The sequence below is a fragment of the Humulus lupulus genome, chromosome 7, assembly GCF_963169125.1.
Source record: "Humulus lupulus chromosome 7, drHumLupu1.1, whole genome shotgun sequence".
Classification (NCBI taxonomy): Eukaryota; Viridiplantae; Streptophyta; class Magnoliopsida; order Rosales; family Cannabaceae; genus Humulus; species Humulus lupulus.
This window is the reverse complement of record NC_084799.1, coordinates 34,796,214-34,868,302: the sequence shown is the minus strand read 5'-3', so window position 1 is coordinate 34,868,302 and position 72,089 is coordinate 34,796,214. Positions and strand designations below refer to the sequence as shown.

Genomic DNA, 72,089 nt, shown 5'->3' with positions numbered 1-72,089 from the left:
TCCACTAAATACTAATTATTCCCACTTATGACTATCTAGCTAAACTGCTCCCTAGGACTGTCTTGGATCGTGCATCACGGATATATCACCACTCACTCGTGGTACGACTCAAAATATACACAAATATTGCATTTATGCCCTCATAGGGCTAAAATTACAAATATGCCCCTAATAACCAAATGGGGCCCGCATGCATATCTAATTCACCTAAACATGCATTTCTAATCACATACTTATCAAATTCACATATTAACATAATAAATCAATTATTGCCCTCTAGGCATGCTAATCAAGGCCCTAAGCCTTACTTAGCAAATTTGGGACTCTACAACTACCCCCTCATTATAGAAATTTTGTCCTCGAAATTACCTGAATAACTCAGGATACCGCTCCCGCATATCTGATTCAAGTTCCCACGTCACCTCCTCTATCTTGCTGTTCGTCCACAGCACTTTCACTAAGGCGATGGTCTTGCTCTGCAAGACTTTATCTTTCCGGTCAAGAATTTGAACTGGCTTCTCCTCATAAGATAAATCCTGATCCAATTCCAAGTTCTCATAACTCTGTATATGAGTAGAATCTGATACATACTTCCGGAGGATGGACACATGAAATACATCATGAACCCCTGATAAAGTTGGAGGCATCGCCAATCTGTAAGCTACCTCTCCAACCCGTTCCAGAATCTCAAAGGGGCCAACAAACCTAGGGCTCAGCTTGCCCCAAACACCAAAATATTTCACTCTTCTCAAGGGAGAAACTTTGAGCAACACATGATCACCGACTTGAAATTCTACGCTCCTGCGTTTCAAGTCCGAGTAACTCTAATAGCGACTCTGGGAGGTGAGCATTCGAGCTCTAATCTTTTCAATCGCCTCATTGGTCCTCTGAACCATCTCAGTACCTAAGTACCTTCTCTCACCCGTCTCATCCCAATGGATAGGTGATCTACACTTCCACCCATACAATATCTCATACGAAGCCACTCCGATAGTCGCCTGATAATTGTTGTTGTATGCAAACTAAATCAATGGGAGATATTTACTCCAAGATCTCCCAAAATCTAGCACACAAGCTCGTAGCATATCTTCTAATATCTGAATTGTCCTATCAGACTGTCGATCCGTATGAGGATGATAAGCGGTACTAAATCGCAATTGCGTGCCCATAGCTGTAATGCCCTGAATTCTCCGATGTGGTTTAATGGCGGGATTAGTAGGCCGGGAGGGCCATACTTGCTTAATTAAGCCATTAATTGATAATATGCATGTTTATGTGAATTATATTATAATATGATGTTATATGCATGCATGTGGGTCCACATTTGAATATTCGGGTGTTTTGATAATTTGGCCCGTTAAGGGTATATTTGTGTATTTGGGTGCATATTGTGATTTGTGAATGAGATCCCATTATTATGGAGATATATTCGAGCTATTCAGCATGAGATGGTCCTATATAATGAATTAGCGGTTTTGTCTTAACAGGGTCAATTATTGGGTAATAAGAATGTTTATTTGATGATAAATTGGGAGTATTTGAGATCAGGATGGAATTATGGAAGTTTTGACTATAATGTCCCTGGGGGTGTTTTTGGGACCCTGAGCACTAGGTTTTATTTGAGGTTACTTAAGCTTGAAGTAGCTTGTCAGATAGAACGTACGTTAGAAAAACCTTTCGTTCTCTTCCAGTAGTTCATTTTTACCGTTCGAAGCATTTTCAAGGAAATCTCGAGTTCTAGGAGTCGGAATCAAGCAAGGATCGAGGCATAGCGATCATAGGAAAGATTAGAAGCTTCTTGACCGAAGGATTTGACGATACAAAACCCAATCAAAGGTAATCTAAGTTTAATGTTTTGAGATTTTAGAGTTTCTAAGCTTTGAATTGGATTTTGTGAATCGTTGAGTTTTTTGTTCTATTGAGCCTTAGGTTTTGGTGGTTTTGGACCATTGGGAAGCTTGGGAACTTTGATTTGGTAATGTTTAGGCATGATTTTGGAGGCTTTGGGATGTTAAAAATCGAGTTTTGGGAAGGCTCTGGGTTAGGGGCCGCGGCCCTGTTCTTGGGCACCACGGCCCTAGCTAGAAGAAGCAGGTGGTGAATTTAGCCTTTGCTGGGCGCCGCGACCCTTGCTTCAGTGGTGGCTGGGGGCTGCAGCCCAAGGTGCCAGAGCCGTAGCCCTTGAGTAGGGTTGAGCCCGCTTGAGTGTTTTGGCCCCGGGAACTTGGTTTTAGGCCTCGGGATTGTTCCTACTACTTGGATTAGTTTGGATTGATGTCCTGGAGGCTAGATATTGGTTTGGAAACCTATGTTAATCATTTTTATTGATGGTATCCTATATTTGGTTATGACTAGGTGACCGCTAAATGATTAAAGGTTGATCATTCTCAAGGGTCGTTCTTTTAATCATTCTAGCTCGAATCTGAGGTAAGAAAAATGTACCCTGTATATGTGACATGCATGATTGTATTGAGGAATGTTGGTTGATAAATGTGGACATGGATTGCATATTAAATGCTAGCGAATATTGTTTACTTGTATATGGTACTGACTAGTCAGGGACACTGACCTAAGAGTCAGAAACGGCATAAGCGTCCTGAACGCAGGGCTGAATGAAGATTAGATCTAATCGATATCAGCGTTGAGTGGCTCTAAGGCATTAATGTTGGACCAACCCTAAGGTCGATGAAACTTATAAGCACTTGGCTAGTCTAAGACTAGTTACTGAGAGCCAGGGCCAAAGGCCTAGGTGACCGTTTGTCACATGGCTAGGGAACGATGTTCCAGGGTTATGACTCTATGGTCATGAGGTAGGTTATGTTGGTGACTAGTCACCATGCACCTATCATGTTTAAGCTAGTGAAAGGTTCACTTATCTATTAAGCCCTGGTGACCTTATCGTCACATGGCTAAAGGGAGTTGTACCCACTTTAGTGACTCTTGCGACTGTCACCTATCTGTTTTGGACTGAAAGTCCTGAATGATTATTATGATCATTGTTGATATTATATCATGCTATATTGTGTTTTCTTGCTGGGCCTTGGCTCATGGGTGCTATGTGGTGCAGGTAAAGGGAAAGAAAAGCTCACCCAGCCTTGAGTGGAGAGCTTAGGTGGTGATGTGTACATATTTGGCCGCTTGACCACCACGGCCAAGGAGTTCTCAGAGGAACTAGGGGGTTTACCCTATTTTTTCCGCTTAGGTCGGCGGGGTTGTAAATTTGAAACAGTAGTGACCTTTCTGTACTATAAACAACTTGTAAATGTTTTGATTAGCTCATGAGCAGTTTATATACTTAATGAAATATATCCTTTCCTTTTTATTGATTTTTCACCTTAGCCTGTTAATCACACTTAGAGCACGTTTTTAACCAAAGGACTCGGGTAGCGGGTCAAATTTATGGTTCACCGTTCACTGTAACTGTCCTGGGGTAACCAGGGCGTTACAATAGCCTTCTGCAAACTCTCCCAAAACTTGGAGGTGAAGGTGGGGTCCCTGTCGAATACTATCGATCTCGGAGCCCCATGAAGTCGAACAATTTCCTTCACATACAATTCAGCATACTGCTCCACAGTATAAGTCGTCCTAACAGGCAAGAAGTGGGCAGACTTGGTATACCTATCCACGATCACCCACACTGAATCATATTGTCCCACAATCTTCGGCAAACCAACCACGAAGTCCATGGTGATATCCTCCCACTTCCACTTTGGAATCCCTAGAGGCTGTAATACCCCTGCTGGCCTTTGATGCTCAGCATTTACCTGTTGACAAGTTAAGCACTTAGCCCCATAGTCCACAACATCCCTCTTCATTCCTGACCACCAATATAAGGTTCTTAAATCCTGGTACATCTTCGTCGACCCTGGATGCAAAGAATAGGGAGTGGTATGAGACTCATCCAGAATCTCTCGCCGAATATCAGAATCCATCGGAACACAATCCGACCTTTGTACCTCAGTAATCCCATCTCTGAAATAGACAAGTCCTTGGCCACTCTGGCTAAGACACCCTCTCTGCATTCTACTAACTGGGGATCCTCCCCCTGTGCCTCCTTTATCCTCTCAAGGAGCGTAGACTGAAGTGTGATGTTGGCTAGCTAACCAACCACCAACTCTATACCTGCTCTGGTCATCTCCTCAGCTAACTCATCAGATATCTGCCTCAAACGGAACAATTGTCTTGGGCCCTTCCGACTCAATGCATCAGCCACTACATTAACCTTCCCAGGATGGTATAAGATATCACAATCGTAATCCTTTACCAATTCCATCCAACATCTCTGGCGCATATTCAGATCCTTCTGAGTAAAGAAATACTTCAAACTCTTATTGTCAGTGTATATTTCACACTTCTCACCATATAGAAAATGTCTCCAAACCTTAAGTGCAAATACCACCGCTGCCAACTCTAGATCATGCGTTGGATATCTTTGCTCGTACTCCTTTAGTTGTCTCGATGCATAGGCTATCACCTTTCCGGCTTGCATCAACACACACCCTAAACCCTGGCTGGAGGCATCACAATAAACCACAAACTTCTCATAGTCTGTTGGCAGACTCAACACTAGAACGGTGATCAGACGTCGCTTCAATTCCTTGAAATTGTTCTCACACCTATCTGTCTACACATACTTAGTCTTCTTTCTCGTCAATTCAGTCAATGGTGTGGCTATCCTGGAGAACCCCTCAACAAACCGCCGATAATACCCTACCAATCCCAGAAAGCTCCTAACTTTTGGTACACTACTCAGTCTAGGCCAATCCCTCACTGCCTCAATCTTACTTGGGTCAACCAGAATCCCCTTCCTGCTGACAATATGGCCCAGAAATGTGACTTGCAGTAGCCAAAACTCGCACTTGCTGAACTTAGCATATAACCTATGCTCTCGCAACTGTTGCAACACCAGGCGTAAATTCTTCTCATGCTCTGTCTCTGACTGTGAGTACACCAATAAATCATCAATGAACACAATTAAAAACTTATCCAAGTAGTCCTTGAAGACCTTATTCATCATGTCCATAAAATTTGTTGGGGCATTGGTTAATCCAAAGGACATAACCCGGAATTAATAGTGTCCATATCTCGTGCGGAAGGCGGTCTTTGGTATGTCCTCCTCTTTAATCCTTAACTGATGGTAACCTAACCGAAGATCGATCTTAGAGAACACTGTCTTCCCCTGTAACTGGTCAAACAAGTCATCGATCTTGAGTAGTGGGTACTTGTTCTTAATGGTCAACTTGTTCAGCTCCCTATAGTCAATACACATCCTGAGCGATCTATCCTTCTTCTTAACAAAAAACACTGGAGCACCCCATGGCGAGAAACTCAGTCTGATGAACCCCAAATCCAGTAACTCCTGTGACTGAATCTTCAATTCCTTCAACTCTTCCGGAGCCATTCTATAAGGTGTCCTAGATACTGGCTCCGCCCCTGGCGCCAACTCTATGACAAACTCGATCTCCCGCTGTGGCGGCAACCCTAGCAAGTCTGCTGGAAATAAATCTATAAACTCACATACCAATCTGGTCTCACTCGGTCTAGCCGACAGAACCTTAGAAGTATCCACAATGTTTGCTAGGAATCCTATGCAACCTTCCTGCATTAGGTCTCTAGCCTTCAGTGCCGAAATCATAGGTACCCGCGGTCCACTAACTCTCCCAATAAATACAAAGGTTACCTCCCCTTTTGGTTCAAAAGTCACCATCCGGCACTTGCAGTCAATCGTCGCCCCATACTTCGATAACCAATCCATCCCTAGAATCATATCGAAGTCATCCATCGCTAACTCGATCAGATCCACAGACAACTCTCTACCATCTATCTCTACTAGCAATGCCCTAATCTATTTCCTAGAGACTACCAGTTCTTCAGTCAGCAACAAAGTCTGAAATCCCCTAGCATACAAATCACTAGGTCTACACAGATGATCTATCACTATAGCAGACACAAATGAATGATTAGCTCCCGAATCAATGAATGCGATAAAAGAAGAACCAGCACTAGAAATCTGACCTGTCACGATAGAAGGACTAGCCTCAGCCTCAGTTTGAGTCAAGTTGAATACTCTAGCAGGAGCGAGACTGTCGCTCTGCTTCGGCTCCTCTTTCCTGGCTTGTGGTCAATCATTCTTCAAATGGTTAACACATCCACAAATAAAGCAGGCCCTGATCTTGCACTCTCCATGATGTTGTCGTCTGCACCGAGGGCACACTGGGAAACTCCTCCAGTTGTCACCCCCGCCCTGACGGCCACCAAAAGCACCTCGTGCCCTCTTATCCGAGCTAGGAGGAACAAAAGAATATGGGGCCTTTCTCTTCTGCTCATTGGGGCCACTACCCCAACTAGATCTAGTAAAAGGAGCCACCATCCTCTTGGCATCAAGCCTAGCAGCGCCTTCTCTCCAAATCTGATCCTTGCCCCCCTCAGTTGTAAGGGCCTTGTCCACTACCTGAGCATATGTAGTAGTCCCCGAATCCAATGTTATCTTAACATCACGGGCGATCATGACAGTCAACCCCCGTACAAACCGATCCCCTTGTGCCGCATCTGTCGGCACCAAATCCGGTGCGAACTTCGCCAATCGGTCAAATTTCAAGGCGTACTCAGTAATTGTCATCTGGTTCTAAGTCATGTTGGTAAACTCATCAACCTTCACAGCTCGAACTGTGACACTGTAATACTTCTCGTTAAAGATGTTCCTAAACTCTTCCCAGGTCATAACTACAACATTTCTTCTCTCTGTCACTACATCCCACCAGATGCGGGCGTACTCTCTGAACATGAAGCTAGCACAAGCTACCCTCTCGTTCCCTTCCACCCTCATCAAATCCAGGATGGAGGAATTCATATTCATCCACTACTTTGCCCGCAGTGGGTCTGGTCCACCCTCGAAGGTGGGAGGATGTTGCTTTCTGAACCTCTCATACAAAGGTTCACACCTATTCTCCATAACAGGCTGAACTGGCACTGGCGCCATAACCTGCTGAACCTGCAACCCAGTGCCCTAAGGAGGGGCCTGTTGCCTCAGCTGTCGAAGCTCTTCTTCTGTTCAGTGTAGTCTGGCTTCCATTTCGGGAAACATCTGTTACCAATTCTGTGGGGCAGGTGGAGGGTCCTCACCCTGGTTGTCATCATCGGCCCTACTTCCATGGAGTCTGGCTGATTGACGAGGCATCTCAACAATATGCCTGCAATCAATGACGCCGCTCATCAGGCATGATAACAACATCCAAAACCACCTCCCAATTCACATCAACCACCCATAAACAGCAGTCCACATGACACAAATAACATACAACGCTCAAGGGCCCATGCCCTGGCAGCATTCATATGTTAACACATTCATCATGCTCTATATAAAATAATCAGGCAAGCAGGGAAATCAAGCACATAATCAAGCATATAATTCAATCTTTACCAAACAACCCTGAGTCAAGCTTGTCACTGACAGCGAGCGTACATGTTCGGTCAATCTCCAGGAACCATAAACCTTTGCTCGCTTTGATACCAAGTTGTAATGCCCTACTTCCTTAGAGCTGTTACTAAGTGAGTTTTAAATGTTCAATTAATTTGCTAATCGAGGTTTTAGGTTAAAAGTGTAGCTAAACTATAATAAAGTCATATAATTTGAAAATGTACTCATTAATTTAAATTCTAAAGCGTTATACATTTGGGATCCTAAAATTACTGTTTAGAAATATTTACAACTCAAAATGCCATTCCAGGCGCTTTCCTAGGCCCTGGGTTCGCGCTCTATACCATGAGGATGACTCATGCATCTGAGAAGGGTCTCACCCTAGCAACTTGCAATCCGCGTGCTTAACGCCACTCCCGGCCCCTTGCCGTACTCGGCCTTGCACTCCACGTGCTTAACGTCGTTCTCGGCCCTTTGCCATACCCAGCCTTCGCCGTTCATTCACAGATAAACACACATAACATAATATCAATAACTACTTCAACATATACCAGACATAAAAAAAAGGGCTACGCCTTGCAATTCAATCACATAAGGTCGTGCCCTGCAATACAAACTATATGTCCATGCCCTGCTCTACGGGTACAACAATTTTCTTACCTGTGTCTCGAGCTTCTTGAGCACCGAAATCCCGAGCACAGTCCTCTAACCCAAGCCTTGCTGAAAACCTAGTCACAACACATAAGTAACACTCTCATTACTAACCAATTCATAATTGTACCCCGGAACCAATCCCGTACTCTCAAGTCCTCCCATTTCCCCACACAAGGTGGCGAAAGCGTCCCCCAAGCCCCCTGAGCCAAATCTCCAAAAACACAAAATCCCACATCCTAAAAATTGCTTAGCGCCACAGCACAACCCTATAGGGGTCGCGGCACCCAGCAGGGCTCCCCTGTCCTGATTCAACCAATGCTGCAGCACGGAAGAACAGAGCTGCGGCGCTCATACGTGAACCCAGAAAACTGGGTTTTTTCCCAACATTTTTCCTGAGCCAGAACTCATCCAGATCTCTACCAAAGTACACCCAAGCCCCAATTCGACCTAAACCTTCAAATAAATAGTATAGCAACTCAGATATACCAACAACAAACTCAAACACTCAACCAAACTCAAAAATCACCTAGAGGTTTAAAACTCCACAAAACTTAAACCACATCAGAATATTTACTTAAGAATTCAATGGAATTCTTACCTCAAGTAGGAATTCGACCTGAGATGCTTTCAAATCCAGTTCCAAGCTCAAATCCACAAATTCCTAAGCTTAACCTTGCCAAAACTTCATTCCAATAAACCACAAGGCAAAACATAATTCAGTTCTCAAAACACAACACTTCTTGGCTGAGTTCAACAAAATAACGAATTAAAATCCTTACCTCAAATGTGTAGAACAACCTCTAGCTCCCTTGGCTTGATTCCCCACCTTGATCCTACAAATTCAGAAGTCCTTCCCTTGGTTTCTAGTTTTCTCTAGAGCTTCCAAAAGACCCAAGTATAATGCCAAAGTGAGAGTAATGTGTGAGACTTTTCCTCAGCCAAAGTCTATTACTAAAGCCAAATGACACATTTGCCCTCCCCTCTAACTTAGACTCTAACTAACCTCAAGGGCAGCCTAGACTTTTCCTTATTCTCTTGCAAGAATGCCATATTCCCACCTATAACAACTATCCTCAAGAATTACTTATAGTTACCCAGGTTACAAAAGTGACACTAACTACTAATTATTTCCACTTGTGCCTATCTAGCTAAATTGCTCCCTAGGACTGTCTCGGATTGTGCATCACGGATATATCACCACTCACTCGTGGTACGACTCACAATATACACAAATATTGCATTTATGCCATCATAAGGTTAAAATTACAAATATGCCCTAAATAACCAAATGGGGCCCGCATGCATATTTAATTCACCTAACACATGCATTTCTAATCACATACTTATCAAATTCACATATTAACATAATAAATCAATTATTGCCTTTTAGGCACACTAATCAAGGCCCTATGCTTTACTTAGCAAATTTGGGATGCTACACTTGAGTTGGGAGGTGTGCATGTGCAAGAGGTAGTCCCGACTCTTCTTCTACTTGTTGGGTTTCGAAAATGTGTAACTCCTCATTTGAAACATTTGCACTATAATTCGAGTCATCCTCGGAACCATCATCATTATCTTCAAAGCAATTACTAACTGGATCATCAGTCACATAGGGATCGTACTCATATTTCGCAAGCACACTTGTGGGACCTCCATATGGTATATCAAGCTAAATAGTAGCCATCGGATCAGTAACTAGAACAAAAGTGCCCACCTCGCTAAGATTCTTGTAACTGCTACCTGTAGGAGATGGATCGACATTGGTTGTGTCTTTTTTGTTCACACTAGGAGAAGGATCTGATATGACATTCTTCTTAACTAGAGTCACACATAAGGATATCCATTCTTTCAAGCTTATTCCTATGAATACACAAACTTGATGATCATTCCTCAATTAAACCAGTGCAAATGGTTGGTTGCCGCATACGTATGGCACCTCAAGTTTCAATTCATGCACCTCTTTATCCACCTGAAATGTCTCGTGCAGTATGTCAATGTCAAGTAGTTGCAAGTAAGTGACATCATTCTATATTTGCATCACTTCACACTCAGTGTAATGCCCCAAAGTCCCTAATGAGGTTTAATGGTTGGATTAGAAGGCTGGGAGGGCCATAAATTATTTATTATGCCATTAAATGACTATATGCATGATTATGTGAGTTATATTATTATATGATGATAAATGCATGCATGTGAGTCCACTTTTCATTATAAGGGCCTTTTGGTAATTTGGCCCGTTGATGGCATATTTGTATATTTTCATGCATGTTGGTGAATTATGGATGAGGCCACATTATAATGTGGATTTGTTCGAGCTATTTGGCATGAGACGATCTTTGAATACAAGTTAGCGGTTTGGTCATAACGGGGTTATTTTCCGGGCTCGGGGTGAGTCCCAGGTAATTTGATGATTAGTACATTACCGGGATGTTATAGGGTAATAGGATATGATTTATTACTATTTGATAATATTGGGAATAACAGGAATTGGGGGACGTTAATTATAATGAACGAGATAGACGGGAAAGGATGATTTTGCCCTTGCTAGCCTTGAAAGGAGATTATTTAACCTAGGGGCATTTTGGTCATTTGACCAAGGGATATATTTAACTAAGGAAGGCTGTAGAAAACTTAAGAAAAACAAAGCCTCTTCTCCTTCTTCCTCCCGATCATTTTTCTTCTTCTTTTTCCTTTGAAATTTTAAAGCTCCAACTGAGGATTCATGCTAGGGAAGCAAGGGTTGAGGGTTGAGGATTGTGTTCAGCCATTCAAGGGGGTCTAATCCTGCGTTTGAGGTAAGAAATTCAGCCATGAAATCTCTGGTTTATGCCCGATTTTTCAGTTAGTTTTCAGTTGAGATTTTGGATTTGATAGTTGGGAATTCAATGAAGTTTTTGGGAAAGTTTGATTGGGTTTTGATGCCTAAGACTTGTAGGATTGGTTTTTGGGTTCATTCCTATCCAGAGTGTGACTCATTAGTCACCTATCTAGAGAGCGACTCATTACCTACCCAGGGAGTGACTCATTAGTCCCTTATCTGATTAGGGCTACAAGCCCTAGTATGATTATCATAATCATCAATTAATAATGTATATATGCAGTAATAAGTTTTCTTGTTGATCCTTGGCTCACGGGTGCTATGTGGTGCAGGTAAAGGGAAAGAAAAGCTCACCCAACTTTGCGTGGAGAGCTTCGGTGGTGATGTGTACATATGCGGCATCTTGACCACCACAGCCAAGGTGTTTCTCAGAGGAACTAGGGGTTAACCCTATATTTTTCCGCTTAGATTGCCGTGTTGTAACTTGTACACTGTAATGACCATTTTGGATTGTAAATAACTTGTAAATGTTTTTATGGGCATCGAGCAGGCATCGAGCACAACTCAAACCCATTCAAGCATATGGATACAACAACATTCAATAAGAAACAATAACTTAAAACCCTTACCTTTGTGATAATCTCAACCTTGAGCTAATCCCCAAGCACAACAAGTCTCTAATCCTTCAATTCCTTAGCCTAGAGCCCTCAAAACTTCATCAACTTCCAAGCACCAAAGAGAGGGAGAGAGAGAGCCGAGAGAGAGAGCGAGAGCCGAGTGAGAGAGAGAGAGAGAGAGAGAGAGTTGAGAGTTTCTATTTTCTGTCTTTCCTTAATTCTAGAGTCCTCAACTGCCTAATGTTTAAGTCCAAGTATATCCCCAAGCCTCCAAAATGTCAAAACTATCCCTAAGTCTACCCTTGGCCACTTAATGCCTCCGAGGGTAATCTCTTCAATTGCCACATCCCGCTAAATCCTTGAGTATTCCTATAATTCCATATTTAATCCCCAACATACTTAAAAAAACATTAAATCACTACCCATTACCCGGTAAACACCGAACACCAAGTATGTTCACAAAATACCTCTAGGTTCACCCCGAGTCGGGCATTCAACCCTGTCGTGACTATTTAGCTATTATGCTCCCTAGGATCGTCTCGGATCGCATATTATAAATATATCACCACAATCTTGTGGTATCAAGCACAACATGCATATAATTCACATTTATGCCCTCAACGGGCCAAAATTACAGATATGCCCCTATTAACCAAATTGGGCCCACATGTTTAATTCACCTAAACATGCATTTCTAATCACATAATCATTTAATTCACATATTAACATAACTAAATCAATAATTGCCCTCCCAAAACGCTAATCAAGGCACTAAGCCTTATTAGCAAATTTTGGATGCTAAAACTATCCCCTCCTTACAGAAATTTTGTTCTCGAAATTTACCAGAATAGCTCAGGATATCGATCCTGCATATCAATCTCAAGCTCTCAAGTCGCCTCTTCCACTTTGGAATTCCTCCACAACACTTTCACTAAGGCGATGGTCTTGTTCTGCAAGACTTTATCTTTTCGGTCTAGAATCTGAATCGGCTTCTCCTTATAAGATAAACCTTGATCCAGCACTAGGTTCTCATAACTCAGTACGTGCGTAGGATCTGATACATACTTCCGAAGCATGGACACATGAAATACATTGTGAACCCCTGATAGAGCTGGAGGCATCGCCAATTTATAGTCTACCTCTCCAACCCATTCTAGAACCTCGAAGGGGCCAACAAACCTTGGGCTCAACTTGCCCATCACTCCAAATCATTTCACCCCTCTCAAGGGAGAAACTCTAAAAAACACATGATCACCAACTTGAAACTCTTCACCCCTGTGTCTCAAGTCTGAGTAACTCTTCTGTCGACTCTGGGAGGTGAGCATTCAAGCTCTAATATTCTCAATCGCCTCATTGGTCCTCTAAACAACCTCAGGACCTAAATACTTTCTCTCACCTGTCTCATCCCAATGGATGGGAGATCTGCACTTCCTCCCATACAACATCTCATACGGAGCCACTCTGATAGTCGCTTGATAACTGTTATTGTATGAAAACAACATCAAAGGGAGATACTTACTCAAAGATCCCCCAAAATCCAACAAGATGGCTCGCAACATATCCTCCAGTATCTGAATCGTCCTCTCAGACTGTCCATCCGTCTAAGGATGATAAGCGGTACTGAACCACAACTGTGTGCCCATAGCCTTCTGCAGGCTCTCCCAAAACTTCGAGGTGAGGGTGGGGTCCCTGTCGGATACTATCGACCTCGATGCCCCATGTAGACGTACTATTTCCTTCACATACAATTCATCATAATGCTCCACTGTATAAGTTCTCTTAAAAGGAAAAAAGTGGGTTGATTTGGTGTACCTATCCACAATCACCCACACATAATAATTTTGTCCCATAGTCTTCGGTAATCCAACCATGAAGTCCATGGTGATATCCTCCCACTTCCACTCTGGAATCCCTAAAGGCTGCTTTAACCCTCTTGGCCTCTGATGTTCTGTCTTTACATACTAACAAGTCAAACACTTGGCCACATAATCCTCCACATCCCTCTTCATTCCCGGCCACCAATACAAGGTTCTCAAATCTTGGTACATCTTTGTTGTACCCAGATGTAAGGAATAGGGAGTGGTGTCAAACTCATCTAAAATCTTTCATCGAATATCAGAATCCATCGAAACACAAATCCAACCCGTTTACCTCAAGAAACCAATCTCTAAAATAAAAAATCCTTAGCCACTCGGGCTAAGACATCCTCTGTGTGTGTCCTCAACTGGGGATATTCCCTCTATGCTTCCTTGATTCTCTCAAGGAGCGTAGACTAAAGTGTAATATTGGCTAGCTGACCAACTACCAATTCAAATCCTGCTCTGGTCATCTCTTAAGCTAATCTCTCTGATATTTGCCTCAAACTAAATAATTGTCCTGGGCCCGTCCGACTCAATGCGTCAGCCACCACATTGGCCTTCCCAGGATGGTATAGAATGACCAATTCCAGCCAACGCCTATAGCACATATTCAGATCCTTCTAAGTAAAGAAATACTTTAGACTCTTATGGTATGTGTATATTTCACACTTCTCCCCATACAAATAATGCCTCCAAACTTTCAGTGAGAATACCACCATTGCCAATTCAAGATCGTGTGTGGGATACCTTTTCTCATATTCCTTCATCTATCTTGATGCTTAAGCTATCACCTTTCCAGCTTGCATCAATACACACCCCAAAACCTTCCTGGAAGCATCACAGCAGACTACAAACTTCTCATTGTCTGATGGCAGGCTCAATACCAGAGCGGTGATCAATTGTCGCTTCAACTCCTTGAAGTTTTTCTCACATCTATCTGTCCAGACATACTTGGTCTTCTTACCTATCAACTCAGTCAATGGTGTGGCTATTCTTGAGAATCCCTCAATGAACCACCGAAAGTACCCTGCCAATCCCAAGAAACTCTTAACCTCTGGTACACTGCTCGGCCTAGGCCAATCTCTCACTACTTGAATCTTACTTGGGTCCACCGATATCCCCTCCTTGCTAACAATATGGCCGAGAAATGTTACATGGGGTAACCAAAACTCACACTTACTAAACCTAGCATATAACCTATGCTTTTTCAACCGCTGTAGTACCAGGTAAAGATGTTGATTGTGCTCTATCTCTAACGGAGAGTGCACCAGTATGTCATCGATTAGTACGATCACAAACTTTTCCAAATAATCCCTGAAGACCTTATTCATCAAATCCATAAAGGCTGCTAGGACATTGGTTAATCCAAAGGACATGACTAGGAATTCATAATGTCCATACCTCGTGCAGAATGCATTCTTTGGTATGTCCTCCTCTTTAATCCTTAATTGGTGGTAGCCTGACCGAAGGTCAATCTTGCAGAACACTGTCTTCCCCTATAGCTAGTCAATTATGTCCTCGATCCTAGGTAGTGGGTACTTGTTCTTAATGGTCAACTTGTTCAGCTATTTGTTGTCAATACATATCCTTAAGAATCCATCCTTCTTGATGAACAACACTAGAGCTCCCCATGGCCTAAAACTCAGTTTGATGAATCCTAAGTCCAGTAACTCCTGCAACTGAATCTCCAGTTCCCTCAACTCTGCTGGAGCCATTCTATAAGGTGTTCTAGATACTAGCTCCGCCCCTGGCACTAGCTCTATGACGAATTTGATCTCACGGTGTGGTGATAACTCTGTCTAGTTTGTTGGGAATACATCAGGAAACTTGCATACTAACCTGGTCTCATCCAGTCCAACCGAAATAATTCTAGAGGTATCCATGATGTTCGTTAGGAATCTTATGCAACCTTCTTGGATTAGGTATCTAGCCTCCAGTGCCATGATCTAGGTACTCGCGTTCCACTCACTATCCCCACAAATACAAAGGGTACCTCCCTTTCCGGTTCAAAGGTCACCATTCTCCAATTGTAGTCTATTGTTTCCCTGTACTTTGCTAACCAATCCATCCCCATAATCATATCAAAGTCATCCATTGCTAGCTCAATCAGATCCACAGATAACTCCCTACTGTCTATCTCTACTGACAATGTTTTAACCCATCTCTTAGAGACTACCAGTTCCCCAGTTGGCAATAAAGTCTTGAATCCCCTAGCATACAAATCACTAGGTATACAGAACTTATATATCACTCTAGCAGATACAAACGAATGAGTAGCCCCTGAATCAATTAATCCAGTAAAAGAAGAACCAACACTAGAAATCTGACCTGGCACGACCGAGGGGCTAGCCTCAACCTCAGTCTGGGTCAAGGTAAATACTTTGGATGGAGTTAGGCTGTTGCTCTGCTTCGGTTCTTCTTTCCTTGCTTGTGGGAAATCCTTCCTCAAATGACTAATACTCCCACAAGTAAAGCAGGTTCTGATTCTGCACTCTCTCTGATGTCGTCGTTTGCACCGAGGACACACTGGAAAACTCCTCTAGTTGTCTCCCCCGCCCCGACAGCCACTAAAACCACCCCTTGCCCTCCTATCTGAGCGACAAGGAACAAAAGATTATGGGGCCTTTCTCTTCTGCTCACTGGGGCCACTACCCTGGCTAGATCTTGTAAAAGGAGGTACCGTCCTCCAAGCATTGTGCCTAGCAGCGCCCTCTCTCCATATCTGACCCTCGGGTCCCTTTAGCAGTAAGGGCCTTCTCCACTACCTATGCATAGGTGGTAGTCCCCGGGTCTAGTGTTATCCTGACATCACGGGCAATCATAATGTTCAATCCCTGCACAAACTGATCCCTTTGTGCCATATTAGTGTTATATTATTTTATAATATAATGTAATATTATATTATGTTATAATATAATGTTTTAGATTAAATAAATGTAACAAAGAGTGTCACATATTGTAACATATAATAAAGAGTTACAATATTTAGATATATGTGGATATCCAAATATGTAACATATTTGGTGTTACAAATTCAGTCACAAAATTGTAACTCCCAAATATTACCTAATAATGTGTAGATTTTATGTTACACATTTGAGATTGGATTTCATAAGGCCATAATGAAATATGGCTGTTGGAGACATGTTTTTAACTCCCAATAGGTGTTTGGAGGCTACAAAATCCTGTGGGAAAGGATTTGGGACGTTTTGGAATGTTTTGGAAAATGACCTTTTTTGGGCAGAAAACAAGTTGTGGCCACGACCACTGTCATTCCCTGGCTGCGACCTGAGGGACAGAGGCTAGTGGCCGCGGCCACTGATAATCCGAGCTGCGGCCAGTAAGGCTGATAGCCAACTTGGTTTTTCAGTTTTTTCCAAATTGAACGGTTCTAACATCCCAAATAACTCCCAAATCTCCATTTTAATTCCATAAACATCCAATTAAACATTGGAAACAACCATGGGGTTGGTGGAATTTGAAATTTAAAGGGTATCTCAAACTCTATAAATAGGAGCCTAATGCTCACTTGTAAGACACACTATTTTCCATCCACAAAGCACTTGGCTGGAAAATACACCACAGAGGCTTGATAATTCCAGAGAGCTATTTCCCAGAGAGATCCCTTAGTGCTTAGAGAATAGGGGAAAATAAGCTTTTTGACAAAGGTTTTGAACCTTGTTCAAGTTGGTGATCCCCGCTACTCTACACTTTGGTTGTGTGAGAGTTTGTTCTTTTTATTGGTTTTATTTTCATTCCTTTGATCTTATTTACTTGTATTAATATTGTTTTGAGTTTGTAATTTTCTTCTTCCATCTTTCTATTTACTTGTATTTTGAGCAATTGAGTTGTAATATTTCTTTAATCAATATTATCTTGTCTATTGTATTTTTTCATAGAGTTGTATTTTGGTTTTTCCATATTTCCATTGAGTATAAAAATATATTCTCTAACAATCAGTAGGCACCAAGTTTGGCGCGAACTTCGCTAACCAGTCAAAGTTCAGGGTATACTCTTTAACTGTCATTCAGTTATGAGTCAGGTTGAAAAACTCATCCACCTTTGCAGCGAACACCGCAACACTGTAGTACTTCTCGTTGAAGACATTTCTGGATTCTTCCCAATTCATAACTGTCACATCCTTCCTCTAGGATACAACATCCCACCAGATGTGGGCGTCTTCTCTAAACATGTAGTTGGCGCAGGCCACTCTCTCATTCCATTCCACCCTCGTGAAATCTAGGATGGAAGAAATCATATTCATCCACTGCTCTGCCCGCAGTGGGTCTGGGCCACCCTCAAAGGTGAAAGGATGCTACTTCCTAAACCTCTTGTACAAGGGTTCCCACCTTATTTCCATTGCAGTCTGGGATGGCACTTTGGCCACATCCTGTGGAACCTATAACCCAATGCCCCGAGGAGGGGCCTGTTGCCTCAATTTTTAAAGCTAATTTTCTGTTCGATGAATTCTAGCTTCCATTTCTGCAAACATTTATTGCCAATAATATGGGGCAGGTGGAGGGTCCTTACCCTGGTTGTCATCCTCAGCCCTATTTTCGCGGAGTTGGATCGATCGCTGAGGCATAACTGCAATATGCCTGCAATCAATGACACCGCACATCAGGCATGATAACAACATCCAAAAATCCACCTTTCAGTCCCGTCAATCCAATACAAACATCAATCAACACATTGCACATAACATATAACAGTCAAGGGGGCCATGCCCTAGCATCATGCATATATAAACACATTCATCATGCTCTATCTATACATTCACACAAGCACGACAACTTAAACAAGCAGTTAAGCATATAGTTCATTAAATACCAACCAACCCTGAGTCAAGCTTGTCCCTGGTAGTGGCGTAAATGTTCGGTCTATCTCTAGGAACCATAAACCTTGGCACGCTCTGATACCAAGTTGTAACGCCCTACTACCTTAAAGTCATTACCATGTGATTTATAAATGTGCCATTAGCTCGCTGATCGAGGTTTTAGGTTAAAAAGTGTTATTAAATAGGAATAAAGACTCATTTGACTACACTGGATATAAACATTTGGCGATTCATTAAAATTATAAAGTTATAAATTTGGGATCCCAAAATACTGTTTGAAAATGTTGTACAACTCAAAATATGAATACAGACGACCTAAGCGACAAAGCAAATCATTACAACATATTTTTCCCAAAATAACTCTGGTCGTGGCAGCCAGGTAGGCTGGACATGTACACGCCACTCCACGCTCTCCAACTCATGGTCGGTCGACCTCTCCCTTGCCCTTACCTACACCATAGAGCATTTGTGAGCCGAAGCCCAGCAAGAAAACTCAATGCTTACAAAGCACAATTCAATCCAATAATAAACAACATAAATAGTCAACAGACTAAACACATAGTGCCCTACGCCGACCTAGGTTCTTTACCAGGCCCTGGGCTTGCGATCTTCACCTAGCGGGTGAATACAGAACCCTTGGAGGGTCTCACCCTAGCGGCCTGCACTCAGTGTGCTTAACGCCGATCCTAGTCCATACTGTACCCAGCTTATTGTTGTTCTCGGCCTTCGCTATTCCCAGGCTTCGCTGTTCTCGGCCTTCGCCATTCCCGGCCTTCGCTGTTCATTCATAAGCATGCATAACACAACATATCATTCACAGATATTCAAACATATATTAAACACAATTAATAGGGTCATGCCCTGAAACACAAATAATAGGGCCATGCCCTGCTCTACGGGCACAAACAGTGTTCTTACCCGTGTCCCGAGATGATTGATTACCACGATCTTGAGCACAATCCTCTAACCCAAGATTTGATGTAAACCTACTCATAACGCATCCATAATAACAATCCATCAAGCCCTAAACCAAATAATAACTTTGGAATATTATTCTAGCCTCCGGGGCCTTGAATTCTACTAAATCGGGTAGTAGAACTCTTCCAGAGCCTTAACATTTGGGTTCTTGAGCTGAAAAACCTTCATTTGCCATTTTTCCACATTATGAGTCGCGACTCGCCCCTAGGGTTACAACCCGCTGTTAGTCAGAGAGCAAACCTCTCTATACTGAAGGACATCGGTCGCGGCGCGCCATGCCCTACATCGCAGCGCCTGGGCAATCACAAAGGCTCTTGAGGCCTCTTCGCACACATAGGTCGTAGCACCTGTAGAACAGTGTCGCGGCACGAGCCCCAGAAATCAAGAAACCAAGCTTTTCTACTGCGTTTTCCCCAAGCCTAAATCACTAATTCACACACCAAACACCATTTAAACCTATAATCAAGTCTAGAATCCTCATCCACACAGCCTAAACATCACAACAATCCAGAAACAAGTTCATATTTTCACTAATCACTCAAAACCAAGCTTATAGTTCAACCTCCATGCAAGCTTATGGATACAACAGAATTCAATTAGAAAAAATAACTTAAAACCCTTACCTTTGTGATAATCTCAGCATTGAGCTAATCCCCAGGCACAACAAGTCTCTAATCCTTCAATTCCTTAGCCTAGAGCCCTGAAAACTTCATCAACTTCCAAGCACCAAAGAGAGGGAGAGAGAGAGAGCTGAGTGAGAGAGAGAGAGAGAGTCGAGAGTTTCTATTTTCTATATTTCCTTAATTCTAGAGCCATCAATGCCTAATGTCTAATTCCAAGTTTATCCCCCAGCCTAGAAAATGTCTAAAATATCCCTAAGTCTACCCTTGGCCACTTAATGCCTCCGAGGGCAATCTCGTCAATTGCGACATCCTACTAAATCCTCGAGTGTTCCTATAATTCCCGATTTAATCCCCAACGTACTTAAACAAACATTAAATCACTTCTTGTTACCCGGTAAATACCGAACACCAACTATGTTCCCAAAATACCCCTAGGCTCACCCCGAGTCGGGTATTCAACCATGTTGTGACTATTTAGCTATTCTGCTCGCTAGGACTGTCTCAAATCGCACATTATAAATATATCACAATAATCTCGTGGTATCAAGCACAACATGCATATAATTCACATTTATGCCCTGAATGGGCCAAAATTACAAATATGCCCCTGCTAACCAAATTGAGCCCACATGCATATTTAATTCACCTCAACATGCATTTATAATCACATATCATTTAATTCACATATTAACATAATTAAATTAATTATTGCCCTCTTGGCACACTAATCAAGGCACTAAGCCTTATTAGCAAATTTGGGATGCTAGAGTAACTGTGTTCTTATGCAATATTAATCTAATACAATATCTTCTGACGTAATAATAATAATAATGAAAAAGGAACTCGACAAAAAAAAAAGGAAAAGGAAAAGATCTTTCCTAATTCCTTTGGTGCCATCGGTCACAAGAGCACTCCTACCATCAAGAGACCATCTACGATTATTTAATGGAGCACTCCTGCCATCAGTAATTAAATTGTCATTATGTTCAAAATCTGATGGAATAATCATTCAATTCCAATGTGTGTGGGCCCAATGTGTAGGAATTTGTGTGTTTTATATTTTTTTTCTTTTACCCAAATTGCCCTTTGATGCATCCGCCCTTTTTCTTTTATTTTTCTTTCTTTAGTACAAATCAAATTTATTGACACATATAAGTAGACAATAATGTCTGTATTAAAAATTATAGATTTTATATTTTTAGATAAAAATAATATTATGGAGCGACTACAACACATCCACTTTTTTTACAACACCGGTGCATCCTTTTTCTATTTTTAGTACATGGATAGATATAATCCCAATTTTTTTATATGACGATGTACATTGTAGCTATCTAGAACATCCTACAAATTTTCATGAAATTATGAATAAATTATGGTACTGAAAACAGAGTTTAAATTGTATGTTAGACGTGTGCCTATTTTTTTTTTGTGTTCGTGTAAAATTTGATAGCTTTAACCATGTTTTCAGCTTCGTAAACTGTTCAGAATTTCTTAAAAATTTGAAAGATGTTCTAAATAAGTACAATGTATATTATCATATAAAAAAATTGGGATTATATATATCTAGGTGGCAAAAATAGAAAAATGATGCACCGATGTTGTAAAAAAAAAGTGGAAGTGTTGTAGTCACTCCCTATATATATATATATATATATATATATCTTACTAAGATTTAAAATAAAATTAGAATTTATGAACTTTTTACTAAAATAAAATTAAAAACTTTCATTCAATTAAGTACAATTTTTAAGTATTAATAATATTTTATTGTATTTCTTTCTATAAAATATTTTTGTATATAAGAGTAATTTAATAAAAAAAAATATGATTTAGAATAAAAATAATAATTTGGTATATAATAAAAACTAATATTAAAAAATAATGATAATTTGTTTTAAAAAAATTATTTATAAAAGTAGAGTAAAAGTATTTAGATCAAAATAATGTAAATTTCATTTTCTTCTATTCCATTCCATACTATATTAAACATAATAATTTTTATTCGGTTACTAATTCCAAAATCTCAACCAAACAAAAGAATCAAAATTTCATTCTTATGACCACTATCATTATCATTACCATTCCATTTTTGTTTTGCAACCAAACACCACCCAAGTGAAATCCACTAGCTTACACAATGAATCATGATAATCAAAATTGAAGGGATAAGCAGCCTTCATATTAGAGAGTAGAATCAATTGTACAAAGCTAAGCCCAACTAGAAATTACTAGGACCAAGACATGCGTTGTAGTCACACGTGTTGGCAATGTCCTTATAAATGTATTAACTATCCATCAATAAGCATCACTCTTTAGAATTTTATTTCAAAAAAAAATTAAAATATAGCTTTTAGCATTACCTGATAGCACGCGTGAGTGAGCTAGCTTAGTGATGCCATAAAAAGGCAAAGATATTTAGAGTCGGTAAATTACTATCCCTTTAAATGACCTTACAACCCAATTAAAAACAAATCACATGCTAGCCTAACCCATACCCCTAAACCTTACCATAATCTCTTCTAACCATCATCCGCTTGCTAACTTTCATCTCACTCTCCCTTCTTAGACGAGGAGGGCTATGGATGGGGCTCGACAAAATTTCCTTCTCACTTTTTTATTATTATTTTATCTATAATTTTAGGGGCGACGGAGAGGGCTCAAGGGCTCTCAATGTTGTGTTGTTTCGATGTCAAGGTCATGGGGGCGATGGGGAATGGTTAGAGAATCTCTCACTCTTTCTTCTTTTGTTTTGCAAAAACAAGCGTGGGTCGTAAATGTCTAGTCTGAAGAAATGGGGCAAGCAGGTCGCCTCTGACTCTCCCATCCCTCATTTCAGTCCTGTGGTGGAGAGAGAAATCGTGGTCGACCCCAATGCATTCTTCAAGGCTGAGCACACAGTATCTCGAATCACGACTCAGGGGAAAGTTAACAAGATCCTACTGAGTCATGGGATTGAGATGGGAGATGATGGCCTCCTTGCCAGACCTACGTTGCAAGGAGAGTGGAGTTGCACCCCTCTCCAAGATGACTACGAAGCTTGGAGTGATGAGCACTTGATGGTAGGTGCCTTCCTCCCCTTGGACCAGTATTTTGTAGACTTCCTAAACTACGTCAAACTGGCTCCGTTCCTGCTCCCGCAAAACTCATACAAACTTTTGGCAGGGTTAAAGTATTTGTTTCTGAAGCACGAGTGGGAGGTCCCCACTTCAGCAAACATTATGTACTTCCTTTTCCTCAAGGCCAGTCTCGACCAGAAGAGGTGAGGTGAGGGTTTTTGCTACCTCCCTCGTTTTCCCAACTCAGCATCCATCATCGACCTCCTCAGCCACCCAAATGACTATGAACACTTGTTCTATGTATCAAATGGGTTCAAGAACTATGAACAATGATACTTCAACCGTCCTCTTAAGTCTTCTATCTTTATGAATTCAGCACGTGAACTTTTTACCACTTTCACGCATTTTTTTATGACTGAGTTATTTCCTTGTGCAGCTATATTTGTGAGGATAGGGCGATCTGAGACCCTTGGGGGTCAATATGAGACCTTGTCTAGTCTTCCTCCGATGAAGAAAGACTATCGTCAGGTTGTGAATGATGCCACAATGATGGCCTACAACGTGATCAGCAAGGTCTAGATGCTGGCTCTAAGGACACGAGTTCCTCTTTGTGTCATCCTCGAGCTCCCCCTCCTCAAGAAGCCTTGCAAACCAATGAAGACATCGAAGAGGAGGAAGACGTGGCACCGGTGGTGCGAAAAAGGTGAGTTCCTGAGGATAATCAGGGGTCTGACCTAGAACGAGCTGCATCCGGGGCAGCAGCCGGTACTCCGGCCAAGGTAACCCAAACCCATACAGAGAGTTAGATCGAACTGATGCCAGTTATAGACTAATTCGATTGAACCCTAACCAGCTCATGTGTCGTCATCATACTGATTCAGACCTAAACACAACCCTCCTCTAGTGTGTGGACCATTTGGTGGTATGCTATGACCACAGCTACCCCAAAGGTACCATCGTGGTTGAAAACACTCTTAATTTTAGGTCCACCATTTTTGAAGAGTATGGTACAAACCACAGCCTGAAGGGTAGGGTTCTTGCTCTTTCTCTTGTGTTTATAGTACTTTGAATAATTACTTCTTTAATCTGAATCCTTCTTTCGCTCTTTTTTAGGTGAAGAGATGGAGTTGTCGGAAGCCCTGGGTTTGAGGGGTGCTTTTAAGGTGAAGAGGGCAAGAGTGACAAAGAAAATATCTCTGAATACTGCGGGTACCACCGAGTCTCCAGCTAAATACAAAGGTGCCATCTCCATCCAAGAGTAGCCATAGAAGAACTCCCCTCAGCTCTATTGAAAACAATAACGGTTCACGAAGTTCGTCCTCCCCTTCCTCAATACGTACCTCCCTCAAATCCTCAAGTGATCCAAGGCGCGACTCCCACCGTCCAGATCCTTGTCAAGCCACTCAACTTGGACAAGATCCTCGAGACTTTTCAGGGTACTTTGTACGAGGTGGTAAGCCATATGGTTGGTCGTGCCTATAGAGCCTACGCCAGAGACTTAAGGGCTATAGAGGAGAATACTTTTGAGGACATCCTCGAATCTTCCATGGGGATGAATCACACCGTGAGTCCTTCTCACTCTCCTAACTTTTTCTCTCTTTAGTTTTTTTTTCATAAACTATTACTTGCCTCATTCCTTTGCATTCTGTCCTAGCTCAATTTTGAGGAATTGCTCGGGTTAAAGACAGGAATGATGAGCTCTGAGTTTCCCTGAGCGCTGTTCAAGAGAGCAAACAAACCGCCAAAGCTGCCCTGGTTTCCCCCCAGAAGAGCGAGTGGTATGCAAAAGCCACCCTGTCTATCTCCCAGAATCAGGTCATGGAGGCAAGCCATTGCGTGGACCAACTTCAGGTTGAAAATGTAGAACTCGGGAAGAAGCTGAACAAGGTCGAGGCCAAGGCCAAGGAGGAACCTGCGGAGTCATCGACTCAAATGGAGGAGATGCTTTACTGTTGCTGGGCTTTCAACCAAGATGGGAACTTCTCCTTTCTACAGCCCGAGTTGTGGGAACCATATCTTGCCATGTTCAAGATTTGATTCTCTCAAGAACCATCGGAGACCGCCGAAGCCTCCGGGGCTGTTGAAGGGGATAGCAAGGAGGTGACTTCTCTGGAGAGAGCTGACGGGCCTCAGTGATTTTTTATTTTAATTTTTTTCCTTTTTTTTTTATATATATTTTGAAGCTTTTGTAATCAAGTCCCTTGGGACCAAAACAATTTCCTTCGGGCTTAGGTTTAGGTTTTTCCTCCTCGAGATGACAATATATTTTTGAATATTCATCTAGCTTATGATCTATTTGCATTCTCTTAAGTCTATTATTTTCTCATGTTTATGAATCCTTGGATTCTTGTACATTCGAAATTTCAGGAATTGACTTTAGATCGAGATAGATTCTATCATTATCTTAGTTGTATCCCAAGATTGTGCTTGCCTATTTGCGTCATACCTGTTAAGAATCAGGCCTTGGACCTGGTCATATCCAGGGTTTTTAATAGGCTTAGCAGCTTTATATCTGTTAGGAATCAGGCCTCGGACCTGGTTGTATCCAAGGGTTTTTTAATAGGCTTAATAGCATTGTACCTGTTAGGAATTAGACCTCGGACCTAGTTGTATCCAGGGGTTTTTGTGATTTCTCAAACTTAGTTCACGTTTAGTTTTCTTTTTATTGAAAATTCATGCTTTAAAAAGTCGTTGAATAATTAATTTTTCCAAACTCTAAGTTTTTAATCCTTATTTGACTAAGTTGAACTATTTTAAAAACTCTAATCGGTTAGTGCCCCCCAAGATCCTAGAACGTATAAATGTTCTTGGTTGCTTTATCAAAGCGAGCTCGTGATAACAAAATGATAAAATTGGTAGTTTAATAATCCAACTATTATTAAACTGAAATGGCTTTTATAAATAAGCCTTACATAAACGGTAACTCTAAAAACATTAAAGTCAACAAAACTATTGATAATACTTTTTTAAGTGTAGGGCCTTCCAGGTCCGTGGGACTATTTCCCCATTTATCCAGGCTAGCATGAAAGTTCCTTCGCGTAGGACCTCTACGATTTGATACGGACCTTCCTAGTTCGACCCTAACACACTGTCATTGGGATCTTTATTTGCCAAAAAGACCCTTCAGAGAACCAGATCACCTAATCTAAATCTGCGTCCCTTAACCTTTGAATTGAAATACCGAGTGATCTTTTGATGATAATGGGCGAGCTGTAATTGCGATGCCTCTCGTTTTTCTTCGATCAGATCGAGGGATGCACTAAGTAGCTCATGGCTATGATCCTGATCAAATGTCTTTTGTCTGTGAGTTGTTACCATCGCCTCATTTGGGAGCATAGCCTCGCTTCCAAAGGTTAGGGAAAAACGGGTATGCCTTGTGGAGGTTCTATGTGAGGTCCGGTAGGCCTAGAGTACTTGTGGGAGTTGTTCGGGCCACAATCCCTTGGCTTCATCTAGTCTTTTCTTTAAGCTTGAATTTAGGGTCTTATTTACAACCTTGAGCTGCCCATTGGCTTGTGGGTAAGCTACTGACGAGAAACTCTTGGTTATGCCATATTTTTCACAAAAGTCTGTGAAGAGATCACTATCGAACTAAGTTTTGTTGTCTGACACAATATTTTTAGGGAATCTGAATCGGCATATGATATTCTTCACAACAAAATCCAGGACTCTATTCGAGGTGACGGTTGCCAAAGGTTCAGCCTCTACCCACTTCATGAAATAATCGATTGTGACTACTGCATAACGAACTCATCCTTTTCCTGTTGGCGATGAACCAATTAAATCAATTCCCCATGCTGCAAATGGCCAGGGGAATGAGATCATGGTTAGTTCGACTAGAGCAGCTCAAACAACTATGGCGAAGCGCTGGCATTTGTCACACTTTTTCACGTACGAGATCGATTCCTTTGTTAAAGTGGGCCAAAAATTGCCTTGTCTTAGTACCTTTAGAGCTAGGTTTTGCCACCCCCCCCCCCCCCCAGCATGGTCTCCATAGAAGTCGTCGTGTATTTCTTGCAAAATATTATGTGCTTCCTCAGGTAGAACACATCGTACGAGAGGCAACGAATGCCCTCACCGATATAGGATCCCCTCAATAATAACATATTTCGGAGCCTAATACAACAGCTTTCTCGCATCCTTCCTATCACCAGGTAGCCTTTTGGTTGTAAGGTATTCCACTATGGGAGTCATCCATGTCGGTTTTATGTTAATCATTCTGACTTCTGCTGTCTCTGTCGTTATACTCGGGCTTTCCAAGAACTCCACTGAAACTACATTCAATGTATCTGCCTCTTTTGTGGTAGTGAGTCGAGCCACAGCATCAGCATTGGAATTCTGCTCGTGGGGTACTTGTTCAACAGAGCTAAACTCAAACTCAGACAACTAGTCCTTTACCTTAGCCAAATAGGGTGCCATCTTAATGCCTCAGGCTTGGTATTCCCCCAATATCTGATTGACTACGAGCTGAGAATCACTATAACATTGGATGGATTTTTCCTTGAGCTCTTTCATCACCCTTAGCCCTACCAATAGGGCCTTATATTCTGCTTCATTGTTGGATGCTTCAAACCTAAACTTGAGGGTTGTATCCAATCGATGTCCTTCAGGTGAGATTAAGATTATCCCAGCTCCCGATCTATTTTTGTTAGACGATCCATCAATGAAAATTTTCCATAATTCCTGCACCGGCTCCCTTATCAGCTCGTCCTGAAAACCTGTACACTTAACCACAAAATCTGCAAGGGCTTGGCTCTTGATTGTCATTCGTGGCATGTATAATATCTCGAACTGGCTAAGTTCAATGGTCCATTTTAATAGATGTCCCGACATTTCAGGCTTTTGCAAAACCTGCCTTAAAGGTTGGTCGGTTAAGACGTGAATAGAATGGGATTGGAAGTATTGCCTAAACTTCCTTGATGCCAAAATGAGATAGAAGGCGAGCTTTTCTATCAATGAGTATCGTGATTCAGCTCTGAGAAGCCTCTTACTTACATAATATATGGGTTTCTATGCCCGATTTTCCTCTCGAACTAACATAGCATTAACTACATTTTCTCTCACGACCAGGTAAAGAAACAGACATTCTCCGGATGTTGGTTTTGATAGTATGAGGTGTTTAGTTAGGTGCGTTTTCAGGTCGCAGAATGCCTGTTCACATTCTTCGATCCATTCAAATTTCTTGTTTCCCCTGAGCAAGTTGTAGAATGGTAGACACTTATCAATAGATTTTGAAATGAAGTTGTTTAAAGCCGCCACCTTTCCAGTTAGGCTTTGCACTTCCTTACGTGACCTGGGCGAAGTCATTTCTAACAACAACCTGATTTTTTTCGGATTCTCCCCTATCCCCCTTATGTTGACTATAAACCCCGGAACTTTCCTGATGCAACTCCAAAAGTGCACTTCTGGGGATTCAGCTTCATGTCGTACTTTCTCAATATGCTAAAACATTCTTCCAGTTTGGATACATGGTTACTAACGATCTTTGATTTGATGAGCATATCATTGACATACAACTCCATGTTTCTCCCAATCTGGTTAGCAAACATTTTGTTGACCAACTATTGGTATGTAGCTCCAACGTTTTTCAGCCCGAATGGCATAACTTTGTAGCAATATCGATACGCTCAGTCATGAAACTAGTATGCTCTTGGTCTACAGGGTTCATCGTGATCTGGTTATATCCAGAATACGCATCCATGAAAGACATGAGCTCGTGACCGACTGTGGTGTCTACCAATTGATCAATTCTTGGTAGTGGGAAACGATCCTTGGGACAAGCCTTGTTGAGATCAGAGAAATCGATACAACTTCTCCACTTCCCGTTTGGCTTTGGGACCAGCACAGGATTAGCAACCCAGATCGGATAATTTGCTTCCCTGGTAAATCTGCATTTAAGTAGGCAAGCTACTTCTTCCTCTAACGCTTCAGATCACACTGTCCCCAAAAGCCTCCATTTTTGGGACTTTGCAGGCACATCCTTGACCGAGTATAAAGTATGCATTATTATACTTGGACTAATTCCCACCATATCCTCGTGCGACTAGGTGAAAATATCCAAATTCTTCCTTAGGATTTCAACCAGCTCCTCCTTCCTTTCGACTTCAAGATTTTTTCCAATTTTGACAACTCTTGAAGGTTCTTCTAGGTCGATGTTTATTTCCTCGAGCTCTTCTATAACTTTAAGCTCATATCTATCTTTGCCTACCAGCAGATCAATGTTTTCCTGTTGGGCGACCTCATCGTTTTCTTCTTGAGGTCCTTCCGTCCTACGGGTAACTTCCATTTCCCAGGACTCCTCATCTCCTTCACCTGTAGCCATCGCCTGCTACCCAGGTTGTGATTTTCCCTTGATTTCAATGTTGTAGCATTCTATGGTAGTGACCTGGTCTCCTCTTACTATGCATATTCTTGAGGTCGAGGGGAGCTTCATTGCCAGGTGTTGGATCGAGGTGATGGCTTCAAAATCCATCAGCGCGAGTCATCCCAAAATCGCATTATATGCCGCCGAAAAATTGTTTACCATGAACTCAAGTATTTTAGAGACAGTTTATGACTCTTCTCCCAATGTAACCACCAGTCCGATCATCCGTATGGTCATTGTTCCTTCACCTAAAAATTCATACAGAGTCATTGAGGTTGCCTTCAAATCGGTTATAGACAATCCCATCTTTTCTAAGGTCGACCTGAAAAGAACATTTGCAGAACTTCCATTATCCACCAGTATCCTCCGTACCCTTTGATTAGCGAGTTGCACAGTTACCACCAGCGTGTCATTATGTGGGAACTGAACGTGGATAGCGTCCTCTTCGGTGAAAATGATTGGTTGTTTTTCCAACCGATGTTGTTTCGATAACTGCTGCTCCAGGACAAACTCCACACCGTTATGAGTTTTCAACTCATTAATATAACTCTTTTGGGCCTCAGTGCTCGTGCCCTCCAAATGAGGTCCTCCGGCAATAGTAGTTATATGTCCTCCTACAATCGGGGGAGGGTCGATCTGATTCGTTTGAGCTCTAGGTTGACCTGTCGGAGCTTCCGGAGTGTAACGCCCTGGTTACCCCAAAACAGTTACTGTGAACTTTGAACCGTGCTTAACTCGCTAATCGAGTTCTTTGGTTAAAAACGTGCTTCTAGGTGTTATCAATAGGATAAGGTGTAAAACCAATCAAAACGAAAGGATATATTTTATTTAAAACATAAAACTGTTCATGGGCCCACAAAACATTTACAAGTTATTTACAGTACAAAATGGTCATTACATTGTAAATTTACAACCCGCCGACCTAAGAGACAAAAATAGGGTTAACCCCTAGTCCCTCTGAGAAACTCATTGGTCGTGGTGGTCAAGCGGCCGCATAAGTACACATTACCACCTAAGCTCTCCACTCAAGGCTGGGTGAGCTTTCCTTTCCCTTTACCTGCACCACATAGCACCCATGAGCCAAAGCCCAGCAAGAAAACTCAATACTGCAAGATTATAATATCAAACAATGATCATAATGATCATCCAAGACTTTTAGTCCTAATAGAAGAGTGTCAGTTGTAGAAGTTACTAAGGTGGGTTCCGTTCCCTTAAAAAATAAGTGACCAAATCATTAGCTTATACAGGATAAGTGACTGATAAGTAAGTCACCAATGTAAACCAAGGGAGTGACCATAGAGTCACAACTGTGGGTTCCATACCCTTAGCCATGTGACGATAGGGTCACCTGACCTTCTGGCCCTGGCAAGCACTTTTAGCTTTCATCGAACTTAGGGTTGGTCCGGCATTAATGCTCATAGTGACTCATTCAATGCAGATGTCGATTAGATCTAATCTTTCATCGACTCTGCGTTCATGACGCTTATGCCGCTCTTAACTCTTAGGTCAGCAACACACGACCAGTGCTTAGTACCGTTGATGAACTTGACTAGTAAGTCACAGCTTCACAGACGGATCTGACACAATTGCCGATTCTGACTAGTAAGTCAATGCCATTCACAAATAAGCAAGATCTACTAAGAATTTAATATGCAATCGATGTCCACATTTAAACACTCAATATGCCTCAATAATAACCATGCATGTCATATATAGGGTGCAGTTTTCTTACATCCAGTTTGAGTGAGAAACAGAGCAAGAACGACCCTTGAGAATGATCAAACTTTTGATTCCTTAGCGGTTACCTAATCATAACCAATTATAACCTCCATTAATGAAAATCAACAATGAAAGGGTCTTGACCTAAACCTCACTCCTGGGACCCCGAATTGTACCCAAACTATGAGTAGATTCGATCCTGAGCCTTAAGGATTGATACCCTAAGCCAAAAACCCTTAAAAATGCCCAAAACAAGAATATGATGGAACAGGGTAGTGCCCCAGCACTCAAGACAGAAAGGATACCCCTGAGTAGCGCTGTTGCGCCCCCTAGTGGGCGCTGTAGCGCTACACCCAGGCAGAAAATGCCCTGAACCTTCTTCCTTCGGCTCCACCATTTCTAACCTGAACCAAAAGCTTCCCTACTTCATTTTAAGCCCCAAATGAACCCAAAAACCATCCCCCACATGCCCTAGGCATCACAACCCCAAGAACCTTAGCCAAAAAATCCCATCAATTCTCCTCCACCAATCAAGAAAACTAAGCTGAAAAACTAAAACAAAAACAGGGCAAAGCTAGAGTTTCAATGGCTAGAAACTTACCCCAAGCTTAGATTAGGATCCTCTTCAATGGTGGAACACAATCCTAAGCCCTCAAGATCCACTTCCCTAGCTTGAATCCTCAAGAACAACTCAAAAATCACAAAGAAAAAGAGAAATAAAATAGGTACGGGAGGGATATATCTATGCTCTGTTTTGCCAACCTTCTACATCCTTCAATGGCTTAAATATATCCTAGGGGTGAAAATAATAAATTGCCCCTAGGTCAAATAAAGGTTTCTAAAGACTCCCAAGAGTAAAACCGTCATTTTCCACCTATTTTGTTAATCATAATTAACACCCTCCAATTCCTGTTATTCTTGATATTTTCAAATACCAATAATTCATATCATGTTACCCTTTTATTCCTGGCAATGCTCTAATCACCAAAATACCCCGAGACTCATCCCAAGCCCCGAACTTAATCCCGTTATGACTAAACCGCTAACCTGCACTCAACGATCGTCTCATGCGGAATGGCTCAAACAAATCCATATTATAATGTGGCCTCAACAGTAGATCACGGACATGCATACAAATACACAATTACACCCTCAACAGTTCAAATTACCAAAATACCCCTGCGGTGAAATGTGGACCCACATGCATGCATTTAACATCATATTATAATATAATTAACATAAACATGTATATAATAGTTTAATGGCATAATAAAACAATTATGGCCCTCCTGACCTACTAATCCAACCATTAAACCGCATTAGGGAGGTTATTGTTTTACATTGGCCTATGAATCAACCTTTACACGAGCTGCCTATGAAGCTCAGAATGCTCTTTTAAACTCGGAAGAAAAATTCTTCCATGAGCTTATCAAATGCTTCTTGTATGGTTTAAACAACTGTTTGGCAAGTCAGACCAGAGTCGTGTGGAACATAATACATCTTAGATCGAGCCCGACATTGTGGGCCATCATCATTGTGTTGAACATCCCGAGGTGATCGGATGGATATGTGTTTCCATCAAATGTCGGCATATTCGACATCCTAAAGCCAATAGGATATGTAGCTCCTGCAGTGTTTGGAGTGAAAGGTTTGAGCTCCCCATCCGAGTCGCAATCGTCCATCCCATTTCCAGATAAGAGCCTTTTCATCTGTTCTCCACCAAAGCCAGTCTCTTAACGGTTAGGTCTTTGGTCCCTAGGTTAGCTGGGGGTTGTTCACCAACTTTCATCCCATTATACGTGTTTGATGGGTTGTTGTCCCTCCAAGTTTGAGCTTGGTTAGGCAGGACATTCCCATTGTCTCATACGATAGACAGAGCTCCCTCATGTCGAGTATAACTAACATCCTCATTATGAGCTGGATACCTTCTTTGTGAGTTCAAATGATCACGCAGGTCGGGCAGTGGATCATACCGAGGACTTTGTGTTGATCTCAAGTGATTTCTCAAGTCATTCTCAGACCTTCCTCCACGCTGGCTTCCCGTCCAGTAATTTCCATTTGCAAAACTTATGGCCCGCAGCTGAGATCGAGGACCTGGATTCTCAGCACATGTCCGTGGGGTGTAAGTATCTACTAACGGGGGAGACTTTCTCCTACTGTTCCTACGAGCTGAAGCATCTCTTTGTGGGAGAGGTGGTGTAGGATGTCTTATTGGTGATGGCGAAAGCCTTATTAGCGAGGCTCTCCTTGTCCGGTCAAGATGAACTAAATTAGCCTGCCTCAGCTCTACCCCAATGTCTCGAGTTCTCTGTGCCTGGGGTTCTGATCGTGGCACAGGAAGATTCGTTGGAACATTTTGCCTCTGTGAACTTGTAATAGCCCCCACTCCCTCGGTGGGTTGTTGTGGGCATTCCTAGGAACCTATGAAGAAGGTACGGAGCTGGGGGTCGCCACTACACCAAATACCCATTTCCATAACACGTGAATATAATACTAATAAAAAAGTATTATGCTAGAGTATAGGGCCACTTTATGAAAAAAGGGCGGTAATAATATACCATCACGCGCCCTTAGCATTTTTTTTCATTTGTGACCTGAAAATTTGTGAGACCCGAGAGAGACCCAATTCCTTCAACATTTCAGAGCTCTCCTTCAACAAACCCATTTCCTCTCCTTCAACAAACCCATTTCCTCAACATTTCTGGGACGTATCTTTCAACATTTCTGAGACCCATCCTTTCCTTCAACATTTCTGAGACCCATTTATTTTCCCCATTTCTTCAGCTTGGTACTACATCCGAACTCCTCACTCTCTCTCTCTCGTCTTTCTCGTCTTTCTTCAACATTTGGGCGTGTGCCAGGGAGGTCGACGAGGTCCTCTCTACAGCCAACGTTTAAGAGATCCTGTCCTCCCAAACACGTCCTCACCACCAGACCTAGACCATCACCCGATTCAACCCCCATCTTCATCTCCCTCCCTCCCTCTCTCTCTCTCTCTAAATATATATATATGTTTCACTTTACCTGCTCATCTCTCAAAATTTCCCAAACCCCTTTTGGTTTTTTGATTCTTAAGTTTTCTACTTTGTTTTTTGCCGTTGGATTGTGATTATCAGCTAACCCGAAAAGTGGTCCAAAACGTTCACCTATCCGGTGGAAGCTTGTTAGGAGTTTCGCGTGGAGGACCAATCATAAGTGAAATCGTGGACAACATGAAGGTTTGTTGTTTCAGTTTCTTTAGAGTTAATAATTTTGCGGACATATGATTCCTGTCCTGAAAACATTTATTAATTTGATATCAGGAAAGAGGAATCAACATGCTTTTTGTGCTGGGTGGGAACGGAACTCATGCTGGGGCAAATGTAATTCACAAAGAGGAAGTTATACGTGTATCTATTTACATTCCTGTGTTTCTTATCTCATAATTTGGCATGCATTGATAACTAAGGTCACTTTTGAACAGATTACTTAAAGCAGAAATCTTTTGGGATATAAATTGCTTTGGTACAAGTTGTTCTAAATTTGTAGATGTAAAGTGATGTCTCAAGAATTAAAAGTTGATGCATTCCTAATGACTTGAATTCATTCTGCTTTTAGTTTAGGATTCATCACCATGTCTATATGTTCATGTTTTCGTATAAATTAGAAAGCACTTTACTGCCATATAGATGACCGTGCCACTAGAATCATCTTATTGGATATGTTTAACTACTTTTACTTGATTGATGCATTTGTAAGTTGTTTCCCTTTATCTTGCCTCGACCTTGCCTGCCATTTCTATTTAGGTCTCATGTCCTACTTTTCCTATTTTCATTTCAGTGCTGTAGAAGAGGGGTAAAGGTGGATGTTGTTGGGGTCCCCAAAACTATAGACAATGATATTTTGCTGATGGACAAAACTTTTGGGTTTGACACTGCTGTTGAGGAAGCACAACGAGCCATTAATTTAGCTTACATCAAGTTACAAATTTTCATTACATTTTGTGATTTGTTCGATTTCATTTTGATTGCTTAAGTTTCATGCATTATAATATCATTGTTAAAGAATTCAGTGGGAAAAACAGTCTTTGTTAACTTCTCAATCCTTATTACAGGCACATAGTGCATACCATGGTATAGGAATTGTAAAGTTGATGGGTCGTAGCAGTGGATTTATTGCTATGCATGCATCCCTGGCTAGTGGACAAATCGATATATGCTTGATACCAGAGGTATTTGTGCGACTTACTAATTGGTTAGTTATTTTTGAGATTCTGTACTGATAGTGGTTTTATACATTTAAGGTACCTTTCCATTTACATGGTCCTCAAGGTGTTTTGCGGCATCTGAAATACCTCATTGAGACAAAAGGATTAGCAGTGGTCTGTGTTGCTGAGGGAGCAGGGCAGGTTAGTCATAGTATAACATCAGTTTTTCACTAGTTGAAACATGATCAACTGATTGGAACTAGTATATTTTTTTTCCTTCTGGATCTAAATATTATGAAACCCCTCCAAAAACAAAATGCCAACCATATGTTGAGATTCAACTAGCTAAAAAGAAACAACAAATTGATGTTTATATTTCTAAGGATCTAAGTTAGGTATGTTACATCAATGGTTTTGAAGATACAGTTGGATCATTAAATTTTGATAGCATGTTGAGTGTTTTGTTATGATTGGCCTGGGAATAGTGACTGTTTTTAGTTTAACACATTTTTGCTTGTTAACTTGTTTTTCCAGCTTACTAATAGCTGTTCAAATATTGCCTTTCATATTTTGGAAAAGGCCTAAAGCAACAATTATTTCAGATATATGATGTGGTTAGGCCAAAGAAGCATGAGATTGAGAATTTGTGAAACCACATTCTACATATCCTATATATAAATTTAAGCCCAGTCCAATGCTGCTAAATTACTCCTTCTTTCCCCTTGTTGAATCTATTTATATACATAGTGTAATCTTTTAAGAGTTTTTGACATATAGAGCACTCAATTCTAAAGTTCACTCTTACAACAGTCTAGAGGAATTCCATTAGCTACTAACATCATGGAATGTACTGTGGTCTTTCTAAAACTATGTTGCTTTACTTCCTGATTGGGTCGTGAATCTTGTTGCTTGACTTCTTGTAAGTAGCTTAACTAGCACCATGTTTGTTTGTTGTCAAATTAGTGGTGATTTCTTATAGTCTAGAAAGTTTAAATATCATTGAAAAATGACATATCTTAAGATGTTGGAAGATAAATAATATTTTTCAATGATTATATGACAGAGCTTGGCACAATTGCAACATTTAGAGTTGGCACTAAGGCAACTGGTTTATTTTAGCATGTTTTCTATGACAGGGTCTTTTACATGTGCACTAAGGCAATTGATGCCTTTGGCACTCTCTCTCATGATTGATTTTTAGTTAATACTTCATAATTAATAGTGTATTCACTAAATTCATGTCAAACTCTTTATCAAAAAAAGTTCAATAAATCTTAATTTTGTTAGAACAAGATATGTATTGTAGAAATATAACTAAAATCCAATCCATTAAAAAGTTGAATTTGCTTTCTCTTTTCATGGACTTACTAAATAAAAATTGACAGGTTATGGTGATGGTAGTGTTTATGTTTGGAGCATTAGAAGTGGGAAAGAAGTAATTTTAAATCATCTGTAAAGAATTTACTAATCTTGCATCTATATATACATGTATTTATATATGTACTTATTATATTTTTTTGTTTAACTGCTAATTTGACTTATATATATTTTACCATTTAGACTAAATTTGTAAAAAAAACTAGAGTTTTATAATATCTTGATAATAATTATTTGAGTTTTGTTGTTTCAAGTGGTCAACACATGTGCATAGTGAGATCATAACCGAATAATCTAACTACGTGCTTTACCATGTTTTGTGGATTCTGACTATGTAGATGCTAATTGCTTTATTATTATAATTATTTTTTTCTTTAGGATGAATGTGGGTAAAAGCTCTGAATTTTGTTTTTGATTTAACAAGGATGCCATTTTAGACCCGATGATACATTAGACTAAATTATTTGAGTTTTTGAATGTGGCATTGTTTTTTACTTTGTAGAGTCTTAAGAATTGTGCTATCTCTGATGATACATTAGACTAAATTTGGGGGCTCAGTTGTTGAATTCTTGAAGTATAAAAATCTTCTTGGTAAATTTTCATATTAGTATTGTGATTCATATATGGCCTCTTTCTATTATGAGTCTAGTTATTTCTCACTACAACTAATCATTCGAGGAGAGGTTGGATATACAGAATCAGTTTTGAGTTCTATAATTTGATGGCACTCTTATTTATTTGTTTATTTATTTATATTATGTGGCACTCTTTTAGGTCTTGTCTTAAAAAAAATCTTTATTTCCTTCTTTCATTATTGTCTCTAATGTTTTTTGCAGCCACATGTTGACTTTGGATTAAAAGTACTTGGTGCAGATGTTATGGCCATTCCTGGCCTATATGGGTTTGTCCAGGTAAAGTACTCATTTAAGTTTCGTTGATTGAGGCTTAGTTGAATAAACACATAAATACATGCATCCATCTTATAGACAAACATAATTTTCTGAGAGTACATAATAATCCTAATATAGTAACTAAATGAATATTGCTTACAGTTTTTACTTATCTTTTTTTTTTATTATTCAGAGATGTTTCATTCTATTCCTTGATATATTTCCATGCTTAAGACGACCATGTCAATCCTTTAGGCTTTCTTCAAGTGTTTGGATTTGTGCTTATCTCATTATTAGTTTTTATTTCTTTCAAATTTGTGATCAGTTTCTTTCCTGTGGTTTGATGCTCTATGGTCTAACTTCTTTGAATTGAAGTACCCTTAAGATTCTTTTGTTGCTATATGTTTCTCATACCTTTGTATTCTGCTGCAGAGATTTTCCAGAGGCTATTCAGGCAAGATTTGTTAGTCGCTAGTCTTTTTCGAAATTTTTTACTTGTTGAGCGAATTATACGTTCTGCCAATTGTTCCCCGATCTCTCATCCATTGTTACCACCTACCATCAGCATCACATGTGGTAGTACTAAAGGAAACACTAAAGAAGTTAATACTTACTGTTTTATTAGTCCAAAAGTCACTCTGTAACTATTGCACACTGCAGGGATGCATGGGACATGGCTGCTAAGATATGCCTTTCTCAGCTTCCGTCATTGGTTGAAGATCCTACTGCAGAGTTCCAGGTGCATCTGTAGTGTTTTATTATTGGGTTTCTTCTTCTTGATTGAGGAGCCTTATTGTTTTGGTGTGGTAATTATGTTGTTATGCATTGCTATTTTTGAATTTTACCTTTTGTTGGTGATGATGGCTTTGTATTTATACAGCGTGGAGGTCAGACTGTCTCGAAGATTACCCTAGCAATTGTCTCTATTGTTTGGTTAGCTACTGGAGTTTTCTTTTTCATTGCTTTGCCAAACCATTCCTGGCTTTGGTTGATTAACATTTTTAAGTAAGATTCATTCTTTAGTTACCTTTCCTTTTCTTTTGTTCTGAATTTTGAGTTTCAAACAATTCAGTTCGATTAAAAAACATTGGAAAGCTAGATGATAAAAGCATTTGTTTGCTTCGATTTATTGGCTTAATCGCTTTATCATAATTAGCTTTAGGTTTCTAAATTCCATTTGCTATGAAATATATTCTTGATTCACTTTCTGACTTGGAACTGATTCTTTCCATTTTTAGCTCAATCCAAGTATTTATGACAGTCATCAAATATATTCCTCAGGTTAGAAATGCCTCATTTCTTTTTTCCCCATTAGAAAAAATATCAATTGTTTTAAATATAATCTTATGTAACATCAGTGATGAAATAATTTAGCTATCCAAAAGGTTTTCTTTTTCCTTTCTTATTACTGTATGAGTAGAGAATTAGAGACAGTAATACTATGTTGTCAACAGTTTTTCTATATCCTTTGCCCCAATAAGTTATTTTGATAGTTTCTTTCAGGAGCCTGCTCATGAGACAGTAATACTATGTTGTACTTTATGCATGCTTTATGTTTTTGAAGTAATGTGGTGCCTGCATAATAGTTTCTTATTCTGTCATGCTTTATGTATATATGATAAGTTCATCTTTTCAAATGATTATTATTTAAAATACTGAAGTTAAAATGTTGAATTTGTCTCAGATTCTGTCATGAATGAAATTTCCTTGTTACGTACAGGAGGACATAATTAGAAGGTGTCAGAGAATGCAGAAACCAGTTATTGTAGCAACAAACATACTGTAGAGCATGATTAATCATCTAACGCCAACAAGGGAAGAAGTCTCTGACATTGCAATTGCAGTACAGGAAGGTGTTGATGCGATCATGCTTTCTAGAGAAACTACCCACGGAAAGTAAGTTAACTAATTCATTTGGCCTTGGGTAGCCTCTTAATATATTTCCAATGTGCAATGGCTATTGAAAAGGTATTATCAAAACTCAATAAATATGTTTGTTTTCTAAATTTTTTGCTTTCTTTGTAGTAATGTGTATCCCATAAAAATAATTATAGTAGTATTCTCTAGTTAAAAAAATGTTAATGGTTCTTAGACACTTTAGAGTTATCAGTTATGTATGACTTTTTCCTCTTGTCTGATGCAAATTTTCTGTCTTGTCATTTCCTTTCTTTTATTTTACATATCTACCGTCTAATTTTGTGATTATAACAAAGATATCCATTGAAAGCTATCAAAGTAATGCATATTGTGGCATTGAGGACTGAGTTAAGTCTACCAATTAGCACTGCTCCTCCAAATCTATTGAGTACATATAAGGTATCTGCAGATCAGTCTACCTACAATTTCATGTTTTAAGTTATTAATAATATTAAAAAATAGGGCACACCAATGTATCGTATGCCTTAGGCCCCTAGAGACCTTGAAGGAAACGGTATGGAGCTCTTTTGTTGTAGCTTCTATTTTATTTTGGATATTTGCTGTTAATTGATTTGGTTTTACCTTGAAATTTCTATGTTTTGTTTTTATTAGGGATAGTTAGTAATATTTCTTATTGTATCATTAATACTTTGTTTGTTGTGACCAAAATCTTTTCTACTAGGGATCAAAATCTTGTATTCTTTTGTGATTCTAAACTGTTTTTTACTTTATAGTAATTTATGAGATCTGTTATTTTATTGTTCTACACTCTACAATCAAGTGATCAAATTCTTTATTTCACTATCTTTTGCATATATTGATCACAAAAGTTGACTCACGAAAATGTGATTTTGGTGCCTTTAATTTGTACAATATTATGATAATTACTATCTCAGTTTTATTGTTACTGTGTCCCATAAGCTAATCTCAATAATTTTATTACTATTGTGGTTGGATTAGTATTGCAAGTAAATTTTGTTTAACTTCTCTATCATTTTCCCCCTGTTTCTCTCTCACACATATATACATGAACACATATTTCTTATTATTAAGTCATTAAGGTATACTCAACGTTTTGATGCATACCATTTGTTTTAGGAAAAGTCTGAGTTAAAATCAGTATTCTTTTGCTTTCATTCTGATTTGGTTAAGTCCGAACCAAGAAAACTTGGGCGTTTCTGGTGTGTTTGATTAAATTCCTGTCAGCTGACTTTTTCTTTGATATTGTTAGCCATTTTTCTGTGTGTTTGTAATCTGTTTCTAGTGTGTGAAAGACGTGTGTTAATGAGCAGTAATAAATTTGGGTGTAAATTACAAGATACTCTATCTAGGGCTGTTGAATCACTACCAGAGTTTTGGAGTTCAGCCATCAGAATAATTGGTGGATTTTTCACCAGGAATATATGTGAAGTTGTATTATTTTGCATAACTTTTTTTTTTGTAGCATATTTTCTTGAAGTATTTTTTAAAAATGACTTTTGTGGCTGCTTATTTCCTATGCAGAAACTGTGAAGCTATATGAAACAGTTGGAATGGGAAATGGAGAGAACGAGCCAAAGCAAGAGTGAGAGTTGGAGGATGTTATAGTAGACAGTACTCTCCAAGTTTCTTGTTATAGTAACTTTTTTTTTTTTTTATCAAGAAAAGAGATTTTATTGATCATAGCACAATACAACCAAACAATCCAACAGACAAACAAACCACAGGAACAAGACCTGAACCTCAACCTCAAAAACAAAAGCTCACGGCTTTACATCATCTGAAGAGAAAAAATAACTAAGTCTACACTTAATGTCTTTTTTAATCAAATTAACTACAACCATAACACTAAGAGAGTAATTATGGACATAACAAATGATTCTATTATGCCACAAATAATAGACTGTAGCTGAGAACATAGCCGCCACTATAGAGGCTCTAACCCCCTTCCTCATGCCTTCTATCCACCTGCACCAGTCCGAGAAGATTAGAGGCCAGGTACAGCCGAACCAATCATGAACCTAATGGACAACCTGCTGAGAGAAACAACAGCCAAAAAATAGATGACAATGGCTCTCCTCACCTTGATCACAGACCGAACAAAGAGTTGAATCAAGAAGCTGAACCACTCGTTGTAAATGGTCCCTCATTAACAACTTAGAATTGACCGCTAGCCAAGTGATGAACCTATGCTTGGGAACACTCACTCTGTTCCAAACAAACTGCTTGTAATTGACAGGGATATGATGAATAAGACCAGTATACAGCTGCCTAATTTAAACCTTCCATGACTTCTAGCTTTTTTGATCTCCTCTTGAGAAAACAACTTACGCAATTGACAGATTTTGCACCAATACCAACTGGTATCAGCCTTAAGTTGGTATTGCCAAAAGTTTTGCCCCTTTAAATACACTTCATGAACCCATTTCACCCTTAAAGCTTTCTGCTGATGGCTGATAGCCCATATGTACTTACCAAGCATTGCCTTGTTCCACTTAGAACCTTCACCAAAACCCAATCCACCAAAAGCTTTAGGCAAACAAACCGTAGACCAGGATGTAAGATGAAAATTGCTCCTTGTACCATTATTACCTCAAAGAAACCACATGCAAAGCTTGTCAACTTCTTTGATTATACTTTGAGGCAATAAAAAATATTCATCCACTAATTTCTCAACCCCAAAAGAATAGAGGAAATAAGCTGAACCCTCCCTGCATAAGATAAATGTCTACTAGACCAAGTGTGAAGTCTAAGCTTTATTTTTTTAAGAATTTCTCCACAGTCAACCTCTTTCCATTTTTTAGGTCTCATAGGGACTCCAAGATACTTAAGGGGGAAGGTACCCTCTTCTAACTGTAACAGTTACTGTAACTGGCATTTTTCTTGAGCTGAAATACCACTAAAGAAAACTTGAGACTTGCTTAAATTAGCCTTCATTCCAGAACTGTGGCAAAATTCTTCAAAAACCAGCTGAATAATTTGAACTGAACTTCGGTTTGCTTTGCAAAAAAATCACTAAATCATCAGCAAAACATAAGTTAATGATTTTGAGACTTTTACACATTGGGTGAAACCGAAAATCATGTTGCAAAGCACCAAGCTGAAGCAGCCAAGAAAGATATTCCATAACTAAGACAAAAAAGTAAAGGAGAGATAGTGTCTCCTTGTCGAAGCCCTTTAACTCCTTGAAACCCCCCTGCAATCAACCATTCATCATAACAGTATAGGACGTACCTCTGAGACAAACCATCACCCAATGAATGAATCTTGTAGGAAACCTTAAGCTGATTAATAATCTCTCTAAAAAATTCCAGTCAACAGTATCATAGGCCTTACTAAGATTTATCTTCAAAGTACATCTCGGGGAAGCATTCCTTCTATTGTAATTCTTAATCAAATCCTGAAAAAATAAGGATATTATGAGCAAGAGATCTCCCTCTAATAAAAGCTCCTTGATTGGGACTAATAATAGAGGGTAAAACTTCTGAAAGCCTACTACAAAGCATTTTAGAAATGCACTTATACAGAGTATTGCAGCAAGCTATAGGTCTATAATCTATTGCCCTGCTAGGGGAATCAATTTTTGGAATTAAAGCCAAAACTGTTTTGTTAAGCTCAGTCGGGATCCTCCCTGAAGTGAAAAATTCCAACACAACCATTGAAATGTCATCACCAATATGCTTCCACATAGCTTTGTAAAATTCTAAATTATATCCATCTAAGCCTAGACTTTTTGTTCCCGGAATACTGAACAAAGCTTTTTTTTAATCAGCTTTACTAAACTTCCTGATTAATCTCAGCTGCATATCAATGTCTAAGCAAGGTCCCAATTCTATGCAATCAGTGTTAATCAACCCAGAACCTGAACTATAACTTCCCATATAATTTCTGAAATGATCTAGAAAGTGACTCACTACTGCATTATAATCAGTAATAACTTTCCCTTGGTCATTCAGAAAAGACACTATTCAATTCTCCTCTCTTCTCTTTTTGATACACGCATGAAAATAGGAGTTATTTTCATCACCCTTCTGAATCCAAGTAACTTTGCTGCGCTGAATTAAGTAGCTCCTGTACCGAGTATAATGCTCATTATAGTAAACCGCAGCATTCCTTTCAGCCTCCAGAGCAGAAGCATCCGAAGGATGTTCTTGAGCTTTCGTTAAAGCTAACTGATAAACACCCTTAACATGATGATAGCCCTGCTCAATATCCCCTATTTCCTTCCTATTAAACACTTTCAAAACATGTTTCAGCCTTAGCAATTTCTTAGTCACTCCCAATAAACCCTTAGCTGTCATAGGCTTGAACCAATTTTCTAGAATAGTTTCTTTAAAACTGCTGTGAGTAATCCAGCAATTAAAGAATCTAAAAGGTTTTACTCCTAGATGTCCCACCTTAAGAGTCTTAATAAGAAGGAAACAGTGATCAGAATGTACATCCCACTGAATCTCTGCAATAGAATTTGGAATAGAGTCAATCCACTCTTCATTGATAAACCTATGATCAATTTTTGAATACACTCTATCACCTCCCTCCTGTTTATTAGACCAGGTAAACTTAGATCCTATACATTTGATAGTAGCTAGCTGAGGAAAAGCTAGCCAAGCTGTAGACTCCAGAATCTTGTTGGCATTAACCATCTTACTCCTAATATGTCATCATAGTTAAACACTGCATTAAAATCTCCCACCACCAGCCAAGGCTTATTCGAAACCTGAATTGAAGATAAACCCCTCCACATTTCCAACCTCTCAATCATAGTGTTAAATCCATAAACAAAAGAGATAACTATTTCCAGCTATAAGCTAGAAAAAGTAACCAAACAGTGAAGGAATTGCTTGTGTTCCATTAACACATGAACCTTAACAAAAGTTTTCCTCCATATAACCAATATCCTGCCCTCAACAACTGAACTATTATAGTGATCCCAGCCAAAAAACACTTTGGACATCATATCATTAGTCTTATCCATCTTCAATTTATTCTCTAACAAAGCACTAATACCTACTTTATTTATTATTAAGAGACTTAGAATAGCATGCTGTTTGTCTCTCTTATTCAACCCCCTTACATTCCAACTAAGTACATTTGAGCAATCCATCAGCTTTTGAGCCAAGTAAAAACTTAGATTTTTCCCCTGTTTCCTGTTCTTGAAGCACCTTGAACACATTCTGTCTGCTGCCTACATGAGAGTTCACAGACTTGCCTCTGCTTTTAGAATTCCCAACCTTCTTAGGGACCTCCCAGTTTTCTTTATTGGCCTAATTTCGTGTCACCTGCTGGGCCTGTAAACTACTCTAAGTTTTAGTAGTCTCATCACTTCCTAATCCAGTTGCAACCTGCTGAGATATCTCAACCTTAGGAGCCTCATTAACAGCAGATTTTTCTTCTGTATTATTCTCGGCTTCAGCATCACCAGGAGTAGACCTGGTAAATGCCTTATCTATCTTATCCTTGGCAACCCAAACCTTAGTATTAGATGTCTTGCACTCAGCTGAATTATGCCCAAATCCCTTACAGTTCTGACATTTTATAGGGAGCCATTCATATTCCACAAATTGTTCCTGAATTTGACCCAGCTCATTGACAAAATGAATGATAAATGGAGGATCATCAGTAATCTCCATTTCAACAAGAACTCTTGCAAATCTGATCATAGACCTATCATTTGTGAACTTATCCACCATAATAGGTTTCCCAATTGTACTGACCAAGGCACTGAGACATTTTTTCCCCCAATATTGCAGGCCTAAATTTGGAAGCCGAATCCATAGAGGAACAGAGAAAACTAACCTGATAGTGTCTAGATCTTGAGTCCATGGTCTCACTATGACTGGTTTCCGATCAAACTGCACAATGCCATTCTGCAATACAAAATCTCTAGTAGCCTCATCATTGAACTTGACAATGGTGAGACCCATATGCATCCTCACTACCCGTTCAATACCTAGGTGACCCCAAATTCTTTTCACAAACCCTTCAAACACAGCAAAAGGGGGATTAGCTCCCAAAACCATACATATCACAGCTAAACTCCAATTCAGAGCTTGTTCAGCAACCTCGTCCAAATCAATTTGGGCTACTGTCTTCCCATTTTTCAGCAATGGCTCCTCATAATGCAGTTTAGTCGACTCATTGATAAGCAATTTACCTCTGAGATTCGCCCAATGAGATTGAACAGAAGATTGGAAGTTCTCATTCTCCTCAATCGGATCTGTATTCCTTACCTTATCTTCCTCCACCTGGTGAGTCGATTCACCATCACTAGCCGGACCTAAAGAATGCAACCTCTACTTATTTTCCGTCAAGAGTGAAGGCAAGACATCCTCTGCCTGAAGATTATTTTGAACCTTCAACGATGATTCCGTTAATGGCGAAGATCTAGTGGCCTCCTCAGACCTTATTCTTGATGCAGGCTTTCGAGCAACCTTCTTCTTCTTCATCTTGGAGGGAAGAAAGGATCCTACGCACGCCTCTTGTTATAGTAACTTTTCAATATGTTGAATATTTAAGAATAATTGAATACTTAAAGAACATTTTGTTGTTGATGACAGTGTTGAATATTTTAAACTAATTTGTGGATTGTTAATACAATGTTGAATGTTTTTACTTTTTGTTATTTGAAAATCAAGTTTATTTGATGATGCTAGTATATATTAGAAAGCTAATTTTAATTATACACATAAAAAATAAAAATATAATAGAATAAATTAGTGTTATGTAAATGAATATATAATGAGAATTTAAACTTATCTAAATATTAAAATAATACAAAAAATGTGTTATAATATCTATTACAATAACACTTTTTATAAGTAAAGAATTTTGTTATGCATACTTCATTATATAACACAAATAATATGTAATACTAAAGTGTATTATAACACAAAAAACATGTTATACTAAAGTGTAGTATAACACAAAAAATGTGTAATACTAAAGTGTAGTTTAACACAAATTTATAAGTATTGAAATGCGTTATATAATCGACTATAAATAATATAATTAAACACTTATCTATTTATTAAAATAACACAGAAAGTGTGTTATCGTTGACAGTATAATAACACATCTGTATAACAATGATAAAGTGTTATGTAAAGTACCCTGACCTACGATAACATAGTCGGTCTTAACACACCAAAAAGTGTTATGGTATGTTTTGATAACACATTTTTGGTGTTATTAAAAGCATTTTTTCTTGTAGTGCGCAGTTCTGACCGACCGACTGAAATGCTGATAACGACCCCTGTGATGACCATTGGACCGAGCACTTCGGTGATTTTGTTCTGAAGGTACAGAGCTCAGAGTGGTGGTCCTGGCAGAACGACTAAGTTTAGGCCGGTTATTCCTGTGGGACTTATGAGACCCACTTTGCCTCACGTCGGTTGCAAGAGGGGGTAACCGAGCCAAGACCTCCTTGATTCGCCTGTTTTCCCTAGCGAGATGGCTCCTTAATTGGCTGTTTTCCATCTCAAAAACTGTCAAATATCCTGGATTAGGATTTGGTGGGAGTGACGCTGAACTCCTAGCGTCGTCCTAACCCACCGGTTGCTTCCCAGGACATTGTTGAACATTTAGGCCCCTTTCTGTGGGAACAACAATATGAAGGGCCTCCTGCCCACCAGGCTATTCCATCTCATTATCATGCATCGATCGAGTGAGCACCATGATGAATGTTGACTGAAACTTGTGAAGCACTAATTTCCTCTCAATGAAAGCACCAAACTGTTGACGCTGTATTTTGCCAACTGTAGACTAAGAAATCCAATGGGGATATTAGTGCTAAATTTTTAACCATAATGAAAAAATAAGAACCCTCTCGTACACATACACTTTTTACATGGTTCATCGATTAAAATCTACCTAGTCTATGAAACAATATTATTGCTTTTCTCTCACAATTTATGCAGAGTTTTAGCAATACAAAAAAGGCATCCCCTTTCCCTGTCCATTATTCCTGATATTTATAGGAAAATTTCCTAAATAGGTTTGGGTAACCGCGTGAATAAATAAGGAATACATTTAATACAGATTATTCCCTTTACATTGGGATGTGATTTGATAACATAATATAATATACTCCTGGTATCTCAGATAATAAATGATAGATATGCAATATAGTCTGGGCATTAATGAGTGTATAAGGAGCCTTCGAATCTCTTGGGATCCTTCATTATGTATTCTGACCAGGTTTCCACGAGCTGGATATCTCACCCGAGCTGGTGTTTAAAGACTATTTGAACCTTAGTTTGTATTAAGGTCAGAGCGCTCAAATGTGGGTATGGCCACTATAAGTCTCGAACTAGAATTTTATCCTAAGAGGAAGTTTGATAACAACCTGTACGTTGTGTACGAACTAAATTGATTCTTGAGCTACTCACATCATTGTCAATCAGATGTTCTACTTGGCTATTTTTCCACATATTCATCTTCCAATTGTACCCGAGCTAAGTAATTGAACTCGTGCTAATTTTAAGGTACAACACACATAAAATCTAACTTATTTTCCTTACCAAGATGGAGATATTGGAGACAAGTGCGAGATTGGAAACTCCTACAACCAAACATTAAAACCATAAGTTTCCTAAAGAAAAGAATAAGAAGAATAAAAATAGATTGGATTTGAGGATTAAGAGTACCTTAGATAGCTAGAGCTTCGATCTATACCACAAACACCAAAATCACACTATAACTTACTTCCCAAGTGTTTAGAAAAGCTTAGAATTGAAAGCTTTAACCCCAAAACTCTGGTGTTTCTCTCTAGAACAAAAATGGCAGCTTGAAGGCTCTGAGAAATGTTTGAAAAATGATGAAAATGATTGAGTGAAGGGTCCCATTTATAGGGTTCAAAGAATGAAACTAACTCCCATTAAAATGAATAAATAAATGAATGAAAATGGCATTTTTCGCTCAACAAATTCCCAGAACTCGGTCAGAATTGTTTAAGAACAGGTCCAAGTTGTTGAGGATGGATTCTAGCTTTGGATTCCATGGAGTTTCAAACTTGACATAGGCAGCTGATATATCGCCCACTATAGGCGATATATTGCTTGTCCTGATTTGTCGAGGACCCTAGGTTTCGATCATGCAAAGTCGATGTGTTTTTCTGTATTAGCATAGGCGATATATCGCCCCTATAGTTGCGATATATCAGCTTACGCTTATGTACTAAACCATGTTTCTACACATTTTAAGCACACTTAAAGCTGTTTAAACCACTATGACTGATTGATACGAGATCCTAGCATCTGAGGGAAGGTTATAGACTTCCTAGGCTTATCCTTGATTATTTTATTCATCTTAAATCCTTAATAAATATGCATGTGACAATTGTCACATTCTTAATTATTCTTGTTAAATCTTAGGCTATAATAAATCATATTTATAGGACCAACTACATTAATTAAACCTTATGATAAAATTAATATTTCTAAACTATAGGATAAACTTATAAAATTCATAACTAGCTCTACGAGTTTCCAAATAACTCCCGCTTGAACCAATATCATGAAAATTAAAATACTACAACATAAGATACTACTATTTAACTAAGTAAAATTCTGAGGCACTGCAGGAAAGGAAGAGCAATGGGAATGTGGGTTTACCTTAATTAGATGGGTTGACAATCAATCCTTGATTAAATGGATTTGAAGGCAAAAATCAAGGGAGGTAGAATTTGGGAAAGTGTTCTTTTCCCACCTACACTTAGGGTTCAACTACTAGACTTATAAAAAGAAAAAAAGTAGGGTTTGAGGAGCTCCTAGTGGCTGTCGTACAAAGAGAGAGAAAGGAAGAGAGAGAGGGAGCTCGTGGAGAGGAAGAAGAAGGAAAGAAGAAGGGAAGAAAAGGACTTCGAATCCCCTAAGGTATGAGTTTAGGTTTATGGTTTCATTTTTTCCTCTTCTTCTTGGTTCTAAGTTTGGTGGAATTCATGGTGATGCTAGGATTTTATTTCACAAGAGCATATGGGAGGTATTGGCCTAGGGTTTCGGCCTACAAGGGTAAGATTGTTCTTTAGTCTCTTATGTTGATTGATATGAGAATTTGGTTTGGTTGGTCTAATGGTTTGGTGATTATGATAAGATGTTGAAGGCTAGCAATCAAAGAGGGTGACCATAGTTATTTTTGAGTTCTTTGATTTCTATCAAAGGAGGTAATGGAACCTCTATCCATATTATTGTTTTTGTTGTTGCTATGATCTCTTTGGATATAATCTTGGTGTGTGTTTTAATGGTTGATTGGTTATGTTCTTTTATGTTTGAAATTTGTTTTCTATCTTGTAATCCAAAGGAACATGAAAGGAAATATGGATGTAGATTATGTAGGAGTAGTTTCTATAAAATATTTGCTATGAAGTTTTTATTCTTGTAAGTGGCTTAGGCGTGTGGGATATGGTTGTGTGTGCTTGTGTATGCTTGGGCGTGTATGGGTATTTAGGCAAGCATGAAGAAAACTTTGTATTTACATGATGTATGAGGTTAGTGAGATCTTATGTTTATGTTTCCACGATCATTTTGAATCTAATGATTTATGTAAAAGGATGCAAGAATGTTAATAGATACATGCTAGGGATTAAGTTTTTGGTTGGCCTATTTTTTGTTAATGTTGCCTCTTAAATATTCTTGTAAAAATGGAAAAGAGATTTGAGATGTTTGATCATGAAGGTTTTGGCATAGGGTCACAATTGGTGTTTTGAATTTTTTAAGTTTATTTTAATTGATTTGTTCTATCAATTGTTTGTGCTTTGAAATAGAAACATGGATCTAGGTGGGCTTCGGCCTTATGAGTATGGTAGGGTTAGAGGGGTTTGATTTTGTGTTGATTAATTTGCATGCTAAATGTAATATTGTGGTGTACAAGTGTAGGAGAATGTTAGGGTAACTGTTAAAAGCATTATAAGCATTGTTTAAACTTGTTATATGATTTTATGCTTGTTGTTTTATTTTATTTTATTTTATGATGATGATAAATCAATGATTTTAAAATGCACAAGTGATGCCTCAAAGTGGTGTTTCGATTTTATATGAAGAAAAGATATTTTATTTCACATGTTCATGGGGTTTTTATCAAATCAAATACATGCAATTTTTTTTTATGTTTTGTGAAAGAAAATATGGTTTTAGTGCAATTATGTGATTTTAATTAAATAAAAAGCTTGCTGTAATTTTTAGTTTATTTAGAGAGAATTTCTTTTAAATAAAAAAAGTAAAGCATGTGTTCAAATAAAGTAAAACTTAGGCTATGTATATGATAAATGTGAATTTTCCACACTTTAAATATGTATTTTCTCAATTATATTTATGCATTTTTTTTATTTACAAAATAATTGATTAAAATTATTTCTAATGGTGATCATATAATTTATTTTATAACTTTAAGTAATAACACATTTTGTCACATTTTTTTAATTGTTATTAAATAATAAATGAGATTATTATTTTATGAAAAATTAAAGCTAATGAGTTAAACCTTTGTAATAAAGTTTATAAAGGACAAATATATGATTTAAGGAATAATGAAGTAATAATTTAAGTGACAAATTATTTTATACTTGCTGACTTTTTTAAGAAAATGGCTATAAAATGAACAAGTAGAATTATCAACTTAAACGTTAATTTTAAGAACACTTTCACGTATGCATGTTACATGCAAGTGCATTTTTACGTTCAAACGTACGCCTATTATACAAACGTATGATTTTTGTGTTGTAACCATGAATGATTAATTGTTAGAATTTACATTGTTCTCTATGATTTTATGTGACATTGTTGTGTGAATAGAGTTGCAGTGCAGCTTGTGCCGCGTCTGCATGACCCATGCACACGTGGGGTATGTATGTTGGGCATGTGTATTCTTACGTGATTTTAAAAACGAACGTTTGATTATGATTATAGGCTCTTTGTGACGTACCCGCACTTTAATTTTGCTATGACCTGAGGTGAGGAAGTTAGTTAGAATTTTCTATGAATTATGTTATTGAAGACATGAATTTTTATGTTGCAAAAGTTAGTGTTATGGAAAGCATATGTTATGGTAGGCCAAGTGTTATGAAAAGTATTAGTTATTACATTATGTTATGAATTGTTGTTATGCTTGCTTGTATGTTGTATGTAAAAGCAATATGTTATTAGCGTACTGAAGGCGGTACAACAAATGAGTTACTAAGGATATGACGTAACTCATAGGGCGGATGCGTCGAGGTTATTCGAGGACTTGAGATCCTGTTTACCTCATAGAGGAGGTATTACCAGTTTATGCTTCTCCTGGTTACCTCATGATGTGGCATGGACAATAGGGGTGCCATGATCACATGGTGTATAATTATGATTATGACTATGATTTATGAGTATGAATATGATATGTTTCTCCGTGAGTTTATGATACGAATATGCTATTCTTGTGTTTTTTTTTCTTGAATATTGTTGTATTTGTTTGTACTTCCTTATTGGGCTTTTAGCTCACCCCCTTACTTTCCCATTTCAGGTAGGCAATAGGATTCTTCTTGGCAAGCACAATGATGTGGGAGGTTCTGATGTCCAGGCATGTGGGACGCGGGGTGTCCTATGAACGAAGAACGATCAAGATGAGCACCAAGAATAATTAAGAAACTTATGTTATGGATTATGATTCAAATTTCGTCAGTGGGACTTATTTTTTTTCTTTTATTTCCAAATATTGCATAAAGACATAATATTTTTATTTCAAACTAATGGGCCAAAATGTCATGTTTTATCAAGGCCCCACTGAAATTTTCCTTAAAATGGTATTTTTCTAATACGTGTGAGATGAGCGACGTTTTTATAAAGTAATACATTAGGGCATGTTTTACAAGGAACTTCAACATTGCTATTGACATGATCATCGATAGCATTGGCATACATCACATTTTCCATTAGCACACGCCAAAGAAGGAAATTTAAGTGACCTAGACGAATAGGTAAGTTGTGATTCAGGGCTTGACCTCATTGTTGAATTTGGTTAACTGGGAAACAATGATTTGTGTTGGAGCGAGATTGGTACTAAATATATTGTAATGCCCTGGTTACTCCAACATCATTACTATGGACTTTAAATAGTTCTTAACTCGCTAAACGAGTCATTGGGTTATAAACGTGCATCTAGATGTCATTAACAGGCCAGGGTGAAAATCTCGGTCAAAAGGAATGGATATATTTTGATTTAAAACATTAAACTGTAAATGGACCCATAAAAGTGTTTACAAAGTTATTTACAATCCAAAATGATCATTACAGTATAAAAGTAACAACTCGTTAATCTAAGCAGCAAAAATAGGGTTAAACCCTAGTTCCCTTGAGAAACATCTTGGCCGTGGTGGTCAAGCGGCCGCATATGTACACATCGCCACCTATCCTCTCCACTCAAGGCTAGGTGAGCTTTTTATTTCCTTTACCTGCACCACATAGCACCCGTGAGCCAAGGCTTAGAAAGAAAACTTATTACTGCATGTATACATTATGAATACTTGATTCTAGGGCTTGCAGCCCTAATCAGATGGTGACTAATGAATCACTCCCTGGGTAGGTGACTAATGAGTCACTCTCTGGGTAGGTGACTACTGAGTCACACTCTGGATAGGTGACTAATGAGTCACTCTCTAGGGCTCTGCACCCTAAGCCTTGTGACACTTCCGTCACCTGAGCCTTTTGGCCCTGGCTCTAAGTAACTAGCCATTAGACTAGACCAGCGATTTAGTTTTCTTCGACCTATAGATCGGCCAAATGCTCATGTTGATTAGATCTAATCATTTTGGCTTTTGTTAAACATATTAATGCCTCTCTTGACTCTTAAGCCAATACCATAAAACCAGTGTTCAGTACTACTACTGATCATGACTGATAAGTCAAGACTTCACGACTAGGTTTAACACAAATGTCGTTTCTGACTAATAAGTCAGTGTCATTCACAAATAAGCAAAGATGCTAGACATTTACAATGAAATCAATGTCCATTTATAGAGCACTCAACATGCCTCATCAATAACCATGCATGTCACATACTGGGTGCAGTTTTCTTACCTTTGGTTCAAGCGTGAAGTAATAAAAGAACGACCATTGAGAACGATCGGTCCTTAAGTCCCTTAGCGGTCACCTAATCATAACCAAGTATGAAATTCCATTAATAAAGTAAGTAATAAAAGGTTCATGGTGTAAAACCCCGCTCACGGGACCTCGAATCGTACTAAAACAGTTAGTAGATTTGATCCCGACCCTTAAGAAATGAAAACTCGAGCCTAAAACTCTTGAAAACCCATCCTGGCACAAAAGGGAGGGGCGGGCCGCAAATTTCCCCCTAGGGCTGTGGCACACCCCCAAGACAGAGAGCCCCTGTCTGGGGTGCCAAGGGTGGGCCACGACTTAACCCAAAGGGTCACGGCACGCCTGCTAGACAACAACTAGGGGAGGCTCTGGAATGGGTTCAAGTCGCGACTTGACCCTGCGAACCCAGCTCCCTGAATATTCCTCAATTTAAACCTCAATCAAACCTTTAGCAAATCAATCCCAAAATCTCAGCCAAACATTTATAAAACATCACCTTTAGTTTATCAACAAAACCCAAGCTTTGAGACACTTACAACCACACTAAATACCCAATTCTACCATCGAAATTCAAAGTTTAAACACCACTTCAAAAAAAAATCAAACCTTGAAATTTAAACTGAAAATCTTACCTCAATCTTGAATTGAACCCCCTTCAATGGCTATAACACAACCATAAGCTCACAAGCCTTAATCCTCAAGCTTGAATCCTCAAGTTTATCTTCAAAATTTTAACGATAGAGAGAGAGAGTGATGATCGAGAGAGAGAAGTAAAGAACTCAGTTTTTGGCTGCCTATTCCCTTCTACAGCCTACCAGCCTTAAGTTTATCCCATGATAAAAAGACCAAAATGCCCCTAGGGCTAATTAAAATCTCTCAAGGCTAGCAAGGGTAAAATTGTCATTTCCCGTCTATCCCGTTAATCATAATTAACGACCTCCAATTCCCATTACTCCCAATTTCCTCAAATAATAATTAAATCATATCCCATTTCCTGTTCATTCTCGGTAACGTACTAAGCATCAAATTACCACCAGACTCACCCCGAGCCCAGTAATTAATCCCGTTATGACTAAACCGCTAACTTGCATTCTAGGATCGTCTCATGTCGAATAGCCCGAACATATCCACATAACAATGTGGTCTCACCCATAAATCACAAACATGCACATTAATATACAATTATGCCCTTAACGGGTAAAAATTACGAAAATGCCTTTCTAATATGAAGTGGGCCGACATGCATGCATTTATCATCATATCACCATATAATTCACACAATCATGCATTTAATCACATAATTACATATTAAATAAATTATGGCCCTCCTGGCCCCCTAATCCAGGAATTAAGCCACATTAGGGAATTTGGGACATTACATATATGCACAACAAGAAACCCCACTTTTGCTGGTGTGTTTCGGAAGTGCGTTGGAAAAATTCGTAACAATTATTGGCATGTTTTTGCACCCAAAAAAATGATGTTCTGCCGATGCACTTCTTAAAACCACCAACAAAAATGTCAAAATTTTGTATCTAACCTTATGTGTTGACTTTTCCTGACATATTACAAAAATGTGTTGGGAAAAAGAGGGAAAATGCACTGGAAAAATAATCAAAGCGTCGACAAAGGTAAAAATAGCATTGGAAAAGTACACTTTTATAAAAAGAAACAATTTTTGAAATTTTTAGGAGTCGTTTCTTTGTATTCTTGCATCATTTGGGAATTAATTAGTATTTAAAATGTAATCAATGGTCTAATTTCCTTGATAGTGTTCCAAGATTAACAATGAGACTAATCAACCTTGTTTTCATTAACTATTAGTGGTTAAAATGTTGTATTAGTGTCAATTATTGTTGATTTGATGCTAAGGTCATAGAACCTTATATCATTCAATAATTATTGGTTATTTTAAATCTAATCAATGATTTGATTGCACCCATAGTGTTTGAAGATCCACAATCTTACTATTATTGAGTATTGTTATTGGCTCTCACTAGTTGAAGTGTTATGATTTGTATATATTGATGTTCATATCACCTCGAAATAATAGTTTATTACAACATTGACTAATTATTCATAATTTGAGAACTAATGAACAGATCAATTATAACACCAGTGTTCTAAAATTGACAATTTCATTAATTAATAGTGTTCTTATTGAATGTTAGTTGCTAAAGTGTTGTGATTTGTACCAATAGATGTCGATCTCACTCGAAGGTACTAGTTTCTTTCAACATTTACTATTTATTAGTTATTTTGGACTTAGTAATTAAACAATTTTGTTTTGTCCTTAGGGTTGAAAGATCCATAATTGCAGTAATGATGATTACTCTTATTCATTATTAATGTGATCATCTATGTCGATCATTTCCGATGACACCCCAATATTAGTTTGTGGAGACCTTGGCAACATTTGGTGTTTTAGACAAAAGGAATGATTCAATTATTATCTTCGAAGTGTTAGAAAATTTGAAATTAAAACTAAACAAAATTAAAAATTTAATTTCTTTACTTATGCCAGCGCAAAACAACCTTTCTCGATGCATATTTGTGTCAGCGAATAAGTTTCTGTTGGCGATATAGCAAAATGCATCGAAAAAAGTATGAGGAGGAAAATTCTCACCTAATTAATTTTAATGACTCGAGTTAAAATACTTTTACCTGCACATTTTTAATATCGTTGAGACTTTTGCCAACGTGTTAGGTGAATTGCACCGAGGAAAGCCCATGTGATTAATTTGGTAGGTTGGGAGTGTTGACCTATCAAATTGGCCAATGTTCGTATGTACAATATACGACACCTTTTGAACGAAATAAATAGAATAAATGACAGAGTACGATTATCTTAAGTAAACACACCGAAATTTTATAGTGGTTTAGCCCTATTTTGATGAACAGTAATAACCTAATCTACTTAGCTTTTAGTATTAAATCACTCAACAATTACATTGTTGAACCAAAGTATTCACTCATTCTAACTTTCCACGAATTTCTCCCCAAATGTTCTTTAGATCTCCATAATTTCATAATAAGCGATCCCTTGAAATGAAGCCTTGGATCCTTTATTTATAGTACACAGGGGTTGTTACATGACCAGTGATACTGGGATCGTGGTTTGGTACGCAATTATCAGGTAGTGGAAATTCGTGTCCACCTCCCCATGATTATGAGATCGTGGGTCTTCTTGTTGTTTCTCTAGATCATGGTGGATAAAGCACGATAGAAACCTCTAGGAAGATGTTAAGTCTCTGTTGGTATGTGAGACTTAGGTGCTAGGCCCGACGACCCGAGCTTAGGTGCTAGACCTGTGACCTTATGGGTTCTGGACCTGTTGATCCTCTAGGTGCTAGGCCTGTGACCTTCTAGGTGCTAGGCCTGTTGATCTCAGTTTGAACAAGAGTGACTATTTCTCAGTGAAGTGTATTTGGGGGTTTAAGCCGACCACCCTATGAAGAATAGGGTGGGCCAACCACCCAAGTTGTTCTTGAGCATGTCAAGCCGACCACCCTAAGGGTTGGGGTCAGGCCGACCACCCCTATGGATCCTTGGGCATACTGGGGCCGACCACCCCTTGGGTAGGGGTTAGGCTGACCACTCTCTTGGACACACTGGGGCCAACCACCCCTAGGGTAGAGGCCAGGCCAACCACCCCTAAGGGTAGAGGTCAGGCCGACCACCCCTAGGGGGTTTAGGCTTGGTCGACTTCCCCATAGGTCCTGAACCTATCTTTTTTGCCCGTCGATCTTTTCTTAATACTTTGTCGTCTTTTCCTGATTTATAATGTCACATGTCGCATTCTCATTCGCCATGTCATCCTCGTATTTTTTAGGGATAACATTTTCCCCCCAAGTTTATTGTAATGTTTTCAACATTACGGTAAACTTGATCCTGGCCAGAGAAACATACCGTAGAAGTACTTAAATAGTCAAGTCCCTCGGGACATTACATAAAACTTTTTTAACTATCGATAATTTGCTCGGACAAATTTTTTAGGGACAATTAGAAATTCCTAAAAGTAATTAGGTTTTTCAAGGAAATTTGAAATCCTAAAAATATAACATATTTTTCAAGGAGTTTTAAAGTCCTAAAAATAAAATATATTTTTCAACGATATTAATTCCTAAAAATAAAATATATTTTTCAAGGAATTTTAATTCATAAAAATATAAGATAGTTTTTCAAGGAATTTTATTTCCTAAAAATATAAATATTTTTCAAGGAATTTTAAATTTTAACCACATCAAATATTTTTCAAGGAAATTTGAATTCCTAAAAACATCTTGCATTCCTGAGAGGTTATAAGTAGGTATTCTCTTCTCATTCCTACTCTACGCGCCACTTCCAAACAAGATCCAAGTCTGATTTCTCCAGTTCCTCATCAAACTCAGATCTTTGGTAAGTACTTTCTTCTAATCCTCACATCATTTAATTTAAATGTGCTTAGATTTATAAGAAACACTTTGAATTTTTGAGGAATTTTCGTTTGAATATTCTTGTTTTGGAGTATCTTGATCCAAAATAATTAACTTACTTGAATCAAGATTTCTCTGAAAAATGGTGATTTCCAGGGTTATAAACCCTAGGATGGGCGATTTCCAGGGATGTAAGATCCTAGGCCGACCACCTCATTAGTCTGACAATTTCTGGGACTCCAAACCCTAACACCTACGATTTCCAGGGATAGGATCAGGGTTAGGGCCGAGTACCATCAGGGTTTCTCCTTGTGCGATTTTCAGGTCTAAGGACTAGGTTTGGGTCGAGCACCTTCAGGGCTTCCCTTGTGCGATTTCCAGGTCTAGGAACAGGGTTAGGCCGACCACCCCTAGAGCTTCATGGGCCGAGTACTTCCCTTCCCTTGCCTTAGGCGATTTCTAGACCTATAATTAGGGTTAGGCCGACCACCCCTAGAACTTCCTGGGCCGAGTACTCCCTTTCCCTTCCCTTAGACGATTTCTAGGCCTAGAATTAGGGTTAGGCCGACCACCCCTAGAGCTTCATGGGTCGAGTACTTCCCTTCCCTTGCCTTAGGCGATTTTCAGGGATCCAGGGTGGTCGGCCCAAGCATAAGCCGACAACCTGGGACCCTAAAACTAATTTTTTCACCTACATAATCTCCTTGGGGGCCTTCCTTGTACTGTAAAAATTACTTTTTCTGGAGATTTGAACGATCCTCTGGCACTTTTCTGAGGCTTGCATCTCTGGGGTGGTCAGCCTAAGGTGGTAGGCCGACCACCTATGCCTCATTTTTCATGGTTCGTAATTTGATGGATTCATAGTGGTTGGCCCAGGCTTAGGCTCACTGGGCCAACCCCCTATATAGAATTTTACTCCTGATTTCTTCATTTTTACTCCTTAGTTCATGGATATGCCCCCAACTATTGGCTTCATATGCTCATTTAGTAACTTTAATCTTTATTTTTCTTCTGTTGTAAATGTCCAGCTCCTCTTCTTTAGCCAAGTCAGTAAGTGAGTGTACTCCCCAGGATTTCTTGGAAAGGGTAAAAAGGATTCTCCCTCGCTCCACTTTATATTTGTCCAATGAGGAAGATTTCTTGAAAAGGTACTGTCCAATGGCGAGAGTAAAATAGATGACTCAGCAACCCTCCGAAGATGATCCTCATATTGCTAGGCACATCACTCAGGGCTCCTCGCCTGGCTCTTCTCAGATTTCTTCTCAACACAGTACACACTGCGACTCCGAAGGCACATCTCAGCGGAGTCATTCTTCTCAGCGGGATAGATCAGGTCAGCGAGACCCATTGCAACGCCCTTTGCACCAAGATACTAGTCGGATTCCCCATCAATCTTCTTCTCAAAAAGAACATACCGAGGGTTCTCATCGCTATGCTATTCACTCTTAGGAGCATTTTATTCACAGGTTCCGGCCTAAGGTGGTTCACCCTCCTTCCAAGAGAAAGACGGTCTCGACAACTGTGCAGCAGAAGAAGAAACGACAAAAGGAATTCAATTCATTAGATTCCGGGGCCACCTTCGCCAGTGAAATCATATGGAAACTGGTTGAGAAGCCTCGCCCTGCTGATTATGAGGTTGTTTGGTTCAAGGGGGCGGCCTCTCACATGACTGAAGAAAAGGTAAAGAACTTAAGGAAGACCTTTGACCTCTCTGGTGTGTCTATTACTATCCCCGGTCCAGATGACAGAGCTGAGGACCCCCCTTTGGGGATGTGTGCTTGGACACGCTCTACCATTAAGTCTGGCGCCCTACTTCCTCTTCATCCATACTTCCGTAGTGTTGTAGACTATTTTGGTATTGAACCTTCTTAACTGACTCCTAATGCGATCTTGGCCTTATCTGCATTGTACATTATCTATCACTGTAGAAAATGGGCTGCCCCAGTGCCTCACGAGATCCACTACCTGTTTGACCTAAAGATAAACCCTTCTCAGCGCAACTCGGGGTATTTCCACTTCCACCACTATATGAGCGAGGGTACCAACACCTTCTTGGAAGAGATCTCTAGAAATAGCAAGGCATTTAGATACGCCGAAAAATATTTCTTTACTAAGGACACAGAGGCCAACTACTCCAAGTTTAAGCACATTGACCCTTTTTATAGACCGGTCTCGAACCAGGCTATGACAGTTAGGGCCAAGGCATTGATTGCCATGACCCCTGAGGAGAAGAATTTCATGACCCACGTTACTCCAAAGAACCTTAGGAAGGTGGGGTTGTTTCCTCCTACCATAGCCGATGTTCTGATGACGATGGTCCCGAGCCCGTGACCGCCATAGACTCCCCGGGACACATTCATGTAGAGCAGGTACCCTCTTCGTCGGTGATAGCTGGACATGAGGGTAATGAGGTAGGTGCATCTGTTGCGTGCTCATGGCTTGCTTCAGACAACTTTGATGAGACTACATTCGAACTCGAATCTCATTAAGAAGATTCGACACTTTATCACCTTTATTTTATTATTCATATGTGCTTAATATCCTTCTAACATTTGATCTTCTTTTGTAGGCTCAGACATGTTTGGTTTTGTTCATACCCAGTAGAGGTCGACTCCCACCGAGGTCAATCCTTCTATTCGAGTGGCAAAAAGGGCCAGGGTTGAGGCTGAGTCCGTCATGGAGGTTCCTCCTGAGGTGTCCCCTCCAACTCCTTTGGCATCTAGTCCTGTCACAGAAGTAGAGCCATCTTTCTCTACACTAGTTCCTCCCATTTTCATTGATGCGGGTGCTTCTTATTCTATGCGTGCTCCCTTATTCGAGCCACATCAATCTGCTATACGTAACTTAAGTGCCCTCATGGACCGAGGGTCTCATCTGGAGCAGAATACAACAACTTTTAATGGAATTTAGAATGAGTACTTGAACACCATTCTAACAAAGTCACTCCTAGACATTCAGAGTGTGAGTCCTTTACAGTTCTCTCATTGACTTATTAGCTTGTGCCCTAACATTTAATTAACACTTGTATGTTTTTTGCAGGCACTGATGCTAGTCTCTCATGTCCGTGGAGTATACCTCTACGCTCTCCAACCTTTGTTTCAAGCTTGAAGTTGTCCGCCAAGAGGTGCTAGACCTTAGGCGTGTTCTTGGCTCTAGGGATGCTTAAATTGCTTCAAAGGATGAAGAGATCAACACCCTCCGTAGCGTCGTGGAGCTCAAATAGCAAGAAGTAATCGAGTTGAATCCCAGGATAACCCAGATGTGGGGGAAACTCGCCGATCAGCTCCAACAGTCTGAAGCCAAGAAAGAGAAGTTGATTGTTGACATGGACCAATTGCGGAAGGACGCTATTGTCGAGAAGGAGCAAGAGGTCAAAGCTGCCCGAGATAAGGCTCGAGAGGAGTATTCAAAGTCAGCTTTCTCTTGCTTTTACTTGATCTGGAAGTCCAACAAAAATCTGAACTTGGATTTCCTTCCCGAGAAGACGCGAGCGGAGGAGCTTAGGAAGTGTCTGGCTCATGAGGCTGCCGAGACTCAGGGTGGTCTTTAAGATGATACTCCTCACCTTAGTTAGTCTTCTAAGTCCTTTATTTTGTCTCTCCTTTCATGCCATTGGTGGGGCACCTTGTACTTGACAGTTTTTACATATGACATTTTATGCCTTTATGCTTTCTTTTTGTTATGAGTACTCAGTGTATTGATTGAATTTTTTTATTTCCAATGCTTACTAAGTATATCAACTCACAACCCTCATTGGTTCAGGTATCAGTATCCTCTGAACACATGTATTTTGCGTGCCATACTAACCTTACTTTTTTACATTTTCATGCTAACAACCATGGTAATGTGAGTATTACGATACTTCACCAAGTACCATGAACAAAACGGTCAGGTCAACCACCCCATGGGTGATAGGCTGACCACCCTATAGGGTTGATGGGATGGACGACCACCCCATAAGGGACATGGCTAGGAATCTCCCTACCAATGCCTTTTTTGTTTTTGTTTTTTTTCCCTTTTGGAACATATGTTGAACAAATGTCCTAGAAAAACTTGAGTTTGCTTAGTAATTAAGGTCACAACCTCATTGCTCGTGTATACCCCGATCAGTATATATTATATGCCCCTCAAGTGATCATGGGTTTTAAATCCTTGGTCACTTGCTACTTAACCATGCCTTGCTTCAAGCATTTAGACACATAATACTATCCTTTTCACCCAATGATGCAAGCAATGAATGCTTGTCCCTCATTGGTAGTCGGATGATGGTTTCATGCTCAGTTGTAATGATACCTATACACAGTTTCATATTGTGTAGCAAGTGTCGATCATGATCTACGTAATCTCTCGTGTACTCGTTATAATGATTGTAGACAAAAGTGTCTAAGTTGGACCAACTAGGTCTAGATGGGCTAATCGAGCCTGTAATGAGTCTTAGATCAAATTATCAATCAGTCCCTCAAGGACCAGATTCGATTATGATCTGATGATGGTGGTCGGTCTTCGGACCAGTCTCTTATTTTTTGATCGTATGGGTCAATAGGTTCCTTAAGAACTAGGATCGAACGTGATCAAATAGTTTTGGCGACAAGGTCCTCAGACTAGTCTCTCATTTAGATCTTATGGGTCGATAGGCTACTCAAGAACCAAGATCGAGCATGATCCATTAATTTGGCGACAAGGTCCTAGGACCTGTCGCTCTTGTTGATCGTGTGGGTCGATAGGTTCCTCAAGAACCAGGATCGAACATGATCAAATAGTTTGGTGACAAGGTCCTCGGACCAGTCTCTTATTTGGATCTTATGGGTCGATAGGCTCCTCAAGAGCCAAGATTGAACATGTTCCATTAATTGGGCGACAAGGTCCTAGGACCTATCTCTCTTGTTGATCGTGTGGGCCGATAGGTTCTTCAAGAACCAGGATCAAACATGATCAAATAGTTTGGCGATAAGGTCCTCGGACCAGTCTCTCATTTGGATCTTATGGGTCAATAGGCTCATCAAGAACCCAGATCGAACATGATCCATTAATTTGGTGAAAAGGTCCTAGGACCTGTCTCTTGTTTGGATCTTATGGGTTGATAAGTCCCTCAAGGACCCAAATCGAACATGATCCGATGGGGTTGACAGGTCTAAAGGATAAATCCTTCGTTGAAAGAAATTTAAAGAACTAAGAGAAACTTAGGAATTTAAATTCATTCATTGAAGCACAATGGTTGTTACATAGATAATTCAAAAACAATACATTTGCAAATTAAAACTTGTGTTGCTGCTGAAAAACTTCATTGATAGTACCGGCGGAGGCGTTCACCATTCTAGTAGTTTTTTATTAGTTCTCCATTCAGTCGAGCTTTCTTGTACGTCCCTGGTGGGATCACCTCCTCCACAAGGTATGGCCCTTCCCAGTTAGGTCCTAGTACTCCTGCTGTGGTGTCCTTAGTGTTTAAGAACACTCTCCTGAGTACTAAGTCCCCAACATGGAATTTTCGATCTTTCACTCGGGAGTTGAAGTATCTGGCCACTTTTTGTTGATGTGTTGCTACTCTGAGGCTGGCCTTTTCTTGTCTTTCTTTGATCAAATTGAGGGACTCTTCTATTAGTTGATGGTTCCTCCTCTGATCTTATGTTTCCCATCTATGCGATGGGGGAGTGAGTTCAACTGGCAACATGGCTTCATACCCAAACTCCAAAGAGAATGGCGTATGCCTTGTCGATGTTTGTGCCACTGTTCGATGTGACCATAGGACCTCCAAAAATAATTTTGGCCAGGCTCATTTAGCTTGTTTAAGGCGTTTCTTCAGAGTGTCTTTGATAGTTTTGTTCACTGCTTCTACTTGGCCATTAGCTTGGGGGTGTGCTACCGAGGAAAAGCTCTTTGTGATTCCATGCCTCGTACAAAATTTAGTGAACATATCACTGTCGAATTGAGTCCCATTGTCCAAGACTATCTTCCATCGTAGGCCAAATCGACATATGATATTCTTCACCACAAAGTCTAAGACTTTCTTCGAGGTTATGGTGGCGAGCGGTTCTACTTCAGTCCATTTGGTGAAATAGTCCACGTCTACAACAGCAAATTGGACTCCTCCCCTTCCCGTAGGTAGCTTTCTGATTAGGTCGATCCCCCATCCAGCAAAGAGCCAAGGGCTTTGCATCTGCGTCAATTCGTTAGGTGCCACCTAGGGTATCTTGGAGAACATCTGGCACTTGTGGCATCTTCTGACATACTCCATCGAGTCTTCATTCATTGTCGGCCAGAAGTAGCCTTGTCTTAAGATTTTCTTTGATAGGCTCTGCTCTCCAACGTGATCTCCACAAAACCCCTCGTGTACCTCGATCATTAACAACTTTGAATGGTTAGGTGTAATGCACCTTAGCAGTGGTAGGGAGTACCCTCGTTAGTACAGTACCCCTTCGACTATCATATAACGTGCAGCATGTCTCACCAATTTCCTTGCTTTGTTCCAATCGCTGGGCACTATTCCCTGGTTGAGATAGTTAATAATAGGGGTCATCCATGTATCTCCTAACTCAACAGGTAGTGCCTCCTGCTCAATTATGCTTCTTTCCGCCAAGTATTCGACAGGAACAACATTTAGGGTGTCTGCATCTTTGGCACTAGCAAGCTTGGCTAAGGCATCGACATTGTCATTCTGCTCTCTCGGAACTTGTATAATTGATTATTTCTTGAACTGTGCCAACAAGTATTTTACCTTGTTCAGGTACTGTACCATCCTAAGTCCCTTGGCTTGATACTCCCTCAATACCTGGTACACCCCACTAGTTGGGAATCGCTGAATATCTCGAGGGACTGTGCATGTACACCCCGAGACAAGCGTAATCCTACTAATAATGCCTCGTATTTAGCCTCGTTGTTTGAAGCATTGAATCCAAATCTGAGAGCGCAATGGATTCAAAGATTCTTCAGAGTGATCAGTATGATTCCTGCACCTGAGTTGTGCTCATTGGATGCTTCATCAACATATAGCTTCCATACAGGAGTATTGCATTCCTTCTTGGTATCTCCATTTTCTGGTTGGTAGGATGGGCCTTCAAGGTTAGTGCCTTCAACTATGAAGTCTGCCAATGCTTGTACTTTTATTGCCGTCCTTGAATGATAAGTAATATCAAATTGTCCTAGTTCCACTGCCCACTTGAGTAATTGTCTCGAGGCCTCCGGTTTCTGGAAAATCTGTCTCAGAGGTTGATCGGTCAGGACTCGGATTGAGTGAGCTTGGAAATATGGACGCAGATTTCGAGAGGTGATTACTAAATAGTAAGCTAGCTTTCCAAGAGGGGGATACCTAGACTCTGCACCTACTAGCCTTTTACTGATATAGTATATAGGGTGTTGTACCCTGTTCTCTTCCTTTACCAAAGCAGCACTGATTGCATGCTCGATGATTGCCTAATAGATGAATAATACTTCACCATATATTGGCTTTGCTAAGACGGGAGGTTGGGCGAGGTGCTCCTTCAGGGCTTAGAAATCTTCCTCACATTCCTCAATCCATTGGATCTTCTTACTGCCCCTCAGTAAGTTAAAGAAAGGGACACACTTGTCTGTAGACTTTTATATGAACCTATTGAAGGCAGCTACTCTCTCGGTTAAGCTTTGCACTTCTTTGATTGTGGTGGGTGACTTCATGTCGATCAATGCTTTGATCTTCTCGGGGTTAGCCTCGATTCCACATGAATTGACTATGTATCCAAGAAACTTACCAGAACCAACTCCAAACGAGCACTTGAGAGGGTTTAACTTCATACTATACTTTCTAAGTGTTGTAAAGCATTCCTCCAAGTCTTGAACATGCCCTCCAGCTTCTTTGGACTTGACCAACATGTCATCGACGTATACCTCCATATTTTTGCCGATCAAGTCTCAGAACATGCCATTCACTAAACGCTGGTAGGTGGCTCATGCGTTCTTCAAGCCGAATGGCATCACCTTATAACAGTACAACCCCTTGTCTGTCCAGAATCTGGTATGTTCTTCGTCGGGAAGGTGCATACTTACTTGATTACACCCAGAATATGCATCCATGAATGAGAGTATTTTATGTCCTATCGTTGCTTCGACTAGTTGGTCTATCCTTGGTAGTGGGAAGCAGTCTTTAGGGCAGGCCTTGTTCAGATCTGTGAAGTCTACGCATGTTCTCCATTTCCCGTTTGGTTTTGGGACCAGCACGGGGTTTGATACCCAATCATGGTAGTAGGCCTCCCTTATAAAACCATTTTCCTTGAGTCGCTCGACCTCCTCCTTCAGGGTTTGAGATCGTTCTTTATCAAGCAGTCTCTTTTTTTGTTGCACTGGTGGGTAGTTCTTATCTATATTGAGGACATGACTTATTAAGGATGGAGAAATTCCAACCATGTCCTTATGTGACCAGGCAAAGACGTCCTGGTTTTTCTTCAAAAATTCCACCAACCGTGCTTTAATTTTCACCTTTAACTCCTTCCCGACTTTGATTACTCTAGTCGAGTCCTCCTCATCTAGTAGGACTTCGTCAAGATCTTCGACTGGTCCCACCCCCATGACGTCATCCCCAAAGCGAGGATCGATGTCATTTCCCTCACTTTGGGAAACTTGCTATTACAATAAATCTCTGTTAAAAGGAGCCCCGACTCCAGTAAAGTGTTTCTTTCAACGTCAACTTCCATGTTGACAACCTCATCGGTTCCTTCATTCTCTTCGCAGCAGGTTACTATCATGTTGTTTACGCACGGTCCTTTCTTTGCCATGACCACTGACGCATTATAGCATTCTCGTGCCTCCCTTTGGTTACCCTGTACACATCCTTGCCCTACCCTAGTGGGGAACATCAAAGATAGATGCCAAATAAATACTGTAATGCCCTGGATACCCCAAGACCGTTCCGGTGAACGGTGAACCGTGAATTTAACTCGCTACCCGAGTTCTTTGGTTAAAAACGTGCTTCTAGGTGTTATTAATAGGTTAAGGTGGAAAACCAATCAAAAGGGGAGGATATATTTTATTTAAAACATAAAATTGTTCATGGGCCCATAAAAACGTTTACAAGTTATTTACAACTCAAAATGGTCATTACAGTTTCAAATATACAAACCCACCGACCTAAGCGGAAAAAATAGGGTAAACCCCCTAGTTCCTCTGAGAACTCCTTGGCTGTGGTGGTCAAGCGGCCGCATATGTACCCAGCACCACCTAAGCTCTCCACTCAAGGCTGGGTGAGCTTTTCTTTTCCTTTACTTGCACCACATAGCACCCATGAGCCAAGGCCCAGCAAGAAAACACAATATTGCATGAATATAATATCAACAATGATCATAATAATCATCCAGGACTCTTAGTCCAAAATAAAGGAGTGACAGTTGAAAAGTCACTAAAGTGAGTTTCGTTCCCTTTAGCCATGTGACGATAGGGTCACCTGGGATTTCTAAATAAGTGATCCTTTCACTAGCTTATCAAGATAGGCATTCGATGAACTAGTCACCAATATAACCTACCACATGACCATAGAGTCACAACCATGGGATTCCGCTCCCTAGCCATGTGACAACCGTCACCTAGGCCTTTGGCCTTGGCTCTTTCATCGAACTTAGGGTCAGCCCAGCATTAATGCTCCTAGAGTCATTCAACGCTGATATCGATTAGATCTAATCTTTAATCGACCCTGCGTTCAGGACGCTTATGCCATTTCTGACTCTTAGGTCAGTAATACGCGACCAATGCCAACCCTGACTAGTTAGTGCCATACACAAGTAAGCAAGAGTTGCTAAGCATTTAATATGAAATCAATGTCCACATTTAAACCAACATGCCTCAACAACAATCATGCATGTCATATACATAGGGTGCAGTTTTCTTACCTCTGATTCGAGCGAGAGTTAATATAAGAACGACCCTTGAGAACGATCAACCTTTAAGTTCCTTAGCGGTCTCCTAGTCATAACCAAATATGGGACAACATCAATAAAATGAGCAACAAAGGTTCCCGAACCAAGATCTAGCCTCCGAGACATCTAATCTCACTAATCCGGGTAGTAGGAGCGATCCCGAGGCCTAAAACTGAGTTCCCATGATCAAAACACCTGATTGGCCTCAAAACCCTACCTGAGCCGCAGCCCTAGAACCTTGAGCCGCGGCCCCCAGCCACACTAGGAGCAAGGGTCACAGTGCCCACTACTCAATGTCGCGGCGCCCAGCATGCCCAAACTCCACCACCTACTTCTTCAAGCTTGGGCCGCGGCGCCCAAGAACAGGACTGCGGCCCCCACCCGGGAACCAGCCATAACTCCGATTTTCTTCATTTTAAACCTTCCAAAAACATACCTAAACACTTCCAAATCCAAAAATCAAAGTTCCCAAACACCCCAATGATCCAAAATCATCAAATCCCTAGGCTCAAACGAATCAAAAACTCATCCATTCATAAAACCCAATTCAAAGCTTAAAAACTCAAAACTTAAAACTTAGATTACCTTTGATTGGGTTGTTTCTCGTTAAATCCTTCGGTCGAGAAGCTTCTAATCTTTCCTAGGATCGCTATGCCTTGATCTTCGCTTGATTCTAACTCCTAGAACTCCAAATTTTTTCAAAATTGCCACGAACGTCACAAAGGTTAACGGGAGAGAGAAAAACGTGTTTTAAACGTACGGTTCTATCTAACGAACTACTTCAGGCTTAAGTAACCTCAAATAAAACCTAATGCTCGGGGTCCCAAAAACACCCCCGGGACATAATAGTCAAAACCCCCAAAATTTCCTCCTGGTCTCAACAACTCCCAATTTATCATCAAATAAACAAATGCATTATCCAATATCCCAATAAATGACCCCGTTATGACAAAACCGCTAATTTACAATATAAGACTGTCTCATGCCGAATAGCTCGAATATATCCCCATAATAATGGGATCTCATCCATAAATCACAATATGCACCAAAATACACAAATATGCCCTCAACGGGCCAAATTACCAAAATACCTAAATAATCAAATGTTGACCCACATGCATGCATTTAACATCATATTATAATATAATTCACATAAACATGCATATAATCATTTAATGGCATAATTAAGCAATTGTGGCCCTCCCGACCTACTAATCCAGCCATTAAACTACATTAGAGATTTCGGGGCATTACAAATACTGCTGCATGTAATGCCATCAGGAAGGGTCTCCCGAGCACTACATTATAAGTCGGTGAGCAATCTACCACCAGGAACTCTGTCATGATAGTCTCGTGCCTGGGGGCATCCCCCACCGTGACCGGTAGTCTGATAGTTCCTGCTGGTGCTAGGCATTCTCCCGTGAACCTATATATCACTTGGGAACACGGTGTCAGGTCATTGATCGTGAGCTTCTTCTTCTCGAGGGATGATTTGTAGATGATATCCACTGAGCTTCCCGTATCCACCAAGCATCTCTTCACCCGGCCATTAGCGATTTGAATGGTAAGGACCAAAGGGTCATTGTGGGGATACCTCACGTGCCTGGCGTCATCCTCTATAAAAGTGAGAGTTTCACTTTCATACTTTGGAATTTTTGGAGACCACTCCTGTAACAACCCAAAATCTCTAATAAGGCTTAAGGGCCTTGATTAGTGTGCCAAGAGGGAATTAAAGGAATAATTGTGATTTAAATGAGTAATTATATGTTTAGTAATGTTTATATAATAATTGAAGATATTATTTGTTAATGTGATATGAAATAAATGTATGATATATGTGAGAACCACATTATTATGTGGACAGGTTCGCAGAGCACGACTCAAGACGATTCTAGGGTCAGATAGCGGGAAAAGTCACAACGGGACTTAAGCTATGACTTTGGATAAGTCGAGGGCATTTTTAGATAGCGGGTAGCGATTTGGAATATCGGGTCATGAAAATAAATATATGGAGATATATTTGAGGTTAGGATGTCTAGGCGGGAATATTGGGGGATTTTATCATTTTGGCCTCGGGGACGGTTCCGGCACCCCGAGCCTCGGGATTAACTTAATGAGTGAGATAGACATAAGGAAGCCTTTAGAAAATACAAACCGACTAAAACTTTTACCTCAGCTCTCTCTCACTCTCAAGGAAAACAAATGGAAGGAAAAACACAGAGAACTTAAGGGGAACAAGCTGGAATTTCTGAGATTTGTGGTGAGGATTTTGAGGTTTAGCTCATAAGTAAATCAAGAACTAGGACAGGGATTAAGGTAAGCATCTAATCTTCTTTTATGTGGTTGAATTCTGAGTTCTAGCTGGGTTTTGGTCAAGTTTTGAAGTAAACATGGTTTTGATGTCTTAAGGCAGAATTAAGGAGGAAACTTGGAGATTTAGCTTGGCTTTGGCTTGGTGAGGTGATTCAACAGAAGAGGTAAGTTTCAACTCATGGTTTAGAGGTTTTAGATTGGGTTTGAATGGCTGGTTTGAATGTTTATAGTTCTTGAGTTTCAGAAATTGAAAAGAGAAGATTAGTGTGTGTTGGGTTGAGTTTTCAGTGGAATTAAGTTGTTTAAGTCCTGTTAAAGGTGTTGTATTTGTTGGGTGTTGAAGTAGGGAGCTTAAGGGTGGTTGTGGCTGAGGTTTTGAACTTTGAAATGGTGTAAATTATGGGTTTTAAGGGGAGGGTCGCAGCTCTGTTCTAGAGCGCTGTGGCCCTATCATGCAAAGGAGCCAAGGAGGCTTGGCCAAAGGAAAGTGCCGCGGCGCCCAAAGCAAGAGCCGCAGTGCGTGTCCTCCTTCAGGGGTGGTGTTGGTTCTGTTTTAGGGAAGGTTCACGGCTAGGCTTCAGGGGCCGCAGCCCTTGGTTTCACACATGAGTTTTTGAGGGTTTTAGGCACGGGAAAGTGGTCTAGTGTGCTCAGGTTTGGTTTCACCACCGTGCTTGGTGGAATTTGGAATCCCAAGAGTTAGTTTTGTAACTGGAAACCTATATTGGAGTATTAATGGAACCCTATACTTTGGTTGTGACTAGGTGATAAAGGCTTAGGCTCGGGAACGGATCGTGCTTGAGAGGCGTTGTTCGTAACCCAATAACTGCACAGACTAAAGGTAAGAAAACTGCACCTGGTTGAATATATGTGACAAGACTAAGGGCTCCCTATTGTAAATGCTTGAAAATATGGTATTATGCCATGCAAGCCATTTAGTGAACCAACGGCCTAAGGGTGCCAAGGGTTTCACTAGTGCACAGGGCGCGGCTCAGCCACTGTTAGCCGAGGACAGCTTATTATGCACTGAGCGGGCCGGAGTCAGTGGGTTAAATAGAGGGTGCGGCCTAAGTCGTCAGCCCTGAATATTATGTGAAATGAGTGTTATATGTGATAGAATGTATCTTGAATCAGATTATATGCGCTGAATATCTGTTGGGGATTATCTGATGGGAATACTTGCATAATGAATTAATTGTCTATTTTCATTGATTGAGTTGTTTAAAATGTTTTCTTGCTGGGCCTTGGCTCACGGGTGCTACGTGGTGCAAGTAAAGGCAAGGGCAGATTAGACCAGCCTTGATTGGAGAGCTCAGTGAGTGGAATGTACATAGCCAGGTGCTCGGCCGCCACGGTTGAGGTCTGTGGAAGGACATGGAACCTGAAGACTGTCTGTTTTGCCTTAGTATGGCTAGTGAATACTCATGTATTTTTGGGAGTCTGTAAACTTATTTTAACTCTACTTTCTTATGGGATCCCGTGTTTATTACAGTTTAAATATATGAAATGAGTCCTTTGAGACCAAAACCTTTTTAACCCTAGCTCTTACATGTTTAGTGACACGTTTTTAAAATGCCGACTTGATTAGCGAGCCTTGCACCTTTGTAAGTACACAGTGTAACGGTCTTGGCTATCCAGGGCGTTACAACTTGGTATCAGAGCGTCCTAGGTTTAAGGGTTCGTGAAGACAGCCTGGACATGTACATTCGCTGTTGGAGACAAGCTCAAGTCAGGGTTTGGTAATGTGTAAATGTGTGCTTATGTGCTTATGTGCCCGAGATGAGCTATGCATGTTGTTATTCATTGAATTACTAGGAAGCATGAGATACTGATAGGGCTTGGGCCTTGACTGCTGTGTGAAAATATTGAGGCATGTTTATTAACATTGTTGTGCATGTAAATGGGTATATGAATGATCAACTTAATATAGTGCACGGGTGCTTATATGTTGGCTATTTGTGGTTGGTTATGTTCTATTGATGAGTTTTGGAGAAGCTTTTACCCTGTAATCGTGGTCTGACCGCCGAGTCGTTATTTGCAGATTGACTTGGATAGCTATGCGTCTAAGAAAATCTTCACGACTAGCTGGCACTAGGTCCGGGACCAGGGGTGATGACCAGGGCCATACT

The 72,089-nt window shown here is 40.0% G+C and overlaps 1 protein-coding gene and 1 long non-coding RNA gene across 2 annotated transcripts; both read left to right on the top strand.

Moving 5' to 3' along the window:
* Positions 1-33,239: 33,239 nt before the first annotated feature.
* Positions 33,240-34,959, top strand: LOC133791571 (ATP-dependent 6-phosphofructokinase 5, chloroplastic-like). The gene is made up of 4 exons (XM_062229496.1): positions 33,240-33,317; positions 34,062-34,163; positions 34,248-34,325; positions 34,765-34,959. Exons 1-4 carry the CDS (start codon positions 33,240-33,242, stop codon positions 34,957-34,959), a joined length of 453 nt encoding a protein of 150 aa, XP_062085480.1.
* A 23-nt stretch (positions 34,960-34,982) lies between these two features.
* Positions 34,983-41,010, top strand: LOC133789535 (uncharacterized). The gene is made up of 3 exons (XR_009873601.1): positions 34,983-35,155; positions 35,228-35,332; positions 40,819-41,010. It is a non-coding gene; the product is annotated as an uncharacterized LOC133789535 (long non-coding RNA).
* Positions 41,011-72,089: the final 31,079 nt, after the last annotated feature.

What these genes read in the sequence shown, in the direction of transcription:
- LOC133791571 (XM_062229496.1), top strand. Translation starts at nt 33,240, where the DNA reads ATGTCTCGAGTTCTCTGTGCCTGGGGTTCTGATCGTGGCACAGGAAGA. An exon ending in CATTTTGCCTCTGTGAACTT is followed by an intron (nt 33,318 to 34,061) that starts GTAATAGCCCCC and finishes TGTGATTATCAG; the next exon opens with CTAACCCGAAAAGTGGTCCA. An exon ending in ATGTAATTCACAAAGAGGAA is followed by an intron (nt 34,326 to 34,764) that starts GTTATACGTGTA and finishes TTTTCATTTCAG; the next exon opens with TGCTGTAGAAGAGGGGTAAA.